A 72,089-nucleotide genomic window follows, 5' to 3' on the forward strand; every position below is an offset into this window, starting at 1 on the left:
CTTGGGTAGCTTGGTCAAAAAATCCATAGAAATCCCTTCCCATTTCCACTTAGGGATCACCGGTTGCTGTAATAACCTCGAGGGCTTCTGGCACTCCACCTTTACTTTGGCACAAGTAAGGCATTTACTGACATAGGTGGCAATTTCTGCGTTCATGTTAGGCCACCAATAATGTTGTTTAATATCCAAATACATCTTGTCCGAACCGGGATGGATGGAGTATCGCGTCTTGTGAGCTTCATTCATGACCACCTACCTAAATCCTCCGAGTTTAGGGACCCAAATACGGTTCATGAAATAGTATACTCCGTCCTCTCTTACCTCTATATTCTTCTCCATTCCGCGTAATGCTTCGCTTGTTCTGTTTTCCGTCTTCATGGTATCTGACTGGGCTACCCCGATCTGAGTGGTTAGGTGAGATTGGACGGTTATTGAGAGAGTTTTGTGCGACGATTAGAGTACTGCTTCCGGCTCAAGGCATTATCTACAACGTTGGCCTTGCCCGGGTGATACTTGATTTCACACTCGTAATCATTTAATAATTCAACCCATCTTCGTTGCCTCATATTCAGCTCTTTCTGATTCAAGATGTGCTGCAGACTCTTGTGGTCTGTGAAGATGGTGCACTTCGTACCATAAAGGTAATGCCTCCAAATCTTCAGAGCAAAGACCACGGCTCCCAATTCTAGGTCGAGGGTCGTATAATTCACTTCGTGTGTCTTTAGTTGGCGGGATGCGTAAGCTATCACTCTTCCACGTTGCATGAGAACGCAACCTAAACCCTGATTCGACGCATCACAGTAGACCACAAAATCTTCCGTTCCCTCTGGTAGAGATAGTACCGGGGCACTGCAGAGCATTTGCTTCAGGGTTCGGAATGCAACTTCTTGTTTGTCCGTCCATTTGAATGGTACGCCCTTTTGTGTAAGCGAGGTAAGTGGCTTGGCGATCTTAGAGAAGTTTTGAATGAACCTCCTATAGTAGCCTGCTAGGCCTAAGAATTGACGAATTTCTGTGGGTGTTGTCGGGACTACCCATCCTTCAACGGCTTTGACCTTAGAAGGATCCACATGAATTCCTTCTTGACTAACAACATGACCTAGGAAGTTGACGTTACGGAGCCAGAACTCACACTTGGAGAGTTTTGTGTATAGATTTTCCGTTCGCAAGGTTTCTAGGATTTGTCGGAGATGTTGGCCATGCTCTTCCTCGCTTCGGGAATAGACGAGAATGTCGTTAATGAAGATGATGACAAAGTTGTCAAGGAATGGTCGACAAATTCAGTTCATCAGGTCCATAAATGCAGCAGGGGCATTTGTAAATACGTCTGGGAATTCACGTGCTACTGGAATGTCTTGAATGTTAACCTCTTCCTTGGTTTTATCCACTATGTGAGCCAGAAACGTCAAATCGTTCTTTCGTAGATGCTTCTGTGCCTGGATGCACGAGATGAGACGAAGGTTCGTGCTAGGTTTGCCTCCGTAAATAACTAGGGTTTCGTGATTGGGAAGGTGAAGGCGAACGGCCTTCTCGTGACGCATAATTTCAGCATTGTGGGGGCTTAACCAGTCCATGCCAATAATCACATCGGAACTCCTAATGGAAACAGGCATTAAGTCTATTCGAAAGACGTGTTGATTTAAGGTTAGGGTACATCCGGTGTAGATTTCCCAAGTGGATTCGGTTTTCCCATTGACCATTTCCACCGTAAAGGTTTCATTGAGCTTCTTGGGTTGTTGTTTTAATAGATGCTTAAACTTATTGCTCACAAAACTTCGCTTTGCTCCGGTGTCAAATAGGATGCATGCATAAGTGTGGTTTAGGGGAAACGTACCGGTAACAACAGTGGGATCCTAAATCGCCTCCCTCTGACCCATGGTCAGTACCCTTCCTGTTCCTCCATTTCTGGGATTGTTGTTGTTAGGGAAATCTCGACGGAAATGCCCAGTCCTTCCACACCCATAGCAGGTGTGGCTAGGTCCTGCATTGTTGATGCCGGTGTTGATGTTGTTGTTGTTGCGGTTGTTGTTGTTGTTGCTTCCCTGTTGTTGATTTTGGGGAGGGTAAGTCCTGCAATACCTTGCCGTGTGCCCCTTCCGATTGCAACTGGTGCACTGCAGCTCCTTGTGTTCTCCATTGTGATGGAAACCACACTTGTTGCACTTGGGAAGATTACCGGAATAAGGTCTAGGAGCATTTGGAGCAGCTGAGGCTAGAGCATGTGGTGTGGTCGGAACTTGTGCGGTGGCAGCATTAACTGTCAGTGTCTGCTGCTTCTTGGAAGTCTCGGAGCCTTGACGCCCCTTTCTCTTGTTGTTCTTCCCCTTCTTGCCATCACCTTCCTTATTGGTTTCAGCCTCCGCTGGCTTCTCACCCTTCTTGTTTTTGTGGTCATACAGCTTCTTGGCCAATCTCTTGGCGCTGTCGAAAGTTTCAGGATTTGCAGCTATCACGTTTCCTTGGATCGGAGAGGTTAGTCCCCAGATGAATCGCTCGATCTTCTTTACTTCCGAGGTGATCATGCCAGGACATAAAAGAGATAGTTCGCTAAACCTTGATATGTAGGCATCTATATCAGCATTCCGGACAGTGAGGTTCCACAGCTCTTGCTCTATTTTCTGAATTTCACCACGAGGGCAATATTCGGCCATCAGCATTTCTTTCATTTCTATCCATGGCATGGAATTGGCTACAAGGAGTGTCATGGCTTCCACGTGTCCGTTCCACCAAGTGAGTGCTTGGTCAACAAAATTGCATGCAGCAAACTTCACCTTCATCTCTTCAGGGCAATCACATATCTCGAACACCGATTCCACCTTTTCGATCCATCGTTTCAGGGTGATCACTCCTCCAGTGCCGTTAAAGGTTCGTGGTTTGGCGTTTGTGAAGTCCTTGTAGGTACATGTTTTGGTGGGTCCTTGACTCATTCCATTGTTCGAACTCCCGGCCCCTTGTCCGTTGCCTCCTCCGTTGTTCCCTTGGTGAATTTGTGCCATTGCTGCGGTGACCGCAGCAGATACAGCTGTCTGGAATGCATTGGAGTCAACTTCGGGTGGGGTTGGTCCAGGGTTTCTGCGAGTAGGTCGGCGATGCATCTTTTTGTCATGAAACGGAAAGATGTTGAGTGTATGTGGTTTCTATGAGGTTGTGATCCTACCAATTAGGTGCATGGTACGAACTTAAGTACTTCTACAAATTAGCATACAATCATGGATTCGCAACACATAGCAAGTTATAATGTCATAATAAAACACATAAAAGTTCACTAATATTATCCGCATTTGATACATGAAAATTTTGCTCGAAAGAGCATACATAAGTGATATTAGTTCGACAGCATAACGGCTCTATGAGTAGTGTAGTCACTTAAACATAGAGTCGGGGTACATAGCATAGCTCCTAATGACATAGTGCTAAAGACTGATACTGCTATTCCTAGTACTCCACGGAGTATCCTAAGGGGGGGGGGGGGGGGTGAAATCATATGCCGAAGTGTTGAGCCAACAACTGAGCCATCTCCGCCATGTCTCCAATGACATCATCCCTCTCATGCTCAGCTCGCACTGCACGTGCTTCCATGGCGAACAACTGTTGCCGCAAGGCGGCAATCTCAGCTTCGGGGGAGCGATTCTCCCTTGTGGGGATCACTGGTGGGGCGGGGTGGCCCTGCTGCGCCTCGCTAACAAACGACGTGACGTGATCTTCGTCCGAGTCTTGTCCTTCCTCTATATCCTCATCAGTCTCCTCGAACTCATAGTCATTGATTCCTTTCGGGTTCATCTCCAAGCATCCCGTGAGCCACTAGGACTTGATGAAACTGGATACCTTGCTACTCTCCTTCCATGAAGACTGGGGGAAGGTATGAATTATCGTTACTCCTATGATTCTACAACTATGGTATAGACTAAACGGAGGTTCTCTTTTTGGTGATAAAGGGGTATGTTTTTAGAATCCCTAGCCATCACGATCTCCTCAGGACGTGTGATAGTGATACCTTGGAGGGAACATAGTTGATCAGGCTACATCCGCTCCTTGATACAACTAAGAACAGTCCTGGATTAACCGAGATACTAGCATTACCTTGTTTGGTTCGGTGTTAGGCTCTTGTTCCTAAAACAAGCAAGGGTGTTTTATTGTTATGTTTTACTTGTTTTGTTCAGAGTTGTGTTAGTCCCCCTTTTGGTTTATAGTTGCATATCAATGTGCCGTTAGATATGCTAGTTCACTATAAACAGAGCTCTGATACCAACCTGTCACACCCCCGAACCAGACGGCGGAAACGTCCGAGGGACGTTGTGACTTAATTGAATACCATCACAATGATTATACATGAATCATAACATCATTCATCACCATGCATTGAAATATTACAACCGATATTGTTTACATTCAGTACATTGTTTTAAAACATTACATTTCCAAAACATAAATCGTTCGATACTAATTAAACAAAACATCATGACATCACTGGACACATTTTCTTCGATTTACCTGTTACCTGAGAATATCAGTATTTTGGAAAAACGTCAACATATGAAATGTTGGTGAGTTTATAAGTAATGTTTGAAAAGAAATGATTTGTAAAATTTTGAAAACCACCAAAAAATCCGATATTTTCTGAAAAGAGTATTGTATATAAGAAAAGGTGTGAAGATCCGTAAGTATGCTTGTTGATCTCTGTAAACGTGAATAATTGTTAGACTTTGTATACATCACATAGGTGAAAGTGTTGAATTTCCTAGGAAGACCCGATGTTTTCCTAATTCATCAAATTACGTGTCTTATTTATTTTTATACCGATACGACGTTTGTTTTCGATAATTCCAGGTGACATTGGATTAATTATGGGTTGTGAGTCGTTATAATCACGCATTAATGAAAATGACTAGTTTACAACTACCAAATACGAACGATCCCTTGGGTGTCGTCCGTACTACTCACTTAATCCAACCACCCTGACTTCTCATAGCCCCACCACCGAGAAGAAAGGAGGGTACGAAGCCCCCGTTATTTCCATAAGTTGTTCAAGGCTATCGTGAATGCGAAAGGCACTTGGCCCGACTCGCATTTGACTTCTCGACTTTGCTAGCAGTACCAATGGGCCCTTGGGGCCCAACAGCACAATAAGCTATTGGAAGTCCTTTTACACAGAATTAGGTCATAGAAGACCCAATAACATATAAGCGCGTTCCCATCGGGCCTAAAGATCATGTCATTGGGCTAGCTAGGCCCAACAAGCATGATGTGAAACTTTCAAGCCCAGAGATTGAATATTGACTTCTCGTAAATTTTCGCGTGTGTATTGAAGTACTATTGTTTATTGATTTTTGATTCGTTATTGATTCGAGACCGAATCAATTCGTTTGGTAACGATATTGGTGTTGAAAGTGTATTTGCTATTACGTTTTGCCGATAGCCGTGGTACTCGTATTTTATCTTAAGGGATTTATTGTTTTAAACATTAGAGTTTTCCTTTTTATGCCCCTTCTTAGATAAAATTTTCCCTTTTAACCCTTTATATAAAAGAATTTCCATTTTAGTCCTAACCCATTTTTCTTGACACTTAAGTATCAAAACTAGTTGAAAAGACATTTTCAGCCCAGATATACTTAATAAATAGCTTAAGTCCCTCAAAAATGAAATTTTTCTAGGTTGAAACCCTTATTTTCGCATCTTTACAGTTTTGGCCCAAAATGGAAATTTTTTGCATTTTTGGTCCCTTTTGACTTTGAAAACATTTTTGACCCTTGAATTAGTTTTATTACACTAGTAATCCCCTGTTTTACAGAAATTTGCAGTTTCAGCCCCTCTATTTCAGAATTTTCGCAATTTGGGGCTTATTGGGCCGAAAAGCCCATTTTTAGCCCATTGTGTTCAAAAATTACATTTTAAGCCCCTCAAAAGTGTTGATTTTCAGGAAAATTTTATTAGAATCTGTTTGGACTCTTTCCAACCTCCAGAAATTATCATTTGTCGATTTGGGCCCTTAGCTTTTGTATTTTTAACAATTTGAGCCCAAAAATGGGTTTTATGTCCAAAAATGTTCATCCTAACCAAATAAATTATTTTTATTGACTTGATTAGTGTAAAATGGTATAAGCTATGTTTATTTCATTCCTCATGTTGTAGATCTCGGTTTCTAGGTATTTTTAGCTAACATATTCATCACATAACACATAAAATCATACATACAAGCATGAAATCACACAAGGCATACATGAAATCATAGATCTACACATTTTCTTGTATTCTCCACCACAAAAACTTATAAAAACAGAAAAATAGGGGGTATGAAGCTCACCTTGGGTGTGGTTTCGGTTTTGGAAGGAAAAATGAGAAGAAATTCGGCCTTAACAACCTTCCTTGGAAGATTTCGAACTTGGATGCTCCGTAGGTGCTAGATCATGAGTTTGAATGAGTTAAGAGGTGATTTTTGGATGAAAGGAAGTAGCTAGCTTAAGGATCTAAGAAATTTCTTACCTTAGATGATGATTTTTGTGTAAGAATCCCCTTGAACACTTCTTAGATCTCGAAAATATGGAGGAGATAGGAGAGAGTTTCTTGAGAGAATGGAGAGTGAAATGTGTGTGTGTGTGCTTGGACTCGGCCGAGAGCAAGAGAGAGAGGGAGAAGAAGAGAGGGCTGGCATGGGAGTATGTGAAATGCATGGATGTATGGGTCCTCTTGCATGGAAACCCCTTGAATAATTATGAGGTGGCACACACAAAGTCAACCCCTCATTCCTTTGGGCTTGGGCCGAGAATGGAGAGGGAAAGAGGAGATTTTTGGGATTTTTGTCCCTAAGCCCACATGAAAGTTAAGTTAGATGATTTTTGGTACTAAAAAATATAAATGTGATTTTTATGACCTATTAGGGCTAAATTAGGTTAATTATGGCCCAAAATGGTTCATATAATTAATTTATTTCATTCTAGGCCCAATATGGCCCAAAATATTGAAATAATTAGAAGTGGGTCCAATTAGAGCCCATTTAGGAGTTCTAAGCCCAAGATGGTCAATTCGGAAGCTTATTGGTCCATTGGGCCGAATAAGGAATCCTAGTCCAAAATGGACTTAAACAAGAACTCATAGAGTTTCCAATTACTTGTTGACTATTTGTAGTGATTATATGAAGTGTTTGGTTAAAATTTTGTTGTCATAGAGTATGCATCATACATGATCTTATGTCTTTGATTCATAATTTGACTTAAGTGTTGTAGTTACAAGGCACAAAAATTTCTAGTTGTGGCACATACATTAGGAATACAGTAAGAGACACAAAGAAAAACAAGCACATATCATATGATAGTGGGCTTGTGTTGGTACTTTTGACCCACCGGTACAGTGAGGAGACTCGCCTCTCAATCTGAAATATCGTTGAACAGGACACTACTCTAAATATCAGCTCTACCGGCCACCTATTCGTTGGATCATGACCAAACTTAACTTATAATCAATATACCAAAAATACACGAGGTCAAACTTGGTCAAATTCATAGTCAACCGGATCAAATCGGTGAGTAAGTTGGGTGTACTCAACAAGTATGCGGGGCGTACTACGCATTTGACCTGAGTCGAGGGGTTGACCACGTATGTGTATCGTACCCTTTGGTACGCCCAACATACGCGGCTGCCACCCTTTCTTCCCATTAGGAGCTTAATATTACCTTAAGCTCTTTTGTCCACACTTCAGAACTAGACCTCAAAAGATGTTGTTAACCATAAAGTTTCCAACTTTATGGTCTTGCATGGATAATAAGACCTTAACATCAAAATCCTAGCTTTTTGACCCATTAAGACAACATAGATCATGCATGGACGGAAATTAATGCCCAAGATTACATTTTTATAGTTCCTAATAACTCTATAATGGATAAAGTTTTCAATTTTATCCATTAGTGTAACAACCCGAAGTTGTTCATCGCCGAAAACCCATTCTACCCGTATAACTCGTCGGAGATCGAAATGTCCCGATATCGTTTTTGGGTTTAGTTAACAAAAATTATATGTTTATTATCATTCAATGAGGGTCCAAAACAATTAGGAACTCATGAATTTATCCCAAAACATTTATTTCATAAGTTTTAGAAATATCCTCGCCGGGTGACGGAAACTCAATCGGGTGCGACCTAAAGCATCGTTTAAGGTCGGTATTGGGTAGAATTCCACCGTGTCCAAGTTTTAGGAACTATATAAACATGTTTAAACTCTCATTTGAAGCTTTTTCCTTCTCTCTCTACTCTCTCTCTCTAACCTCTCTCCTAAATCCAAAGATTAAGTGTCCAAAACTCAATTTTAAGGCCTCAAATCCCTAAGGTACCTTCCTAGCCTTAATCTATAGCATATTTGGCCTCCAAATTTGAAATTTAATCATGAAATAGGACAACATATGTGAGTTTACGGCCCAGGAGGCTGCCTAGGCCGTAAACACCATTTTGAAGGGTTTTTAGCCCTTAAACTCCTTCCTAAACTCATTTGGACTTTAGATATGGCTAAGGGACTTCAAGATATGGACTTAGAACATTTAAAACTTTGTTTTTGAGTCATTTGAAGGAGTTTACGGCCAAGGCATAAGCTTGGGCCGTAAACTCATGTAAATGGGGTTTTTTATGCCCTTAAACCCTTCCAAATCACTAGTATGGCTTAGATATGAAATATAGAACACTGGTTTTAGCATTTGGACACTTGAAACATGATTTTTGGGGGATTTAGGTGAGTTTACGGCCAAGGCATGTGCTTGGGCCGTAAACTCCTCAAAACATGGCATAAGTTCAATTCTAAGGTGTTAGAAAGCCATCCAACACCACCAAAAGCCTTGGAATAAATCATAGGACCAACCAAAAATAGTTTAAGGGCCTTAAACACATCATTTGTGGGATTTCTAAGAGTTTACGGCCAAGGCTTGTTCTTGGGCCGTAAACTCCATAATTCATGGTGTTAGAATGCTAGCTAAACACCCCTAAAGCCTTTAGATGAATTTTAGAAGCCCTTCTATGCAAGTTTTAGACCTTGAAACACCTTGTAGCACCATATAGTAGAGTTTACGGTCATGATAGGGGTCTCATGGGCCGTAAACTCCATAAAACCCTCAAATGTCCCTTGCAAACTCATGTTAGGCCTTGGAATAATTCTATTAATCACATGTGATTTGTTTTGGAACCATTTAACACCATTTTCTTGGAAAAATAGGAGTTTACGGCCATGGAGCCATGCTAGGCTGTAAACTCCCATAAGTGGGTCTATTTTATGTTTTAAAACCATTCCAAGTCCCTAAACTAAGTCTAGAAATTATCCCTAAGTGTTTGAAGTCATTTAGCACCATAAACCACACCCACCATGAGTTTACGGCCGTAAACTCATGGGGAATGGGTGTTTTAGACCAAAAACTCTTATATTAGTTTACTCATGGGAGTAAACTCAAGTCCCAAGTCCCTAGTGTCATTTCACGTCCTTAAACGCCACCCGGGTCCCTCCAAACACTTGTATCGGAGTGTTTTCGCGACTTGAAGCAAGTGTCCCTAACAAATAGCTAATCTAAGTCCTAATTAGATACAAATGTGTATCTTTAAATTATACTAAGGAACCTCGCGCATTTACAAGCCCCGGACCAAAGTTTAGCATCCGAAATCGTCACGTTTCTCGTCCGGTGAGTTCATACCCCTACGCCTTTTTCGTGTTTTTCAATGTTTTCAGGGGGGGGAATACAAGCAAAACTATAACTGTTTTTGAATTATATCATTGATGTGTTTCAAATAATATCTGGCAAACTTATAAACTCTTTTACTCCTTATGTATTATGCTGAGCATAAGGAATGATTTATCAATTACAACTAAATGGATTTTAGTTAAGAAAATAATCAAACTAATCAAATTATTATGGGAATAATTTGGGGTTATTTGTTTCTCTTTATATCATGTACTGATATCTTTATTAAGTTATTAGATAAACTATGTCTGATTCAGTTTATCTCCGTATCATTTGAATGTTTTGGCAGATAGTTTCATTGTATGTATCTATTTTTCACTGTATCATGTCTTGAAATCTTTGTATGTTTGGTATCATATGAGAATCCTGTGAATAGTTTAATACTAACTTGTGAGATAGTCACTACCCTTTATGGATGATCAAGTAAATCCTCTCCGGAAGTGTAACCAGAATCTCCTGGAGGGAGAGCGAGGAATTTGTGAATAGATCTATTCGGGACTGACAATCCCACACCTTAACTGCTAGCTACAGTTAGGCGGGCACGCCTGAGGTGACAAATTCTGTATATCATTCGACGTCTGACTAACGTCAAGGAGGTCTCGTTGTCGTATCAGCATGGTTACCCGACTCACAATATGTATTAATATAAACTTATTCACAGCTAGGATTTGTTTAGAATCTAAATCTTGTTCGGGATGATAATCCCATGGTCTTGTATCTATATCTCATTCGGGATGGTAATCCCATGGTTTTATGTCTATATCTCGTTCGGGATGAAAATCCCATGATCTTGTGTCTATATCTCGTTCGGGATGGTAATCCCATGGTTTTGAAACTAAATCCTATACGGGATGATAACCCCATGATTTTATCAATCTATCATATATCTAGTTTCGGGATAGTGATCCCATGGTTTATCAAGCTATCTTATATCTATTTTTGGGATAGTAATCCCATGGTCTTGTATCTATATCTCATTCGGGATGGTAATCCCATGGTTTTATGTCTATATCTCGTTCGGGATGAAAATCCCATGATCTTGTGTCTATATCTCGTTCGGGATGGTAATCCCATGGTTTTGAAACTAAATCCTATACGGGATGATAACCCCATGATTTTATCAATCTATCATATATCTAGTTTCGGGATAGTGATCCCATGGTTTATCAAGCTATCTTATATCTATTTTCGGGATAGTAATCCCATGGTCTTTATCGAATTATCTATAAACTGGTTCGGGATGTTAGTCCCAAGGTTTTCAAAATACTTTCTATCTACAGTTCGTCTAAATTATAGTTTTGTATATTAAACTATACTATGTGTTAATCAATCAATCTTGCATTTAGGAAAATATGGGATTTTCCTGGGGTTAACTTATAACTTGTAACAGAACTGTAACGAAAGATAACTTAACTACTTTACATAAGAAAATATGGGATTTTCTTGGATATCAAACCTTTTCAGAAAACTAAAGGAAACCGATACATTTTCACAAAACAAAACCGCTTATGAACTCACCAGCTTTATGCTGATTTTCAAACTGCTTGTATTCTCAGGTCCAAGTTAGACAGGTACTCGGCGATATCTTTTGGTGAAGACGGAGTGCTCCGAAGACTTGTCTCTTTTGTTCATATGATATATGTATAACTTTTGTACAATTTACTTTTGAACCAAATGTAAACTTTCATATAAATGTAATGTAATGGTTGTTTACTGTGATTACTATGTACATTGGATTTGATACTCAACGTGGAGTCAACCCCGGGAACGTTTCCGCCTTTGGTTTTCGGGGTGTGACAATTAGTATGGTCCAAACAACCAAGATCTAGTCTTTAAGTCTCAAAGGTACCAAAAGTGCATCTCTTTCAACTTAATCCAGTAAGTCCGAGCCTCCAACCTTTAGATCTGAAGCAATATGATGTTTAGATGGATAAAGTTTCCAACTTTATTCATACCAAGGTCACAAACCTTAAATATCTAAACTTTATGCACTAAAGTGACCAAAAGCTCATAACATCCAAAACTAGCTAGATCTAATAAATGCATCATCAAGATTCAAGTATTATACCTCTAGAAGAAAGATCAAGGTGAACAAAGTTTGGATCTACAAGTTCTAATGCAATCAACATTTCTCCAAAGAGATCCTTCTTCTCCAAGATGCACCAAGAACACTCCAAAGCACTCAAGAACACCTTCTTTTGATCAAAAGGCTCAAACTATGGTTAGGAATGGGTTTAGGGACGTTAAAGAGCTTAAATAGGGCTCAAACCACGAAAATAGGGTTTGGGTTCTGATCACGTACACCCAACGTACTCCTGGTAAGTCGAGTGTATTAGGGATGCCCAATACGCCCATTGTACTAGACTAAGCCCAAAACCTTCCTAACTTCTAACGATCATAACTTCTTTGTTCTAACTCTGTTTTCGAATATATATATATATATATATATATATATATATATATATATATATATATATATATATATATATATATATATCCACGGAAAGGTATTGAGGAGCTCTACAACCCTATATAATTGATTTTGACTTAAAACACATTGAACTAAAATCCTTAATTCTTAAAAGAAGTCTGAAACACCATTTTCCCCATTTTACCCCTTGACTCCAAAGCACAAATGGAACTCTTGGATCACATAATCTACATTACCCACATCCAAATAGATCTAAACCTCTCTTCCCTAAAGCCCGAAGCATTATGATACTTGATCTTCGGTTCACGACCCCGAATTATGAAGCGACTCGAAACAGGGTGTTATAGAAACTTTCTCACCAGTAGATATGATTAAGTGTATTAGGATACTACTTAGCATAACTGCCATTCATGACTATGAAATATGGAAAATGGATGTAAAAACTTCTTTCCTTAATGTGAAACTTACTGAGGATGTTTACATGTCTCAACGAGAAGGTTTTGTACAGTCCAAGTATCCTAATATGGTATGCAAGCTTGAAAATTCAATTTATGGACTCAACCAAGCACCTCACAGGTGGAACATATGTTTCAATGAGAAGATCAAGGATTTTGGTGTCCTAAGAACTGAAGATGAACAATGTGTGTATGTTAGATCTAGTGGGAGACTAGTGGTCTTCCGTATCTTATATGTCGATGATAATCTTCTAATAGGAAACAGCATCCCAACACAGAATAGTGTAAAAGCATGGCTTGGGAAAAGTTTTGCTATGAAAGACTTGGGAGAAGCTGCCTACATACTTAGTATTAAGATCTATAAGGATAGATCTAGGCGACTAATAGGACTTTACCAAAATACATGCTTGGAAAAAATCTTAAGGAAATTCAAGATGGAAGAATCTAAGAAGGGATTCATACCTATGTAACATGGCACGGTTTTTAGTAAAACCCAATGTCCTAGTACTACTAAAGAACTGGACATAATTAGTCGAGTCTCATATGCCTCGTCTATAGGATTGATCATATATGTGTGATACGTATAAGGCCAGATGTCTCATAAGCCATTAGTATGACGAGTAGTTATCAATCCAATCCAAGAGAAAGTCATTGGACCGCAATCAAGAACATTTTGAAATATCTTAGGAGGACTAATTATATGTTCATAGTTTATGGTGGAAAAGAAGAGTTAAGCATCAAAGGATATGTGGATGTAAGTTTCCAAACCGACAGGGATAATATTATATCACAGTTTGGTTATGTATTCATGTTAAATGGAGGAGCAGTGACTTAGAGAAGCTCTAAACAGGAGACTATAGCTTACTCAACTATAGATTCAAAGTATATTGCATCCAATGAAACAGCCAAAGAAGCAGTGTGGCTCAAGAAGTTCATCAATGATTTAGGTGTTGTTCCAAGCATAGTCTAACCAGTTGATTAATTAGTAGTTTAATTAATTAATAGTAAATAAAGAAATATGGAATATTCCAGAATGATTTGAATTCCATAGATAATTACAATTAAATTTGGTAATTATCTCAAGGTTTTCAAATCACCTCCCTATAAATAGAGGGATCCAAATCCATATTTAATACATGTGAAATATACCTTTTAGTCACAAAATCTCGGAACCCTTCAAAACCATTGAATCACAGGAAACATAGTTCCCACGACATGGACATTAAATTGCCACGACATGGTGAAACACATATTCGTATTTCTTGAATTTTTTCGTGGTTGAAGTTCGAAGGTGGTTCAGATTTGCAAGTGTTTTGCTTCTTGGGTGTGATTTCAGAAGAGGGACTCTTCGTTGGGTTCTCTAGTCCATTCAACTGGCTCGTCAAAAGAAGAAACCTACAGAAAGCAAAGGTATGATTATATTGTGTTATATAAGTGCATAGATTAGTTGAGTTAGATCTTGTGTTTTAAGTCTTAGATCAGAATTGTTTGTTGTTTCCGTTGCCCAATTATTGATCTTTGAGAGGCTCGAAACCCTTCAGTAATGTCCCCTGGTGTCGATTTTAGTACGACTCTAAGATCATATCCTTTAGATTTGGAAGCCCCCATCTGTAAAGAGGGTGCATTGCTTTGGTTCTTCTGTATTTTGAAGCCATTGAACTTATTTTTCTACTTCGGGTTGAAGATCTAGACTGAAATCATCCATAAATTCAGCTAATGTTTGTGATTTTATAGCAGATCTTTGCTCATATCTTAGTTTATATGTACTCAATTATAAATACCACTTAGCCATTTTTTCTAACATCATTGGCTTTTTTATTACATTCTTAATTGGATAATTAGGTTTTACATAAATAGGATGAGTTTCAAAATAGTGACGTAACTTAGTTGAAGCACATATAAGAGGAAAGATTAGTTTTCAAGATGTGAATACCTGGTCCTGGAATTCAAGAAACGCTTACTTACATAATATACTGGATGTTAAGCACCATCTTGTTCATTTACCAAGACTACACTAGTTTCATTCTTGGATACAATCGGACATTGGAACAAGGGTTCTCCATCTTTAGGTTTGGCTAACCATAGGGCTGAAGATAAGTAATTTTTAAGCTCTTGGAATACTTATTCATGTGTTGTTATCCATTCGAACATTTTGTTATTTCTCAATATATCATATAAAGGTTTGCATCTTTCAAATGCCTTAGAGATAAACCTATTTAGGTCTGCAACTCTACCTTTCATGTGACATCCCTAAAATCACGGCCAGAAAAGACCGGTTTGTTTATGCTTTGTTTAAAAATCAGAGTGACATTTTAAATGAAAGTGTTGCGGAATTTGTCCCAAAACAAAATATGATAAAGATTTATTAAAAGCATTTCCGTAGAAATGTATTTCATTAAAAGACTTGGGATGTCATGTTCGTACAGATCAAAAGCATAAACAGTACAATATAAGCCTTACTACATTATTTCATATCTACAGGCCTATATCCGTAATCCCTCGTCCAACATCATATCTATGCTCAAGCGCCACTACCTGTAATACATAAAACTGAGTGGGTCAGGCTTGGGAGCCTGGTAAGCACATAGGGTTTTCAACCCACAATAAATAAGTTTATTAACTTCATTAAATTAAACAAACCCGATTACCCGTTCCCGTTATCCTCACATTACGTCCCTAAGCATCTATCATAAGGGACCTATCCTAAGGATTATCATCGGGACGGACACTACTGCTAAGGGGATTCCTCAACAATAAATGTCCTTAAGGCAACCATGTAGGGGATGGAGTACATCTGGTGAGCACACAGTTCAAATAAACACACAGTTCGAATAAACACCTACAGGTTGCGAGCCTGCTAGTGTTCCACTGGACTGTCTAGAATAGTCCGTGGTCCTCATCTATACTCCGCTAGATGACTAGATCATCAATAACATCTATAACGAGGCCTCTCATTATTTCATTTTATCACACAACAACTAATACATCTACCCATGTTTTACCCCAACATTTTCATAGATATAAAATAAATATACAGTTTAAATCTTTGAAAACATGTATAAAAATGTTCATCTAGCATAGATAGCAAGTATTAAGGTAATATGCACACATAGCACGTAATTTATATAAAATACTTCATATCTATGTGTAAGCTGAAAGTAACTATGCACTCACCTGGTAAGGTGGTGACTCGGCACTCGGACAGCTCTTCGTTACTTCTTAAAACAATTTTTCCTTGACCAAAACCTTGTATTAATACCACTAGAGTTTAGTTTTAACGTTAATCGCGACTAATTAATAGTCTAGCTATTATTATTATTATATAAGCGTTAAATAACACTCGATATAACTCATAATAATAGCCCAAATAATTATTTTAAGGTCCTAATAATGTTACTATAATTAAATAAAAGCTATATTAAATATAGTATAGGCGTAACTCACTTACAATGGGTTTTTATTAAAAACCGGGCTTCGTTGGAGCAGCGTTTCCGAGTCGAAAGCTTTTCTTCTCGGAGCCGTCGGGCGCTCCGGGGCTTTCTTCTCATGATAGGGAGGTTCCCTAGACTTGGGAGGGGTTTAGGGAGGCTAGAGAGAGAAAGAGAGGCTTATGGTGTGAAGAAAATATGAGGAGTTCACCCTTGTATTTATAGGAGTTTTATAGTAAAGTAGTCTCTAAGCTTCATCCGTAACTTTTGCATACGAGCTCCGTTTTTGTCTGTCTTTTTACTGTTGAGTTCCTATTAATGAGATCTTCAACTTTCATTTAGACCTCGTTAGCTAATTCTCATTCTATCTCGGATTTACAAAACTGTATCGAATTCGTCGCGCTCGAAAAGTAGAGACTAAGCTTCGTCCATAACTTTCGCATACGAGTTCCGTTTTTGTCTGTCTTTTTACCGTTGAGTTCCTATTAATGAGATCTTCAACTTTCATTTAGACCTCGTTGGCTAATTCTCATTCTATCTCGGATTTACAAAACTGTATCGAATTTGTCGCGCTCGAAAAGTAGGGACTAAGCTTCGTCCATATCTTTCACATACGAGCTCTATTATACACGTTCTTTATATCCACGCGTTGGTATTTACGAGTACTACAACTTTCATTTAGATCCCGTCGGCTAAAAATCGACCGATCTAAAATTCAGATTTCGGGCTGTGCACTGCTATGCTAAATCTTAGAAAAATCATAACTTCCTCATACGAAGTCAGATTTGGGCGTTCTTTTTATCGATGTTCTTAGTTTAACATATTCTATGACTTTCGTTTAGAGCGCTAAGGCTAAATCTCGCTCTATCGTAAATTCACTATTTACGCTTCCCGGTATCGTGTCGGTTCTGTCGCGAAACTTCGACGGGTCATAACTTCTTCGTTATAACTCGGATTTCGGCGTTCCTTATATGCACGAAAACCTTGAGACATATTCTACAACTTTATGTAGAGATATCGGGATTATCTCACACTTTAATTTTGACGTTCAGTTTTATTTTTTATTAATTATACATTTATAATTAAATAATAAACACATAAACACACATAATTCACATAATACTCAAATATTTCATCTTTATTACTTCAAAAAGAGTTACAAGAGTTGACCTAGACTATTACATTGACAAAAATGCTTAGCCCTGAAACCCGGGTGTTACATTTCAACCTTTGAATATCTTTGGTTGAAGTTAGGGATTGAAGGCTCAAGATAGCCTTGATTTTCTTTGGACTAGCTTCAATTCCTCTTTTTGTCACCATGTAGCCCAAGAATTTTCAGGCCAAAATGGCATTTGGAATGGTTGAGCTTCATGTTGAACTTGTCCAAGATATGGAATGCTTCTTCAAGATCTTGAAGGTGGTTCTCAGATTTCTTGGATTGCACTACCATGTTGTCTATATAGACTTTCATGGTCCTTCCAAGTTGTTCTTTGAACATTTTGTTGACAAGTATTTGATATGTTGCAAATGCATTCTTTAGTCTAAATGGCATTACTATATAACAATAGATACATGTTGGGGTGATAAAAGTCGTATCTTCTTGGTCTGAAGATCCCATCTGGATTTGTTGAATCCTGATGAAGCATCCATGAAGGTAAGGAATTCATGACTTACAATGACATCAACCAATGAATCTACATGCAAATGAATTGATTTGAGTGTATTTAGTTTAGATTGTTTTGATTTGGAAACCTATACAGTGTAAATCTTTAAATGATTTGACAATTATTATGTGAATATCTTAATATATGCTAGAGAGTAGTCAATTTCATTAGTTTATTAATGTTTTCTATTTACATGTTTACTTGAATGCCTTAATATTAATTTATTCAAATCTTCCACATTCAGTTATACTTCTAGAAGTAAGTAGTAACCCACACTCAGATATTCAGCAGTCAGTGGTGCTTTATTGTTCTCTTATGTTGTCCGTAACTGGAAGCAATAAAGGAAATGTCCAGGTATGACATGATGAGTAGGTGGTGTATATGTAGTCAAAGTTTATTTGTTCCTTCTTCCCTAATAAGAGAAGTGATATCCTTGGGGCCCTTGATAATTTGGTGCTAACATCAAATGCATGGTTGTGCTCAGACCGAAATGACAATAGCAGGGTCCTTTAGGTTAGACACAAAATATGACTTAAGCATAATATGAAAAAAAAAAAAAAAATAAAAAAAAAAAATAAAAAAAAGGAATTAAAGGTTTTAAGTGTAATTAACTTTAATTCAAATTCGTAAGTATTTGCCCCTTAATTCAAGGATTGATATACTAATTTAAGTCGATAATGTGTACCAAAAAAAAAAAAAAAAAAAAAAAACTAGTTGATACCCACAAGTGAGGATCGGCCTCTCCCCCCTTTTCCCCCCGCTCTTTCTCACTCTAAGGTTTTCTTTTCAATTCCCGATTTTGGAGACCTAGTTGCATTGTTTGATCATTTCCGGAAGATCCAACGGTCTAAATGTCTTGATTTTTCGATAGATGCTTCCTAACATCCACAATAACATTATGTATGGTTGGATTGTCGAGATAAGCTATGTAGGCTCCAAAAACTCTAGTTAGGTTTGTTGGACAACAACATTTTTCTGGGTTCAATTTTGGTCACAACAAAGAGAAGGACTTGTCGTTTTGCTTGGTCATCCAAGTAAAAAATCGACCACAAACAAAGAGGTATACAGTTCAACCCTCTCTCTCTTTCTCTAGGGTCTTTAATTTTGTTGCATCTAGTCATGAACTTGTGTTTGTAAAAATTATCATGTTCCAAAAAAAAGGTCCTTCTATTTGTAAAAATATCACTTTGTTGTGATCAAGGGCATACTTCCAACAATTTTCCCATTTCAGATTGCAATTTGAGGCTTAAGAAAAAATACATTTTAAGAATTAACAAGAATCATTTAGAACAATAGTGTTAGATATTTGCTTACTTCCTCCATGATCAATTCGTCAAAATCTTCTATTTATCAAAGATTGTGATGCCTTTTATAAATTTAAACAAAATAATCTTCTAATAAACATTTCGAAAATCAAAAAGGTAATACTATTGGTCAACGGCATTGGAGATTTTAGTTGATAAAATACGGAAAATCATGATCATATTTGAGTTTTAGCGTGTATTTTATCTTCTATAATCAATGTATTAATCAACTTGAGACATTATGTTTAGTTTTTTATTTTAAATATAGAGAGGGACCACTCCAACATATATATTTTTGGTAATAGAAGCTTTGACGGATGGAACTCAAGATCTACCCTGTGAACTTCGACCTCTTAAATGTTAGAATTTACCATCACATTAATGTATTATGTTAGTTACTTGGGTTTCTTGAAATATGTTGCTATGTGTATATAAAAGATGATGCATAATTATCGTTTCAGATGTAGACTATTATTTGCAATGTCATTTTACAACATGATTTTAAGTTAGACCTATTGTCATTTCAATTTGTTTGCAAACAGTGTACATTGAGAAAGCAACCGTATGCCTTTTTTTTTCTGAAATCATTTATGCACAATGATATTTTCTGAAATAGAAAGAAAAATAAAAGATGCTATAATAAAAAATAGATCAAATGTTAACATACAAAGTATGCTATAATAAAAATTAGTATAACGTTTATATTAAAATTTGAAAGTACAATGGCTTTTTTCGAAATAGAATAAAAAGTATAATGCTATTTATTAAAAAGTAGGTGAATTTTTATTTTAGGCCATGTGAAAATACAATGCTATTTGCCAAAATGAAGCTGATATTCCAGATTTTTATTAGTACAATGTTTATTTTCTGAAATAGAACAAAATTAGCTATGATAAAAAAAAAATAGAAGGAAAAAAAACGGCTATTTGAAAGTACAATGCTATTCTTTTTCGAAAAAAGAAAAGGAAGTAGAAAACTATTTGGTTAAGTAGAATAAAAAGTAGTAATAGTGTATGTGATAACAAAAAGGTGAAATGTTTTTAGGCTATAAGAAAAATCCCTATGCACTACCAACCTACTACACAGGAACAAGAGTAATATCAAAATATTCACCAATCTTATGTTGTGAAATCCAAAGTAGACATATTCTCACATAAAACCCCAAGCTTGTAACAAGGGTGGGTAATTTAGTCTAGCCTATGTACATTACAAGGTAAAAATTTCTATATTGCATGAGGAAGATTTACAAATTTGTCATTGCCAGGAAATTCTTCAGGTCCATGGCTGAAAAATGTTCCAAGTTAGTAAAATATAGATAAAAAAAATAGTTATATATTTGTTTATTACCTGAGGTTGCTTAGAGCAGACATCCTGTAGAGACAGCTAAACACTAGAACATGCAACCCGATCGTATAGAAAAATGCAAACGTTCGTGCGTATCTGCAAAATAATTATATATAAGGGTCAGAGAAATATATTTAAATTTTAAACTTGCATATTTCATTATGGAATCGAGAATGCAAAAACAGGGTTTATCACATGTGAATGACAGGGTTTAGTCGCATGTGAATTGCTTAATCACGTGTGATTAATACATATAAAAAAAATACTATCTCGATTTTAACGTTAGTTTATGATAATTAAAAAATTTAAAATATTAGAAATTTTTTGTTGATAAAAATAGCATTCCAAAATGGATGGTGAAACAAGAGTAATAAATAGGGAAGGGAAGGGAAGGGAGGGGGATACTTGTTGCCAAGAAGAAAACGACCACTGGTGAGTGTAATTTTGTCACGTAAACCAAGCTCCTTGTAGCGTTGATCCTTTTCCTGAAAGAAAGAAAGAAAGAAATAAGATGGATAAAATAATAGGAATAGGAATAGGATAGGTAATGAAATGAAAGGAAAATATATACCTTTTTGGAGAATGCTGCAAAAGGGTTTATATCATCTTCGTATATTTTCTTATACTTGGATTCGACATCCGAGCTAAAACCACTTTCAAGATCTTCAGCCGACTGCAGCCAAATGCAAATCACACAATAAATAATCTGGCAGGCTGTGTTTGTTTGTTAGGACTTAGGACTATCTATATGTCGTTTTTTTAGGAGGGACTAGGACTATTTTATATACTGAAACCTTTATTTTAGAATTTAGATGGATGTACCTTCCTTGATGCTCTAGAGACTACTTTCTCTAGATTATAATCCTGTACATATCGCATCTTTCCATACAGTTTCACATTATCTGCTTTCGTCTTCTCCAGTTCACTTGTCACCATCCCTATCCTCTCCTTCAATTGCCTTATTTCCTAGCACAAATAATACTTACACTCAACTAAAGATTTGTTTGCTGAAAGCTGATTGATTTTTATTATAATAAATTAACATATTGAGCTAATCTAACTGGGTAAAAGTATTGTATTCAGTATAAATGAATTTAAGTGTGTATGGACTCATACCTCTTCAGTTTCACGCAAGCGTGCCCGGAAACGATCTCTTTGGTTACATATCACCTTAAGCATTGAATTTTGATCTTGGTCCGAGGAAACATGTTTTTTTTTATCTGCTGCTGCTGCTGCATTCTATCAAAATCAAATAAAATCGTTATCAACTGTTGTGTCAAAATTAACGTTCATATACTTTTATTACTATTAATTAATTAATAACTGCTGCATGCCATTGCCAGCCAAAAAACATGGAAGGAAGAATCAAGACAAGACCGCACTTATTTGCCAAACAAAAACTTTCAACTTATTGGGCTGGCTGGGTCAAATGCTCTTCATTGTTTTTTGAAATTTCAGCATTCTACTTTTTCTTATCCTATTCCTAGCACTTAATTTTGTATTTGGTTGTATGTAATGAGAAGAAATCAAAGTATTTAAATAGTCTTTAACCCTATCCTAAACTTGCAAAAATATACCAGATTACTTTGAATTCTTTTCTTATTAGGACTGATGGACCAAATCAAAGCAGTGGAAATTGGTTTTGCATTTTGATGACATTGCTATAAATAAATAAAATATACTCTGTAAGTTAACAACACTAAAAGCTATTGTAATACGATACGAGTAGACTAGATATGACATGACATACCTCCCCAGACTCTGAAAGATCCCAATCCTCAAAAATATTTCCTTTACGATCTTTGGAACTGTAGCCCTGCAAGTGAAGTGAAGAAGATATTTCCTTTAAGTCTTTTCCTTTTTGTTTCGTCTTCTCCTATTTACATACATAGTAATCCAATCCAACCAAAAAAGCAGTGTCTAGTTCTGGGTTTAGAGTTTATGTTTCATTCATTCACGTCTTTTGAACACACCAAACCAAATCCAAATGAAGTGAATACTACTAAGGATAACAATTTCTAACCTTCAATATATCATCTTCTAACTTTTGGATAAGCTTTTGTTGCTCATTAATCTTTGAAGTAAGTTCTGAAATTTCCCTTTCACATGTTTCCACCATTGAAGTCTTTTCAGAGAGTTGGACCTAAACAAAAATTAATAAATATCATCTCATACATTTGCTTCTTTCTCACAAGAATGAATGTTGGGAATGGTCTGGAATTCTTTTTTTTCACCTTTAACTGTGTCAGTTGATGTTCCATGTTGCGGTTCTTATCAAGAAGCAGAGACTCAAGTTTGCTCATCTCCTCCCCACTGGTAGCAACCTCCCAATCTTCAGCCTCAATTGAGTTATAACCCACTGCCTACACATCCATCAAATATATTTATTATTATTATTATTATATTATTTATATTGTTGACAGGAACAGGATGCATTAAACCAAACCAAACCAGGGAAGATAAAAGTGAACTCCATCACTTGTGATATATATATATATATATATATATATATATATATATATATATATATATATATATATGTAATTTCATACTTATAAATATAGGCCATGTTTGGAAATTTGGCATGCAATAGTCATGGTGGGTGGCAAAGGGTGTGTGCAAAAGATGCGAATGCCAGTTGTATGTTTGTTGTATTTTTGGATGAGTAGGGCATGGCATTTGCGTCTTTTCCACACACAATAAAAAACAAACAGGGAGAGGGGATCTGAAAGATATATATATCTGTCTGACCTGCAGAATTTTAACTTTCTTGCGCAGATCGTCAACTAATTTTTCAGTTGGCCTTTCCTGGAGCTGTTTCTTGATTTCCTGAAGAGCCACTTCCTGTTGATTAGAAAAAAGAAGACAATCATTCCCATTGAGATAAACAATTAAACATAAACCCATGCCATTGGTAATTACTAAATACCAAACTTGCTACTTTTACTATCACATATTACATTAGAATGTAGAGTAGTCAAGCCTTAATAAAAGATTGAAATAAAAATTTGCAACTTTACTTTACAAAATGGATGGTAATGGTAATGGTACCTTACCTTTTCATTGAGCATTGCATTGAGCTTCTTGATTTCGTTGATATGTTGTTGTCGCTCACTAGATAAGCTGCTTTCGATGTTGTGAAGTTCCGTATTTAGTTCAGAAATCATCTTTTCTTTCGCACTTAACGATTTCTCCAGGATGCTATTTGAATCACCATCATCACTACAATCACATACAACACAAACACAACTCATTCCTTCTTCATCAACAAAATATAATTCAAGATGGATGGAAGAGATTACATATTTATTTTAGGCCTTAAATGCAAGAAATAACAATCTGCTTTCATTCATTTCTGTATTACTTACATTTCTTTCTAGTTCCAACTTCTTTTTTCTTACTAAGGCCAATAATATATTCTACTTTGAAAAAAAATCTACCTAATTTTTCATTTTTTTTTCTTTAGCCCTAATATTATACTTTGAAAAATCTATCCTAGGATGCTATCAATGAGAGTAGGTTCATATTTCATGTCATGCATTCATTAGATCACCAAAGATCTTTAAATTAATAACACAAGTGAAATAAACTTCAAGAAACAAACAAAGGACAATAACTAAATGTTCTATACCTTCTCTTAGTATCATTGTCTTCATTTGCTGATTGCAGTTGCGAGCGTAGAACTCCCTGCACGATGTACAAATATCATTCAGATTTGAACAAAATTAACTACTCCCAAGACAATCCATGAAAGTACGTTGATATTTCTTGCATTTGCTTGCTGACTGTAGTTCCCACACCAAAGTTAGTTCCAAGGGTTAATGTTAAACGCAACAAACTTCCATTGATTTGTTTATTCTACTTTCATTTAATCCTATTACAACTTTTTAAAAAATCTACAAAGTAGAACAATATCGTTCAAATACAAACCAATTCTCAATCCTATCTATGATTGGGTTGATTTTTCAAAATAGAATGTCCAAACACATGAACACAACACTATCTATAGCTAATACGAAACAGTTTACAAATAAAATGTTGCATTTAATTTAGCTCATGTGGAGAAAGAAATAGTATATGTATGAGCATGACTCACCTTCTCTCTCTCTAGACTGAGCAGGCGAGTCTGAGCCCTTTCAACTTCATCCATCAATAGATTTACCTCTGTCTGCTTAGCTGCTGTATCTTCCTCTGTAATGCATAAGTATTAAGCACAAGTAATGTTATAGGACAGACAGAAAATATGCTTGTAATTTTTATTCAGGGTTGTTCTAGTGAATCTAAATAATCTGTCATGTCTCTGGTTGACAGGAATGGAATGGAATGGAATGGAATGAATTCAATAGCTAATTTTGTTTATTTCAATATATAACGATGGTATTTTAGTCATTTAATAAAAAAGAAACAACAGAATTGAATTGAATAGAATTTGAAGAATGGTTCATCCCGTTCCATCAGGCAAAACAAAACTTTATTTTTCATTCCATTACTTCCTTGATTTTATCAAGCCAAAGACTACCTATATAAAAATGAAAATGTGACCTGATTGGGCACGGTACTCGAACAATTTGCTTTGTGCAATTTCATGCAACTTTTGCATATTAGAAACACTATCCTGAGCATGTCGAAGCTGATCCTGCAAAAGTTGCTCCCTGCATCACAACAGAATTTGGATTTTTAATTACAAAAAAATGTTGCCATACTTAATATGTTACTATAATAACATACCAAAGACCACTTCATCGTGATTAAATTAGCAGATTCTGACGGAACCTGATGGAACTGAAATTCCAGATTACATTCCATCACCGGATGGATGGATTGGAATTCAATTCTTCAGATTCCATCATTCATCAAATTCACCATTCCTTCCAGTTTTAAAAGGAATACAATTCCATTCATTCCCTTACTTTCAAACACCAAACTACCCCCCACATTATCATTATGTACACACACACAAAACAAAAACAGATTTAATTATAAAGTAAAAAATTTAACTATCCAATTTATATATAATAAAATTAAAATATAAAAACATATTATGAACAAAATTAATGTCCTTCCATTTTGTGCCAACCAAACACATGACATATTACAGTTTCTTCATAGCCCAACTCTTACCAAAGACATTACAAAAACCAAACGCCCCCTTAAAGATAAAAAAAAAAAATACCTTTCTTTTAGAACCTCCAGCGTTTTCTGATTTTCTTCTGCTAAACTGCGTTGCTTCATCTCCACAATCTCTTTTACTTTTTCCTCCATCTAAGGACATATAAAAGTTAGGAAGCAAATTCAGCCTAACAACATTTTCAACTTCCTTAAATCTTGTAAAATTCTTGCAACTATTTGGATGAAACAACTGGAATGGAGTTACATTCATGATGGTTCCCTTTCTTTATTTGTTCATCTATCTATTAAATAGATAGAATCTGTATACAATTTTTTTTATTTTTTATTTTTTTTTGAAAGAGTAGAAAGAATCAGTATAGGATTAGTTTGTGTAAAAGACAAGGTAGTAGTTAAAATTTGATTACACCGTTTTTGTATCGAAATTGCAGATAGTGGATTTGAATAGAAAATATGAGATATCAAAATCTAGTATTTGAAACGTAAAATGCAATGCAGTAGAAAAGCATAGATAGTCGGTAACCTGTTGCTCTAACTGGCGGGTCCGCTCCTCTAGTCGTCTTATTGTTGCTTGTTGGTTTTTGAGGTGAGTAGCTTCCGTTCTGAATTCCTCAAGTTCAACCTTCATCTTCCTGTTCTCTGACTCAACCTCCAATATTTTTAAATCTTTTTCCTGCATAAAAACTTACAATTAACCAGGAAACACCAACAATATTGCTCCATTTTATTTAACTCCAACACTGAATCCTTGTTCTCTCTTCTTTCATAAGACTAGCTTCTTACCCCTAGTTCTATTTATAACATAGTAATATCAACATTGATAATACCACGGTTCAAGTTCCACAAAAACGCAACCTAATTTCTCTAAAAAGTTCACACTTAAGGTTAATAATGATGTTTGAGGAATTTATCCATACAATCATTCTTCTATTCACTTCTTTTCATTTATCCAACCATCACTTAATGGAAACATGGCCTAAAACAAAGCCTTGATTCATATTTACCTACTAAAAGCTCCCTTCCTTTCCTGTATCACTAATCAATGCCGCATACAACAGACTAGTCACCCTTTAACACTTCTTCCTAAGTATATCCCGTCACATAAACATTATCCTCCCTACAGTCTGATGCAAACTTCAGTTATCCTGCTTTTCTATCTTTTTCTCTACATTTCTAAAGGACCAACTATTGTAGGTGTCTAGATATCTGCCTTTTCCCATTAGAGCTATGACAAATTTAATGTGAACATGCAGTTTAAAGGATGAAAGCACTAAAATCTCCCAAGTGCTTATTGTCTACGCACACCCATATATATATATATATATATAAAAGTGACTCTTAAGAAAGAAAAGAGTATTCAGAAGACCAGACGAGGTTTTTTTATTATTCATAACTATCGCATGTTTTAACAATTCTAAAAAGCTATTTGTTATAAAAGGTGATTGTACTTACAGCAACTGAAGCAACAACAGGATAAGGATCTGGAGCCTCATAAAGTTTCTGGTATATATTAAGGAAAGCATTTTCTCCAAATTTCGCCCTCTTAGTAAGATTGTCAACCTCCTCTTGGTATCCCCTGAGTAAAGAAGTGAACAAGTTGGACTTTTCTTCAGCTGGCGCTTTCTTGAAATCTATCACCAAGTAACACATACATGAACATGCAGCCTTGCTACTGTACTAACAGAGTCAGATAGATTCTATACTTGTTTACAATCCAAATAGATGCATTCACAAAGCTGTTATTAGAATTATGCAATAATGGGTAACTGATTCTGCACCATTCTTGTTATAGGCATGTTAAGTACCTCGGGTGCTCTCTGCGAGCTTCCTGCGGTTCTTCTGGCTGTTTTCCTGATTTTCAGCAATTCTAAGTCCTTGTTCATCTAATGTACTCCTTTCCTTCTCCAAATCAAATTCTGTATATATATATTAGAATTTGAAACAATTAGAATTAGTTCCTAAATATAAGTAAATTTCCTCCAACTGAACAAGAAAAATTTCATCATTGCCGCAATGATTTTCCACTAGAAAATAATAATTACAAGATACCAAGCTCATCATATTTGAAGCTATTTATAGTAAATCAAAACTCAAAGTAACTAACAACAACAGAAAAGACTGAAAGACATCAGTACTATAAACAGATGAGAGTGAGATCAATGTAGCAAGGGCCTCCCCTTTCGGTTCAAGTCTCACTCATTTGCCTCAAAAATTATAATAAAGAAAATATAACAGAACAAACAAGGACGAAAGAGGCACCAATCACATCATTTCATGCAACAATGTGTGGGGAATTACTAGCAGTGTCTTATTGCCTTTGCAATGCTTATGCTCTGAACACCGGAGACTCCAACAAAACCCAGATCCATAATCAAGAAAATTATCAATGGAGAAAAAAATCTAACTTTTTTTGTAGAGCTCTTACTTAATGCTATACAATAAAATTATCCAATAAGATAACGTTGAATAGCTTTTCAGAACTTCATCCTGTTCAGAAGAACTATTCTCGAGAAGGGAGAAGAGGATCATAAGAGTCGTTGCCAGTAACCCAAATGCACCTTAGCAAGCATAAATTCTATTCATTGAAGGGTAAATACTAATATTAGCTACTTGTTTTTTAATGATCAAGCCATTCATCCAGTGCTTGTAAGAAAGTACATCTAGTAATCAACATTTACGTACCAAGAACTTCATTGAAACGTAAAGGATTAAAAATCACGATCTGTAAATTTTACAGAAGAAAAAATAAATGAAACTCAATTGAGAGAAATGGAACATAGTAAACCTCTCCAGAAATTAGCAACAGACGGAATCGGTGCGGAAGTTGACGAAGGCTTTGATTTATCTCTTTCTAATCCGCTTTGAGATGCCTCCATTGATTAGTAGTATTGCTCGATCTAGAAAACAATGATAATAGGGTTTATCCTATACCCAATCTCCTTATGCAAATCTCAAAATCTCTAACCCACTTCAATCAATTTTATTTCAGACGAGAAGCATCCTCGCAGTCTGCAATTGATCTCCAGAGCGTAAAACTATTTAGATCAAGTCCGGTTTTTGGTAGATCTCGATAGTGTGTGTTTGCTTCAAAACTGGATGCGTATGGTTAGCATCTTTGACGTTGTGAACACATTTTATGCCCTTTCTCTTAAAACTCCTCTAACCTTTTCCATTTATTAAAGGGAAATCTTCTTTAAATTTTTACTTGTAAAGTCTCAAAAAAAATTATTTATGAAAAAATAATTAAATATTTTTTTATATTTTTTTTTCTTCTATCATCTTTCTATATATTTAAGATTATGACATTTGTTATATTTAATATTTAATAAAAATAATAATTATGCTTCTCATGTCATCTAAAAATGATAGAAGAATGGGTAAGAAGAATAAGTATGTTACTATTTAATGTTTCTTAGAAAAAAATATGAATTATTGGTAAAAATAACGAGTTGACCTTTTTTTCTTGGTTATCGGTTTCATTCTTGACTTGGATGCATTTAAGTCTCATTAGTTACCTTAAATTCCGAATAAGTCTCAAAATAAAATTTGCTTACAAAAAAGCATGAATTATCGGTAAAAGTGATGATTTGACAATTTCTCCCTAAACACATTTTATCGGTTTTATTGTTGACCTGGATATCTAATCATTAAATGAACTGGTGAGATGGATATGACATGTTATATAATTCTACATTTACCATAAAACTTAATATTCATCTCATCAACTCATTTAATGAATAGGCGTCCAGGTTAGCAATGAAACCAATAAAAAGGGCGGGAATGAGCTAAAGAGATGGATATGGTAGGTTACATAAAATATAGTGAGACAATTTGAAATTTATTATAAACTTCAAGAATAATGAAGTTGTTGCTAGTTTATGTAATTATTATAGTCTTCGTTGGATGCATTTCATATTCAAAAAAATATACAATGTGACACAATATCAGATTTTACGGTACACGTAGCATTATATAATCTAATGTAACGTCCCAAAATTATAAAGATGTTTTCATTTTTAAAATAGATTAACCAAGTAAAACATTTTACATAAATTCGATAAGTGTCATTCATTCATTTGAATCATAAAGAGTGTAGAGTTGGATTGCAAAACAACAAAAACAATTATCTTTGATGCGTGTGTAGAGTCTCGCCGATTTCTTCTTATGAACGACCTGCAAAACATTTTATCTACAACTATAAGCATAAAGCATAATGAGTTCCCCAGTATGCTACATATTTCACCATACATATAATGCATCCACATAAGCAAAGTCCTCAGTCCTAGCATCGAACAATCAAACCTCATATCCATATACATATATCATACATAATGGGCCCAGCCTAACCATACATAACGGGCCATCTCGACCATAAATAACAACCTAGCCCAACCATACATAGCGTCCCAGCCTAACCATAAATAATAGGCCCAGCCCAACCATACATAACGGGCCCAGCCCACACTCCATTTTCAGGGGCTACATCTTGGTCTTCCGTATAATTGTTAAGGGTCAAATCGTGGTCTTTCACGCATTACATAAAGTCATATGAAGTGAGAGATCAGATAGACAGTCGAACAGATGATCCACCCAAAAGCGAACAATCAGACAAAAACATTGCAATAAGGTATTAGACCAAGAGTTCTCAGGCTATCCAACTTAAACTACATAGAACCAATTCTATCATTACCATATAATCATGTAACATAAACACACAACATATACTAGATCCTTTGTTAGTCAACCATACATAATTCCGATAACTTGCATTCCTCAGTTACTCTACTAAACATAAATCCTAACAGTATTATACAATCACCAAGCAAGACCCTACCAGTCTAGCATACTGTAACGACCGAAAAATACAACCAATTTTAAATTTTTCAAAAACATCTCGATTCCATTAATTCTTTACAAAAAGGGTTTTCAATACAAAACATTTAACGTGTTCCCAGAATCACAACACTACAAAATCATGAGGAGCGGTACGATCACGCCTTCGCCTTGCCACGATCTCCTGAAGAACCTGAAAAACATGAAACCACAACTATAAGCCCGAAAGCTTAGTGAGATATCCCCAAAATACCAACCACAAATACCATACACGCATAACATGCCATAACATATCCGATCACAGAACAGCCATGCACTTCGGGTCTAATGTGTGACTGGTCCGCCGCACCGGCCTACAGTCCACCTGGTCCACCCTCTAAGTCTATCCACATACATCGAGTCTGCAGTGTGATTGGTCCGCCCGCTCCCGGGCCTTCAATCCACCTGTTCCACTCTCTGAGTCTACAGTATGACTGGTCTGCCCGCATCGGGCCTTCAGTCTATCTGGTCCACTCTCCGAGCCTTCGACACGTCTTGTCCGCCCTTTCGGGGCCTACAGCCTATCCGGACCGCTCGCTGGGCCTTCGGGACAACCGGTCCGCCCTGGGTGTCTTGGCCTACAGCACGCAGCAGGACCCGCCTCAACCCAACCCCAGTCCAAACAACCATGTGCACATATACATACAATCATATAGCAATTCACAGTCAACAAGCATATCAAACAGATCACATAGCATATCATCATCCTAATCAGGTTTACCGACCTAACAGGTCACTAGCATAGCATCTCCCTATCTCTCAGGGTACCGATCTCAAACATGTCTCTAACATATACCATCCTAGCTCTCAGGATGCAACATATCATAGCAACAACATAACAATAACTACCTGGATCTCACTCCGGTAAGGGCCGGCCTTGGTGCCTTAGACCCTGTTGATATAGTGAGGATAACTCACCTCGAAACTGCCGACTGAACAAATAACCAGAACTGCTCCGATCACTGATACGATCTCTACCACTGGACAACCGCCAATGCACTGAACTCAAAACAACAATCAACAATTACCAAAATGCCCCTGGAAACCACTGGTCAACCCTTGGTCAAAGACAAGGTCAAAGTCAACCCCTGACTGACCCTACTCGCCGAGTTCCCATAATCAGAACTTCACTCAATCCGCGTCCTAACTCGCCGAGTCACCCCGAGACTCGTCGAGTTCAACAACTCTGAGTCCACTCGCATACAACTCACCGAGTCATCCCTTGACTCGCCGATTCACGACTCGACCAGAAAATATTGGGACTCTTCGACAAGACTCGCCGAGCCCAAGAACAGACTCGCCGAGTCTAAGGCTATCTTCAACCTACTCGCCGAGTTGTTCATACAACTCGCCGAGTTCCAGGCCATCTTCATCCAACTCGCCGAGTTGTTCTTCCAACTCGTCGAGTTCCAGCTCATATTCAAGCAACTCGTCGAGTACACCCATGTGACTCGCCGAGTACCACCGGTCTGAATCCAATCAGAAGCATTCCAGGCCATGCAATTGCTCCAAAACATAGATCTAGCCTCCTACAACTCATCCATCACGTAAAGTGGCAGACTTTACGTGAATCTAAAGAGATCTATGCATTTTGCACATTAGGGCTAAGGTTTGGGACAAGATAGCTTCATCCAACACTCAACACAGGGACTTTCATGCATCCTAACTCTTCTCCATACCAGATCTGAGGTAGCAACCTCAGATCTAGCCTCTAAACTCCAATACATCCAAAGGATATGATCTCAACACCCCCAAAATGAAGAATCTAGACAATAGCAGCTCAAACAATGGAAAGATACCTCAAAAGGAAGCTCCAGGAGAAGATTATCCCGAATCCTTGCAAAGCCCTTTGATACAATCCTCTTCTTCTTTGGAATCTCTTCAACAACCACCTCTTCAAGCTCCAATTTGCTCAACAATGGTGCTTCTCCATGATTTTAGGGTTTCTGGAACTTAAGGGGGAACAAAGAGGCTAGGAGGAAAACATAATGATCTTTATATAGGGCTCAACCCCGAGAAGTAGGGTTTTCTCCACTCAGCGCCTACTCGCCGAGTCCATCATGCTGACTCGCCGAGTCGGCTACTTAACACGCGACCCAGTCGCGACTCTACTCGCCGAGTCCACCAATGGACTCGCCGAGTCACTCATTCCCAAATACTCTTTTAGCCCTTCCACTCTACTATTGATATTTTGGGATGTTACAATTCTCCCCCACTTAAATTAGGCTTCGCCCTCGAAGCCTACAGCAATTCAAACCCAATGATACTCCCCCAACGTGCCGCCTGGCCTTAACCGCGCCAAGTCCCTCAAGGCATACCCATCGAAACTCAGACACACTTTCCCTTTCCTTACGGTGTCCTAACCACCGTCTCGAGCCGAGTACCGGCTGTACCCTCTGATAATCACCCTCAACAACCGAGAATTACCCAAGACGCATCACTGACCCAAATCTCCACATTCACTCGACCCATAAGGGCTTAGAAGCCATAAACCATCGGATTCCCGATCCGAATCCCACTCTATCCATTCGGCGACGACGGAAAGACCCATTTTCAATCTCAGAGCAACTCCCATGAGTTCTCCTCTTGCATTCACATACACATGCTGAACTTCTCCAGCACCCTCAGGTTGGGAAAAACCTGATACACTGATGATATCCTCCAACATCCCCCAGGATGAACCGCTAATACATATCCAATACCCTGATCAGAATCACACTGAGATCCCAAGGCTCTCTCCCTGCATCCCTTCCGAGCCTCTTGGCTCTACATCTGCGGAATTCCTCCGCAACCTCAGCAGACATCCCAAACCGGACGAGCTTCTATCCCACTGCCGCAAACACGCTGCTCAAAACCATACTCGAATTACTCAAATCATAACCCTGCTCTGCCGCTCTCACTTCCGTGAACTTGCACTCCCTCCCGGAGTTACACACCTCTCTCTCTTCCTTTTCCAAGGAATCCACTTGGCCATATAGCCATTCCAACAAGTGCTACGGTGCTTGCTCAACGCCATACCACCCTTTTTAGCGTATCCGCTAACCATCCAACACACATACTCTGACTCTCGTCGCAGGGACTCTCAAGCCCCTGCACTATCTCCATTAGTCAAGATCACTTCCCGGGGCCAGACCTTCTAATGCAATCATGTCGCAATATTGAAACATCCCAAATTTAAAACCAAAAATTTCTTTTTAATAAAACATTACTTTAACCAAAGACATCATTCCAAAACATAATCTGAGTATAGGTTTTCAAAACATATGTTTATTATCAGAGTAAACATTCCCAGGTTGACTAATCTATGGTGTGTGCCATGCGATCACCCCGAGCTCCTCCCTCCGCTACCGGAAGTACCTGAAAACAAAACTGGAAACCGTAAGCACGAAGCTTAGTGAGTTCCCCACCTTACCACATACCATGCAAAACCACATACTGCACATACCGGGCCACGCCCGCTATCCTGGGCCTCGCCCTCTACTTCGGGCCTCGCCCGATACAACGGCCTCGCCGCTCCAGGCCCCGCCTGGCTTCGAGCCTCGCTCGGATACAGATCTGTTTCACTTAGGCCTCGCCTGTCACAGGGCCTCGCCCTCTAACATATAATAGCACATAAACACATCACATAACATTACATAAACTAAACATATACTAACAACTCTTGCTCTAAGGCCTCGCCTATCTCAGGGCCCCGCCCGAGTTCTGCTACTGTTGAGTCATGGAACCTCGTCCATACTCCTGCTGATAGTGAGGTTCGGGCCCAGCCCATCCTCACTCCTTTCCTAACTTGGGCCTCGCCCCTGCTCTGCTGCTACTGAGATGTGGAACACCATCCACACTCCGCTATTGGTGAGACACGGGACCTCGCCCTCTCTCACCTCCCTACTAGGCACATACAAGTATCACACAGACAACAAGTATAGACTATCACATAAACCGCTCCTTGGGCAACCGCCCTCTGTCATTGGACCTCGTCCAAAAATCATACTAGCATACTGTGCCTAGGGCTAACCCCCGGGTCTTCTACTCACAACTACATGGGCCGGCATTGTGGCCGTAGACCCATTCATACAAAGGGAAACTCACCTGATATTGCTGAACTGCTGCTGCTAACCCCTTTGACCGCTGCCTGACCGCTAACTCTGAACTGCTGCTCTGCTAGCTCCCCGAGCTACCAATATCAACATAACACTTAGTCTAACTGACCTCCAAAAGTCAACCAAGTCAACTCTGGTCAAAGTCAACGTCCTGGTCAAAGTCAACCTTCCAGGTCAACCCTACTCGTCGAGTCACCCTACTGACTCGCCGAGTTCATAATTCCAGAGTCCTTCCACTCGCGACTCTACTCGCCGAGTCAGCCCCTGACTCGCCGAGTCTACTGATTCCCGATTCCTGTCCTGACCAACTCACTGAGTCCTGGCTCGACTCGCTGACTCGAGTCTTAACTCGAAGGGTTTGGGACCACTCGACCTGACTCGCCGAGTCTAAGAACAGACTCGCCGAGCACACGACAAACTTCATCCAACTCGACGAGTTGTTCATCCAACTCGCCGAGTTCATGCCCATCTTCATCCGACTCGACGAGCTGTTCATCCCACTCGTCGAGTTCCTCCTCATCTTCAAGCTACTCGCCGAGTCCACTCGAAGGACTCGTCGAGTCCACTAAGATCCACTTACATGCAGAGGACTTCCGAGTCATGCATGAGCTCCAAACTATAGATCTACCCTCCCCAAGCCTATTTCCCACGTAAAGTTGCAAACTTTACGTGTAGAGGGTGAGATCTAGGCAAAATACACCCATAGCTAGGGTTTAGGACCAAGAGACTCCAATTTCCACCCAATGGCTGATACTTTATGGGATTACATACCAAAATAAACATGGATCTGAGGTAGCAACCTCAGATCTGGACCTCAAGCTCAAGATTGGTCTTTAACATGGCTTAAAAGCCCCAAAACTCATAACCAAGGGAAAATCTGGAGGAGAGAAACGAATTGATACCTTCTAATGCCCTGAAATGCTTCCCAAACTTCAGATCCCAAGCCACTCCCTGATGCTTCAAGGATTCCCACTCCTTCTTCTTCCTCAAACCCACTCAAAAATGGCTAAAAGCTTGAATGGACACAATGGGGGCTTAAGGTGCGGCGTTCTGGGTGCAAGAGGCTGTAAAGGAGCCCTAGGAAGAAGATTAAGATGCTTAAATAGGCTCCAAGCCCCGGATTTAGGGTTTTCCTCGCACAGACCAGACTCGCCGAGTCCACTTAGCCGACTCGTCGAGTTGGTCACTTTCTTATCGACCCGGATCCCGCTCCGACTCGCCGAGTCCTTCCTTCGACTCGTCGAGTCCCTCTTAAATTTAGGGTGTTACAACTCTCCCCCACTTAAACTGAACTTCGTCCTCGAAGTTTACCATGGCCCACCGCCTGCGATCTGCCTCCTATACCCAACACCAGCCGCCTACCTGCGCTGGCCTTCCACCGAATACTGCACTGAACCCACAGGGGTTCTCCACTTCTTTCCTTGTGCAAATCCCTTGCCTTCCCAAGGCAAAGTCTCATTTCCGACTTTTCCTTTGACACTGTGAAGGTCCTAACCTTCACTAACTCCCTCATCTCCCTGCTATTTCCAAGACGGGTCATCACCGTCAGCACTCACTGACACTCCTTCCTGCCAACACTTGGTGTCGAGCACCCCTCGACTCAACTAACTGAAGTCCACCATACGCTGCATACTCACACTGCCACCGACTGGCAATTCAATTATTCCCCGACTGACTTCCTGATAAACCGGGACCGCCCTGGTCCCTACCAACCTATCAATGACTGGATTACCGGTTCCCACCGGTAGCTAGTCCCACACCATCACTGGTCGCTCTCAGCGACTTCCAAGGATACCTCGACCATCTATAACTGCTCAATCAGTCCTGCCATCCAGGCACTACAAACTCGGGATCCCCCGATCCCCTAACTTGACACTAAGGTCCCGACCAGGTCCCACCTGCGCTGCTAAACTCACGGGCCTCGCCCTCGGGTCTCACCCAACCATACTACTGAGCAACCCTGCTCCCAGGTCTCACCTGCACCGCTAATCTCATACGGGCCTCGCCCACGGGTCTCACCCAACTATATCCTGGAGCGGCCTCTCCCAAGGTCTCACCTCTCTAGAGCTATACAGGCAACTCCCTACTACTCTCGTCCACTACCCATTCCTGATCCCTACCTGATCACTAGGAGATAAGGGCCTCGCCCCGACTCCTGCTAACGAAACTACTAAGGAATGCTACGGCTTACCCGTAGTCTTACATCCCTACCACTGACTGCTAATACGAAGGCACCCACGTGCCATCGACTTCTCAAGATCCTTATTCCGACTCCCGCGAGTCCTTCAGGCGATCCACAATCTGAATTCTCAATCATAACCAACCATACCATCCCACGCGCTAGCTGATATGGAGTTTCTCAAACTCCCAACCCTGGAATCCTCAATCCATCAAACGTTGAACTACTTCTCTTCCCTCTCGGAGGTCACGTACTCATTCTGGGTCTGCGTGCTCTTCACCGGGCACACCCGGAGGATTCTCCCCCACTTCAATCCTGCTTATCCCTTGCTGCTCATCACTCAAAGAAATCCCGATCCTTGCTACCATTCCATAACCCATCCACTGAGGAACCCAAGCCCGCCATAGCTAGGGCTTTAGCCAATCCATCACAATCACTGCACCACTCCGAACTAACGAAACGAACCAAATCCCTCCCAAGCATGCTACAGATACTGCATCCTTCGAAACCTTCTTCAATAGAGTACATCCCCCTAACTACCATACAAATATCCAAGGTATGCAGATGGCATACAACTCGACCACAATCAACCAATCAAAATAAAATACTCATACCGAGAATGATGCAGAACCATAACAATGAAATCATGCACAAAATAAAAGAACTGAGAATGGAAATTGCATACCTGCAACATCCGGCGATGCTCGCGTCTCCAAAGTCGTCATCTGGAAAGCCCTGCTCCCTGCTGCAGGTGCCTCTACCCGGCCCTGGCGGCCATCCGTGATCCTCAAGGTCGCAGGGGCGGGCGCCATCACCCGTCCTGCTGAAGACAAACTGGGGCACTGGGCCTTCTTGTGGCCCCGCTGGTTGCAATGAAAACATATCATGTCTGATCCCTGCGCGGCGGTAACAGTACAATCCCTGCTAAAATGACCAGTCCGACCGCACCTGAAGCAGCCAGACTCACCACCGCTACCACTCCTGCACGCACCCCCGTGCGCCCTGCCACACTTTCCGCACCGACTGCGGTCCTGATGATCCCTCGATCTCGAATCCGATCCCTTGGGCCTTTTGCCCGAACCTGCTGATACCTGAACCTCATCCGGCTTCCTCTTCCGGATCTGCTCCAAATCAATTTCCCTTTCCCTAGCCCGAGAAATCATATCTTCCAGCGTCTTACAGCTGGACCTGCTTACGAACTCCCTGATGTCGTCCCTCAACATCTCATGGTACCGAGCCTTCTTCATCTCCTCATCCGCTACATACTGCGGTACAAGAAGAGCCCTCTCCCTGAACTTGGCGGTGATCTCCGCCACAGTCTCAGTAGTCTGCATCAAATCCTGAAACTCTCGTGCCAGCTGCTGCACCTCAATAATCGGCGAAAACTCCGCCCTGAACCTGGCCGAGAAATCACTCCAAGTCATCGCGTCCAACGCGGCATCATCCCCCAAAGCATGACCAATCTCCTCCCACCAATCCCTCGCTCTGTCCTTCAGAAGACAGGAGGCGAGTCTAACCTTGTCCCCCTCGGGACACTTGCTCGTACGAAAAGCGTTGGCAACATCAGCCAACCATCTGCTGCTAGCAATGGGGTCCCTAGCCCCATGATAGTCTGGTGCCCCGCAGGCTCTGAACTCTCGAAATGTCAAGGTACGCGCTCCCATCAATGCCATCATCTCAGTACGGAAGGCTCCCAGCCTCTCCTCCAAGATCTCCAGTATGCCCTCCTTGATCGTGCCAAAGATCACAGGAGTCTGAGCTAGAATATTGTGCGTAACCTCAGCTGATATCAACTCTCTCATCCGCTCCTCGAGCTGCTCGGTCCCTGAACCCGAGGCTGATCCCTCTCCGGCGCCTGATCCGCCCGCTGGTCTCTCTCGCAATGTCACCATGCTGAAAAATATACCACAACCACAATCAGAATACTCATCACTGATGCGAGACCAAACACACCCCTTACTAGGTTCCCGATCTTGTCTTAGCCCTTCCTGAATCAAGTACGGATCCTCTGCTTTCAGTAGTACGGGCCCATACTACCTTCCACATCTATCCGTACTTTTCTCAGGAATTGCTTTGACTCCACCAGGTCCCTTATCCACTAATATTGCTCCCAACTCTATCTCATCCTAGGCTTACCCTAGGGAAACCTCTAACTCAACTCAAACCAGTCCTCAGCTGCTGAAGGTCTCCTTGTGATGCCAATTAGCCATCACTTAGATACCACCACATGTGACGAGGCTCAGATAATCCTTCAAGTAAAAGACTCGTCCCTACAACGGTTGGACTCAAACAAGAGCTGCGCAATAGGGCCAAATCCAGCACTCTGAGATTATTCAACCCTGATCACATGTGACGTAACGTATCTATCTAATGGCTAACTCCCATCACTCAAATTCCCACAATGCACAAAGCAAGCAGCATTCGAACAAGGGGAAAATCTAACCACAACATACTCAACAATCATATCCACATAGCAAGAATCTGAACTAGCATGCCACGCAAACTCATAAACTCAGGCATAACCTAAACAGGCTATCCTACTACTGTCTAATCAGCACTATCATGCAACTCAAAAGCACAAATAACAGGCACATAAGGCATCATTCCTAGATCCTTAGTCCTATTCTAGCATGCTGTTCTATCAACTGATAATCATAACATAAACTTGTATGGGTATTTTGGGGTACTTACTTGAGCTCGGTTGATTGCATGCACCACACCTCTTTTCTCTTTTCAAAGTTCTTTTCTTTCTGGATTCTTTTTGCTTTTCTAAAACTGTTTTTCATTCTCAAAATTCTTTTTACAAAACTGTCTTTTCACATTTTGAAAACTTTTCATCCGACCCCTCAGTTTGAGTTCAGGCACACCCGAGAGTATGCCCGAATCCCTCAAACCAAGGCTCTGATACCAACTTGAAACATCCCAAATTTAAAACCAAAAATTTCTTTTTAATAAAACATTACTTTAACCAAAGACATCATTCCAAAACATAATCTGAGTATAGGTTTTCAAAACATATGTTTATTATCAGAGTAAACATTCCCAGGTTGACTAATCTATGGTGTGTGCCATGCGATCACCCCGAGCTCCTCCCTCCGCTACCGGAAGTACCTGAAAACAAAACTGGAAACCGTAAGCACGAAGCTTAGTGAGTTCCCCACCTTACCACATACCATGCAAAACCACATACTGCACATACCGGGCCACGCCCGCTATCCTGGGCCTCGCCCTCTACTTCGGGCCTCGCCCGATACAACGGCCTCGCCGCTCCAGGCCCCGCCTGGCTTCGAGCCTCGCTCGGATACAGATCTGTTTCACTTAGGCCTCGCCTGTCACAGGGCCTCGCCCTCTAACATATAATAGCACATAAACACATCACATAACATTACATAAACTAAACATATACTAACAACTCTTGCTCTAAGGCCTCGCCTATCTCAGGGCCCCGCCCGAGTTCTGCTACTGTTGAGTCATGGAACCTCGTCCATACTCCTGCTGATAGTGAGGTTCGGGCCCAGCCCATCCTCACTCCTTTCCTAACTTGGGCCTCGCCCCTGCTCTGCTGCTACTGAGATGTGGAACACCATCCACACTCCGCTATTGGTGAGACACGGGACCTCGCCCTCTCTCACCTCCCTACTAGGCACATACAAGTATCACACAGACAACAAGTATAGACTATCACATAAACCGCTCCTTGGGCAACCGCCCTCTGTCATTGGACCTCGTCCAAAAATCATACTAGCATACTGTGCCTAGGGCTAACCCCCGGGTCTTCTACTCACAACTACATGGGCCGGCATTGTGGCCGTAGACCCATTCATACAAAGGGAAACTCACCTGATATTGCTGAACTGCTGCTGCTAACCCCTTTGACCGCTGCCTGACCGCTAACTCTGAACTGCTGCTCTGCTAGCTCCCCGAGCTACCAATATCAACATAACACTTAGTCTAACTGACCTCCAAAAGTCAACCAAGTCAACTCTGGTCAAAGTCAACGTCCTGGTCAAAGTCAACCTTCCAGGTCAACCCTACTCGTCGAGTCACCCTACTGACTCGCCGAGTTCATAATTCCAGAGTCCTTCCACTCGCGACTCTACTCGCCGAGTCAGCCCCTGACTCGCCGAGTCTACTGATTCCCGATTCCTGTCCTGACCAACTCACTGAGTCCTGGCTCGACTCGCTGACTCGAGTCTTAACTCGAAGGGTTTGGGACCACTCGACCTGACTCGCCGAGTCTAAGAACAGACTCGCCGAGCACACGACAAACTTCATCCAACTCGACGAGTTGTTCATCCAACTCGCCGAGTTCATGCCCATCTTCATCCGACTCGACGAGCTGTTCATCCCACTCGTCGAGTTCCTCCTCATCTTCAAGCTACTCGCCGAGTCCACTCGAAGGACTCGTCGAGTCCACTAAGATCCACTTACATGCAGAGGACTTCCGAGTCATGCATGAGCTCCAAACTATAGATCTACCCTCCCCAAGCCTATTTCCCACGTAAAGTTGCAAACTTTACGTGTAGAGGGTGAGATCTAGGCAAAATACACCCATAGCTAGGGTTTAGGACCAAGAGACTCCAATTTCCACCCAATGGCTGATACTTTATGGGATTACATACCAAAATAAACATGGATCTGAGGTAGCAACCTCAGATCTGGACCTCAAGCTCAAGATTGGTCTTTAACATGGCTTAAAAGCCCCAAAACTCATAACCAAGGGAAAATCTGGAGGAGAGAAACGAATTGATACCTTCTAATGCCCTGAAATGCTTCCCAAACTTCAGATCCCAAGCCACTCCCTGATGCTTCAAGGATTCCCACTCCTTCTTCTTCCTCAAACCCACTCAAAAATGGCTAAAAGCTTGAATGGACACAATGGGGGCTTAAGGTGCGGCGTTCTGGGTGCAAGAGGCTGTAAAGGAGCCCTAGGAAGAAGATTAAGATGCTTAAATAGGCTCCAAGCCCCGGATTTAGGGTTTTCCTCGCACATACCAGACTCGCCGAGTCCACTTAGCCGACTCGTCGAGTTGGTCACTTTCTTATCGACCCGGATCCCGCTCCGACTCGCCGAGTCCTTCCTTCGACTCGTCGAGTCCCTCTTAAATTTAGGGTGTTACAAATATACACAATCCATATCCTCAAACTAATCCCACGATACCTGCAGAGTCTTCAGCATGACTGGACCGCCTCACCAGGCCTTCAGCCCATCTGGACCACTCTCTCAGAACCTTCAGCCAATCTGGACCGCTCTCAGTGCCTTCAGTTCGGCTGGACCGTTCTCCGAGCCTTCGGTCTGACTGGTACGCCTTCCGGCCTTCAGTCTATCCAGACCGCTCAACTAACATTCCACATTCCGAGCTATCCCCCTCGGAAGTCCTCCCCTGCATACCGTTCTAGCTCTCAAGGGGTTCCAAACTCTAACTCCATCATACATACTCGATCCCGGCCTGCTCCCAGGCCCTCATAATCAAATGCCCTAGGTCTGTATCCCGCCCCGCATGTCCCACACTCGCTCCTATCAGCCTATACTCTGGCTGACAGAACACTTGCTGAATCCCAACCGCTAAGCACTCTCGAATGCTCGACAATCTTCCGGAGAATTCTCCAATTCTCCCCCACTTGGGCACTAACTATCAACCACCGGTCGCCATCACCGACCTCCTAGAACAACTCTTACGCAAAGAAAACACTTACACGCGGACTGCTTCCCACAAGCATAAACAACCTCAACGAGATCTCACATCAACCCTGATCAACCTGCTTGAAAGAAACTTAATCTACATCTAACCACTCCTCAGAAAGCAGATGCTACCCGGCCTGCAACCCAATGTCGGGTTTCCACTAATAACCACCATGGATGATAACCAACGGAATTCCCAAAACAAAGACCCATAACCAAAACCACAACCCGCAAAATGACGCATACCACAACGAAAACCAAACAAAATACCAGCTCATAAACATTACACCACAATATTAACAAGATAACAAGATATCAAGAAAGAAACATACCCGCAGCTGCATCCGACACTGCTCTGACCTCCTCTACCGTAAGCTGGTAAGCACGACCCTGAGCCCTCGGGGGCTCTACTCCACCCTGACCTCCACCTGTGATCCTCAAAGTGGCCGGTGTTGGAGCCTGCACCGATCCTGCAGCAAACTGTGGACAGTTGGCCCTCAAATGCCCAACCTGATGACAATGATAGCAGATCCTCAAATCCCGAACTGGCGCTGACTGCCGACAATCCCTCGCATAGTGCCCATCCCTTCCGCACTTGCGGCATGCACCACCGGTCCTACAAACCCCGGTGTGGCCCTTCCCACACTTCCCATAAGTGTGGCTGCTCAAATCCCCCACTCTAACATCAACGGTCTTGGACCGTTTTGACGCCGGCTGCGACTGCACCGGAGCCTGCCTCAACTCACGCACCTACAACTCAATCTCTAACTCACGCCGCCTAGCGGCCTCCTGCAACTCCAACAAGGTCTCGCACCTCTGTGCAGACACAAACTATCTGATGTCCCTCTTGAGCATGCTCAGATATCGGGACATCTGGGCCTGCTCCGAAGCGAACTCTGGGCAAAACATCGCCCTCTCAGTGAACATCCTGGTGATCCTAGTCACTGACTCCGAATCCTGCTTCAGCTCAAGGAACTCCTGAGCCAATCTTTCCCTCTCAACTTGCGGAACATAACGAGTACTGAACATTTCTCTGAACTGATCCCACGAAACCGCAGCCCTCTGTGCATCCGATTATGACCCCGTGGTCAATCTCCACCAATCCTTCGCCCCGAGCCTCAACAGGTTTAGAGCACACCTCACCCTATGATCAACAGGGCATGAACACGTGAAGAAACACCCCTCCACGTCTGACAACCACCTCATAGCAACAATCGGGTCCTGAACTCCGTCGAATGTGGGAGGCTTCGTCTTATCGAAGTCCCGATACTGAAAACCCCGACTAGCTCCTCCCCCTGCCGCTGCTACAGCTGCTGTAGCCGCCGCGGCAGCCGTCTCTGTGAGAGCCGCATAGCGCTCATCAAAATACTCAACCATGGCGGTCTTAATCGACCCGAACAACTCTGGCAACTCCGCCCGGAACAACTCAGCAATCTCATCACGCAGGATCTCACGAATCCTTGCATCCAACTCGCTCGTGCTCATCTGACCGATAACCTCGGGCGGCGCCGATCCGCCCAGAACTCTCTCTCTAGCTCCTGATCCTGACCCGGATCCACTCTCATCATGCCTCAGAATCTCCATACTGAAAAGAAACACCACACAAAATCTTAGACTCTTCCCACACCCTGGGATCCAACTCTCTCTCAACCCACCCTAGAGATCATGATTTCCCTGATACGCGTATGGGTCCTGTGCTTTCAGTAGTACGGGCCCATACTACCTTCCACACCTACCCATATTTGTATGAAGTACTCCCACAACGCCCTAGAGAAACATGCATAACAACGCCCAACCCTCAGCACTAGAGGAACACTGGAAATATCCCACAAGGAAACCCTAGGCTACAGGCATCACAAATCAGGCATCATTATCATGAAATCCTGAAGATCCCTAGCCTAACACTAGCATGCTGTTCTACCAAAGCTCAAAAACAAATAACATGCATGGTATTTTGGGGTTACTGGCTCCGGCTGATCGTACCTCCGCATCCTCCCTTACTCATTTTGAAAACCATTTTTTTAAATACTCTTTTGAAAACTCTCCTCGATTTGAGACTGGAGTCACACGAGTGTTTCTCCAATTCACTCAAACCAAGGCTCTGATACCAACTTGTAACGACCGAAAAATACAACCAATTTTAAATTTTTCAAAAACATCTCGATTCCATTAATTCTTTACAAACAGGGTTTTCAATACAAAACATTTAACGTGTTCCCAGAATCACAACACTACAAAATCATGAGGAGCGGTACGATCACGCCTTCGCCTTGCTACAATCTCCTGAAGAACCTGAAAAACATGAAACCACAACTGTAAGCCCGAAAGCTTAGTGAGATATCCCCAAAATACCAACCACAAATACCATACACGCATAACATGCCATAACATATCCGATCACAGAACAGTCATGCACTTCGGGTCTAATGTGTGACTGGTCCGCCGCACCGGCCTACAGTCCACCTGGTCCACCCTCTAAGTCTATCCACATACATCGAGTCTGCAGTGTGATTGGTCCGCCCGCTCCCGGGCCTTCAATCCACCTGGTCCACTCTCTGAGTCTACAGTATGACTGGTCCGCCCGCATCGGGCCTTCAGTCTATCTGGTCCACTCTCCGAGCCTTCGACACGTCTGGTCCGCCCTTTCGGGGCCTACAGCCTATCCGGACCGCTCGCTGGGCCTTCGGGACAACCGGTCCACCCTGGGTGTCTTGGCCTACAGCACGCAGCAGGACCCGCCTCAACCCAACCCCAGTCCAAACAACCATGTGCACATATACATACAATCATATAACAATTCACAGTCAACAAGCAGATCAAACAGATCACATAGCATATCATCATCCTAATCAGGTTTACCGACCTAACAGGTCACTAGCATAGCATCTCCCTATCTCTCAGGGTACCGATCTCAAACAGGTCTCTAACATATACCATCCTAGCTCTCAGGATGCAACATATCATAGCAACAACATAACAACAACTACCTGGATCTCAATCCGGTAAAGGCCGGCCTTGGTGCCTTAGACCCTATTGATATAGTGAGGATAACTCACCTCGAAACTGCCGACTGAACAAATAACCCGAACTGCTCCGATCACTGATACGATCTCTACCACTGGACAACCGCCAATGCACTGAACTCAAAACAACAATTAACAATTACCAAAATGCCCCTGAAAACCACTGGTCAACCCTTGGTCAAAGACAAGGTCAAAGTCAACCCCTGACTGACCCTACTCGCCGAGTCAACCCTATGACTCACCGAGTTCCCATAATCAAAACTTCACTCAATCCGCGTCCTAACTCGCCGAGTCACCCCGAGACTCGTCGAGTTCAACAACTCTGAGTCCACTCGCATACAACTCACCGAGTCATCCCTTGACTCACCGATTCACGACTCAACCAGAAAATATTGGGACTCTTCGACAAGACTCGCCGAGCCCAAGAACAGACTCGCCGAGTCTAAGGCTATCTTCAACCTACTCGCCGAGTTGTTCATACAACTCGTCGAGTTCCAGGCCATCTTCATCCAACTCGCCGAGTTGTTCTTCCAACTCGTCGAGTTCCAGCTCATATTCAAGCAACTCGTCGAGTACACCCATGTGACTCGCCGAGTACCACCGGTCTGAATCCAATCAGAAGCATTCCAGGCCATGCAATTGCTCCAAAACATAGATCTAGCCTCCTACAACTCATCCATCACGTAAAGTGGCAGACTTTACGTGAATCCAAAGAGATCTATGCATTTTGCACATTAGGGCTAAGGTTTGGGACAAGATAGCTTCATCCAACACTCAACACAGGGACTTTCATGCATTCTAACTCTTCTCCATCCCAGATCTGAGGTAGCAACCTTAGATCTAGCCTCTAAACTCCAATACATCCAAAGGATATGATCTCAACACCCCCAAAATGAAGAATCTAGACAATAGCAGCTCAAACAATGGAAAGATACCTCAAAAGGAAGCTCCAGGAGAAGATTATCCTGAATCCTTGCAAAGCCCTTTGATCCAAGCCTCTTCTTCTTTGGAATCTCTTCAACAACCACCTCTTCAAGCTCCAATTTGCTCAACAATGGTGCTTCTCCACGATTTTAGGGTTTCTGGAACTTAAGGGGGAACAAAGAGGCTAGGAGGAAAACATAATGATCTTTATATAGGGCTCAACCCCGAGAATTAGAGTTTTCTCCACTCAGCGCCTACTCGCCGAGTCCATCATGCTGACTCGCCGAGTCGGCTACTTAACACGCGACCCAGTCGCGACTCTACTCGCCGAGTCCACCAATGGACTCGCCGAGTCACTCATTCCCAAATACTCTTTTAGCCCTTCCACTCTACTCTTGATATTTCGGGATGTTACACATACCAAGACACCAAGTGTTCTAAACTACACATGCATAGCAAGGAGTTATCCTGTAACACTGTAATTTTCAAACAAAATTTTCATTTTAAAACCTCATAATTCTCATTAACACATTTCACAAAAACCCCCAAAGTGTCAAATTATCGAAAAACACATATCCATAAATTATTGAATGAAAATCCAGGATCCTCAAAACATAAATCCATCTCGTGTGTACAATCAAGTCGATGCCTTCCCGCGATCCTGAGAAGTACCTGAAACACATATCGCATAACACGGTAAGCACAAAGCTTAGTGAGTTCCTCAAAATACCACACATATCTCATTAGCCGCTCATAGCTATATATCGAATAAGACCCTCCGGCCAATGTGTCTCAGTGGAACCCTCTGGTCCCACAACTTGGGTGGACCCTCTGGTCCTAACTCAGTAAAGTTCAGCATAATACACAACATATATCACAAAGACATAATGCAGGATATCACAATACTCAATATAATCACACAAGACCCTTCGGTCACACAATATTCCCACTCAAGGTAAGTATAGTGAGAAAACTCACCTCGGATGCTGAACAGCTCCTATAGATGTTGCTGCTGCTGCACACCGGCCTCTAACACTGATCTAAAACCCACAATTAACCCAATTAAGATCTAAGACCAAACCTCACTCGTTAGGTATAAAGATAGTCTACTACCCAGCCCACAATTAACTCAAGCTCATTTGGCCCACCAAGGCCCAATACTAAATGGGCTCTCCCAAGGCCCAACTCTTAAACTAATGGCAAGTCCAACACAAAGGCCCAAGACATATACAATATTTCTCTGATCAAAATCTCTAGTACAACAAGCCTAAAATCCAGACCCAACACTTAAGGCCCAATATGAGATTTAGCCCAAAAGCCCATAGTAAGATTACACGATGCGTACCTCCCTTGGTACGCTCAGTGTACACACAAACCCTGATCGGGGACACTTGACCAGTACGTGGGGCATACTAGATTTACGCTTGGCGTATGTCCAGACTTGCTTTTTCCCACTCTCTTGGTCTTAACCCGTTAAGACCATAACTATACTCTCAGATCTAGACTCCCTAAAGGCTCATACTCCATAAAGTTCATGACTTTAAGCCTTTGCATGGCTGATAAAGTCCTAAACCCAAATACACTCCCTCTTTACTCCCAAAAATGCTCATATCTCATGAATGGGGTGGCTTTAACGTCCAAGACCTCATTTTTATGAATCCTCTCCACAAGAAACACTTAAAAGGAAAAATATTATGCTCTAGAGTTCAACAACTCATAAAGCTTCAAGCTTTAGGACCAAAAACCCTAAAATGGACCATAATATGCTTAAATCAAAAAGGATGAGAAAGCTTTGAGCTTTATACCTTCAAATGATGCTCCAACCACAGAAAAGCTTAGATCCAAAGCTTGGACTCCAACTCCATTCTCTTCAATGCTCCTTCTTCACTCAAAGAATCCCACAAGAACACATAGAAGCTCACAAATGGCCACTCAAGCTCAAGGGATGGAAATTAGGGTTTTGATAGAGTTGAGGGTTGGAAATGGTGGCAAAAAATGAGGCCATCATGTTCTTTAAATAGCGACATACCCCTCATTTAGGGTTTTCATCCTGTGCCTAGTACGCCCAGCGTACCCTCTGGTATGCCCAACGTACTAGGTAGCTCCGCTCCAAATCACACACATGAGTACGCTAAGTGTACACACATGTACGCCCCACGTACTCAGCTGCCACCTTTTCTCAAATAAGGGACTAAACTTGCCAAAACTTCAAACTATCATAGCGTCTTCGTTATAAGTTCGTTTCCAATGAACCTCAAATCCACGGAAAGGTGGAGAGAAGCCCTACGCTTCTAGTAACTCGTCGCAGCCTCAAGGCTTCCTCATGCCCGGGTTGCAGCCCACAAACCCTAAATCACAGACGACCCAAAACAGGATGTTACATATCATAGTCAACTAGCATACTTGTACTCAAACAGTACCTCTATCCTACCATGCAAAGGATATAAAAATGGGATATGCGGCATAGTGATAAACTCACCTAAACCGAAGAATCGGAGAAGCACAACAACACTCTCACTCCTTGTACTGATCAGCATCGGGAACCAACTAGCACCAACACATGACAAATCCTTAGTTAGCAACCTAAATCCTCCAAGTTTGACCTAAAGTCAAACCGATCAAAAGTCAATGGTCAACACAGTCAACCATTACCATGACATTGTGAGCTCTTGGCCAAATCGTGGGCATGTTCACACAAAACAATTGACATGCAGGACATCACCATGTCATGGGCCCTCCTTAGCCACATCATGGGCATGTCAGAAACAAAACAATCGCACATCTGGACTCCACCACATGGTGGCCCCCCCTTGGTCATGTCGTGGTTACCGGCATATCACTTATTCCCTCATTAAGATCTTAATCCTTATAGATCTAGGCTCCCTACTTCAAATCTAGTCATTCTCACTTACTTAAAGGATAAAGTTGGAAACTTTATCCATTAGGACCTCACCCAAAGCAAGATCTACAACTCTAAGTCCATTAAGTCCTTAATATGACCAAAACTTATGCATGGGATCAAGAACACTCAAACTAAGACCTTTTTCTCACTTAATCATAAGTCTATGACCACTAGAGTGTCACAATGAGCTCCAAACTTCCCCAAACTCCAAGAGCATCCAAGAAGGGACCAAAATTAACCAATAAAGACCATAAACATTAATCTCAAAAGAACAAGGTCAAGGTGCAAGCTTTATACCTCCAAAGGTCCAGAAACTTGAAGAAGATGATGGATCTAGACTTGTTCTTTACTTCCTTGCACCAAGAAGAGGTTCCTTTTTTCAAAAGCTTCACTAAATTGAGAAAAACCACTTCAAGATCAAGCCACCAAGATCATAATCATGGAAGGGAGGTTGAGGTTTCGAAATGAAGAGATGGAGACTGATGGAGATGAACTAATCCAAGAATTAAGGTGCTTAAATATAGGAGAAACCCTTAAATTTATGGGTTTGGGCTGCAACAGCCACCACGTCGTGGCATCCTTCTTTCCACGTCCCGATGTCCATCAAGACACGCGCCCCAAACATATCATGGTCATCCGTTTACCACATCGTGGCATATGGTTTTCCTTAAAAACCATATATTTAACCCCATTAAGTCTTCAGCTGATCCATTTTGGAAAGGGGGTGTTACAACTCTCATACATTTAAATTATATTTTGTCCTCAAAATATATCCCTAGAAATTATTCTTAAAATACTCTCCAAACCCCTTGTGGGTTTTTTCAAGCCCACTTTCATCAACACGAGTCGACATCACTCGGAATACTAGAATCTACAACTACTAACACAAGGATTTCCAAAACCAGATGCATAAGCCAAACTCAAGTATGTAACATCCTAAAATTTCAAATAAAATTTTCATTTTTAAATTCATTCCAATCGTACGATAATCACATCGAACAGTCAAAAGTATATCATAGTAAAATGTTATCAGAGTACAAAATCCCAAATCACGTGATGCGGGAAAACATAGGTGGATGCAATGAAATCAGGTCGGACCCTTCCCTTTTGAGCTAGAAGTACCTAAAACATAAACTGAAAATTGTAATCACAAAGCTTAGTGAGTTCCCCCAAAATACCCCATACCATACATACATAACAGTAAAAAACATAATGTAACATTCCATTTTAAATTAAATAAAACAAGTAAATAAATAATAATCCCTAAACTCCGAGATGCAAATTATATTATTTTTGATGTTATTGTTGCCCTAATTTCAGAATAGTTTAGCAAGGCGTTGGTTTTGGGGGTTAAATGTCATAACTTTTGAATACTGGGGGTTAAGTGTAATTTCCAGATTAGTGTGTGTGTGTGTGTGATTGTTCTTTGGATTGCTTGGACATGATTTGGACTAGAATCATAACCACTACAACAAGGTGGTGGCTGCCGCCGTGAGCCGTTGTCAACCACCACCGCCCGAGGTGGCAATGGGTGGTGCCCGACCTAATGAAACCCTAATTGACGTAATGAAGCCCTAATTGACCTAAAAAGCTAACCATTTGACTAATTGGCACGCGACTGGGTTGGAAACCCTAATTAGGGTTTAGAAAACCCTAATTTTGGATATGTTAGTTTGGAATTAGCGGGACCCACGTCTTGGGCCATTGGGAGTGAATTATGAATTACGCCTGACCACACCGTATGATTTACCTAGTAGAGTGATGGACTTAATGGGTTAAGTGTTTTTAATTAACCCTAATCATCATTTTATGTGAAAACCCTACTTGTGTTGATTTACCTAGGAAAACTGTATGGGCTTTAGGGTAAGGCCCATGTGAGGGGTTTGGGCCCAATTTAGAAAATTGGGCCATCTGTTGGGCCTTGGACCATTGTTTGGCTTTTGGGCCTTATGAGTGTGTGTTTGTGCTGTGGGCTTGGATCAAGCTAGGTTGGGAGTAAAGTAGTCTTTTTATCGCAATCATGGACTTATGGTTATGTATTGGAACACAATTATTAATTGGGTGTTGTTTTGATGTTGACAGTTCGGGAATCTGTCATCCAGCAGCTAGAGTTTTATCTGTGGGACTTCAACAATATGGTGAGTTACCTTCCGGTAGAAGTGGGTCTAAGGCACCAATGTCGACCCGCAAGTACTTGTTTATAGGTAGATGATTATCTTTGTGATAATTGTTTGGTTTGCCACTATCTGTTATGATTTATGTGCTAGTATGCTATAATATTATGTGATAGTGGTAGGAGGGGTGGATTAGACCCCATAACCGGTTGAGATAAACCAGAGGGTAGGTCGGGCATACAGATATGCCAGACAGTATGGTTATGATATGTTATTATGTGGTAGTGGTAGGGTCTGAAATAGACCTTGTAACCGGTTGAGATAAACCGGAGGGTAGCTCGGGCACCCAGATATGCCTAGCAGGGTAGGTCGGGCACCCAGATATTCCTAACAAGGGTAGGTTGGGCACCCCGGTATGCCTGACATGGGTAGGTTGAGCACCTAGGTATGATCAGCAGGGTAGGTCGGGCACCCAGATATGCCTAACAATATGTTTATTGTATGGCATGTGTTATGATGGGGGAACTCGCTAAGCTTTGTGCTTACGGTTTTCAGTTTTCGTTTTAGGTACTTTTTCTTCAAAAGGAAAGGAATCGACATGATTGCAACGCATCACACCATGATTTCCGCACATGAGATCTTTGGGAGTTATACTTAGATGATGTTTGATTATGACATGTTTAGATTATTGACATTTTGGTTTTGATATGGGATGACACAATGGATGTTTTTATACTAATAATTTTATAATTACTTAATTAAAAATGAAATTTTTGGTCTTAAATTTTGGGATGTTACAAGTTGGTATCTGAGCCCTAGTTTGAGGGATTCGTACACGCTCTCGGGTGTGTCTGGACTCAAATCTAGGGTTTGAAGGATTTTTACAAGAAAAATCATTTTTCACCACACTTAGAACATCTTCCTAAACACCCATATCACCCCAACCCTTCATTTTGTCGAAACCCATTCGAAACAGGAGAAGAAAATTGAAAACAACAAGTCTATTTCGGATTTTTTGCCATTTCGGACGTGCTGGCTTCAGATCTACCCATTTCAGACTCAGCAACTTTGGAATTCTCTTCCATTTTGGAAGTCTATCACCTTCGGAAGTGTGCTGAATTCGGACACAACCCACTTCGGATCCCCTTCTGACTTCGGACCACCTTCCAATTTCGGAGTTCAACTTTGGATTTTTGCTAGTCTCATATTTTTTCTCAATTTCGGAGCTTTGACTTCGGAATTTCCATCAGGTTCGGATTTTTCTCATCTCGGACCTTCTAATCTCGGATTTTACACCCATCTCAGAACTTTTATGATTTCAGATTTTTCTAGTCTCGGAGTTTTAACAAGTCACACAACTTTTTCACCTTCGAACATCTGCATCTCGAAATTTTTACCACTTTGGGTGTCTTCCATCATCCCTAAAGGCTTCTATAGCCTCTTCAATCATCAAGACTAAGTTGATCTTGGAATATCAAATTCACAACCATACCTCTTAGTTCTAACATCTAACACTCAAAAACAACTTGTTAAACGCATATCGAGGTGAGAGTTACGACCCTTCTTTTATATTTATTCATTTTTGGGGGAGAATACAATTGCTAAATAGTATTTATGATACAAATACATAAGTCTTATATGATATGCATGCTACAGGTTTAAAGTATTTCATAGTTTCAAAGACTACTACCCATGAATACTTTTATGCATAAGGCTTTACACACATATACAAGTTTAAAGTATTTCATAGTTTCAAAGACTACCCATGAATACTTTTTTGCAAAAGGATTTACACTCATATACAAGTTTATAGTATTTCATAGTTCAAAGACTACTACCCGTGAATACTTTTATGAAAAAGGCTTTGCACACTTATACAAGATCGTTATGTTGAACTACATTTCTCTATTAAAGCAAGTAATTTATACTCTCATAAATATGTCAACCATACTCGACTTTTACGAATGTTATACTACGAAATTCATTATGCCCGGTACTTAACTATAATTAAGTTAGGGCTGAGAGATTTTTCACAAAATTTATGTTAATGACTTTGAGTGAGACGATACTTTATTCACTAGCTGAGTCTCCCCATATTGCTATAATCGTTAATCTTCGAAGCAAGGTACATACGTATAGATCTATATGGGGTCGACAACCCCACCTGCGGTTGCTAGCTACAACCTACGACCGATCAATCGTAGCAGGTGATATGTGTCTAAGATCGTTACTATAACGTCCAATGAAGCGTTGTAGGGAGGGGTACTTTTCGTCAATAGCTCGATTATAGAACTCACTAAATACATTAACACGAATTATCTCTCTCATTTTCACTAAAACCATAGGTTTGGTTGCTTTCAAAACTATTTTAAGTATAGAAGTTACTTATACGATGAGTACATTTTGACTTATAAGGAATTATTACAAGTACATTTTAAAGCACATTTTAAAAGCATTACAAATATGGTTTAAAGTATGGATTTACTTATGAAATGGGTACATTTTTACTTTCAAGGAATTATTACAAGCACATTTTAAAAGCATGGATTTACTTATACAAAGATACATTTTGGCTTTTAAAAGCTCGTGGCAAACATTATTTCAACTATTGTGATCCATACAACGAAAATACTTTTGGACTTTATAAAAGTATTATTACTGTGGCTAGCAAAAAACCTATGACTCTCACCAACCTCGTGTCGACTTTCAAAATACATGTATTCTCAAGGAGTCAGAAATCAAGCAAATTCGGACGTTGGATACTCAGGAATCTCAGGCAATTTAGTTTACTACTTTATTATGTCCGCTTACCTGTTAAGGCAGCTACTATATTATCTAGTAAGAACCATGTATTCAAATTTTATGATGGAATATAAATGTTGTTTTGTTTATCGTTGTACTTGTGCTCTATATTCAGTTTATCTGTGATCCATGTACTTAGTCGCACAGCCCGACATGTTCCGCCTCGGCCAGGGGTGTGACAGATTGGTATCAGAGCTAAATTGGCTATAGAGAACTCGTATCCTCGAAAGAGGAATACAACTATAGAAAACTAGCTTCTAATAAAAGTATTATTAATAATAACACTACCTCTCAACTACTTATGGTACTTCATGTCTGGACCACGTTAGTGCTCGGTAGTCGGGAAGTACAAAACACAAATTAATAATACTACAAACCCCACCAACCATATATAAGAGTCATATATATACTCTGACCCGCGATGAGAACACTTAATAAAAATTTTAAACATCCCTTCAACTAGAACTACCAACTCAACCCTTTAGGTCAAACGCCTCAATTAAAGGTTAGTATCGTACATAAGCCATAACATAAATAATTCTGGAATGCGCACCTATGTTATTAATGGTTGGGCTAGTGCACAACCAACCTTGAGCAAGGAATTTGACAGACTATAATGGTTGAAAGTTTTAGAGATTGAAGAATGTTCTCAAGATCTGTTGCAGATGCCTAGTACCTTAGAAACCTTATTTCAACCCCGAAACAACGTATAGATTTTTAATCACAAAATACTTAAACTATGGGATAACGTTCATATTTTCTCAGTTCTCCTAAATCCGAAGAACCGACAACCCTACTACCTTCGTAGCAGGGAGTTCCATAAGTTTTCAAACATTCATTCGATAGTTTCCAAACTTCTCTCTTCCAAATATTTCAACCATAATGATTCCAATTCCCTTTCTCTCCTTTGGAAATCTAGAGGATTTCCAAATCAATCACTTTTTCCTCATCATTCGTAACTTGGAAGAGTTTAAAGAATCAATCTCACTCTATAATTTGGGAATCTATGAGATTATAGGAACAAATTATATCAATGTCCTATTATGTAATACAATTCCAACATGCTTACTAAGATTAAGTAGTATAAACAACCTAAGTGTGTCTTTACTAAATGCTTAGGACAAAGGCCTACAAAGGAATCTGCAATGGACCCAACACAAATGCAAACCATGATTCTGCAAGGGATTTCCATAACTTTAGCTACGTATGAAGCTTCCCAGAACAAATTGTCCCTTAAAAGTGGGAATAATGATGACTTTCCCGTTTCTAGCAGAAGCAACCCCGTATCCTGCTTATATAAGGATTTCTTAGCCTACCAACCCCCATCTTTCTTCGGTACGGAAGGAGTCATTGGTCTATCCCATTGGATAGAGTTGATGGAGGCAGTATTTTGTATCAGCTCTTGTGATAATAATTGTCACGTTAATTATGCCACTTGTACGCTAATGGATTCCGCCCTAGCTTAGTGGAATAACCATACCAAGTCTATAGGGGTTGATGCAGCTTATGCCATTTCTTGGGGAGCCCTAAAACAAATGTTGATCGAGGAGTATTGTCCACAACAAGAAATTCAGGCCCTAGAACAAGAACTATTAAACTTTTCCATGAAAAGAGTCAGAGGTGGCTGCTTACACCTCTCGATACAACTACCTTGCCAACCTTTGCCCAAGTATCATAGAACCCAAATACAAGAAGATGGAGAGGTACATTTGGGGACTAACCCCTCCAATACGAGGTCTGGTTGTGACATTCGAAACTACTACCTTTGATAGTGCTAAGTAACTGGCCTATCATTTGACTAAACAATATCTCCATCCGAATACCATAACCCAACAGCCAAAGCAAAAGTGAGCGAAGGGAAGTGTCAAAAGGAATCCAAAGGGAACTTCAAACTCCTCAAACCCAAGTCAAAACCTGTGACTACCTATGACTCAAATACTCCTACTTGGTCCAAGTCCTACTTTGGAACCTTACCCGATTATACCAAATGCAATTACCATCATGTCGGAGATTGTGAGGAGATAATCTGCAGTAAATGTAAACTTAGAGGTCATATCTCAAGGTACTGCAGAAAGATCCAAGGAAGTCGTGACTGATACGAATGCAATCAATCAGGGCATTGTAGGAAGGACTTCCCGAAACTGAAGAAACTAGGGCGAAAAAGGAACAACATAGTAATCGATGCAGGAGATGTTCACCAGGACCCAGTAATGGTCACTGGTACGTTTCTCCTAAACAATAATTATGTTTCCGTATGATTTAAAAATGATGATGATATATGATTAATTGGCCATACTATTAGAAACACGATAAAACCTAAATCTAGCAAAAATTAATAAGACTTATAGAATGGGAATCAGAATCAATCCGATTAGAAAACACTTTAGAAATACTCACTAATCGCCGATTCACCTTGAAAAACCACATCTTCACTCCGATCTAATTCCTATGACCATTGAAAGTACAATGTGATCATCAAAATGAATTGGTCATCACCACATCGAACGAAGGTTTAATAATATGAAAAAGTCGTTCTACTACCCGTACCAAACAATGAAGCCCTTGTGATTTACGGAGACAATGCAAGGAGGAACCTAAGAGTCATTACTTGCATGAAGGCAAGGAAGTATTTACAGAAGAGATGATACGCTTTATTGGCCCACCTTGTGGATATGCAAGACAAGGGTAAGGAAATCAAAGACATACCGCAAGTATGCGACTACCTAGATGTATTTTCCAGAAGATATACCTGGAGTACCTCCCATTAGATAGGTTGAGTTTTGAATCGACCTTATCCCAGGTGCAACACCAGTGGTACGATCTTCTTATCATCTAGCTCTATCGGAAATGCAAGAACTATCCCGTCAACTTCAAGAACTTCTTGACAAAGACTTTATCCGGCCAAGCTTCTCTCCCTGGGGAGCCCTGATATTGTTTGTCAAAAAGAAGGATGGATCGTTCAAGATGTGCATTGGATATCAAGAATTGAATAAGCTCACTATCAAGAACCGATATCCACTCTCGAGGATCGATGACCTATTCAACCAACTGCAAGGATCCTGCTACTACTCGAAGATCAACCTACGATCCGGCTATCATCAACTGAGAGTTCAAGAAACAAATATTCCAAAGACAGCATTCCGAACTAGATATGGTCACTATGAGCGTCTAGTTATGCCATTTGGACTGACCAACGCACCAACCGTATTCATGGACCTTATGAATCGGGTGTGTAAACCTTACTTGGACAAATTCGTGATTGTCTTCATCGACGACATATTGATATATTGATGAATAAAGGAAGAACATGGCCAACACTTGCGTTTAATTTTGGAACTGCTAAGAAAAGAGAAAATTTATGTAAGGTGTTCTAAATGTGAGTTTTGGATTAACGAAGTTCATTTCCTCGGTCATGTGGTCAGCAGTAAAGGGATTCATGTCGATTCTGCGAAGATTGAAGAGGTCAAGAATTGGAAAGCACCAACAACACCAACTAAAGTACGTCAATTCTTAGGGCTTGTAGGATATTATCGTAGATTCATCGAGAACTTTTCCAAGATAGCCAAGCCTCTCACCGTACTAACCCAGAAGGACAAAAAGTTTGATTGGGGAGACAGTAAAGAGTCCGCCTTCCAGAAATTGAAGCAATTGTTGTGCAGTGCACCAATTTTGTCTCTTCCTGAGGGAACAGAAGACTTTGTGGTATATTGTGATGCCTCACATCAAGGTTTAGGATGCGTACTGATGCAAAGGAACAATATTATTGCATATGCATCCTGAAAACCAACTAGAACTTGCAAGTAAGATGGTATAACTTGCAAGTTGCAAGGTAAAAATCATATCAAATTTTATCTAATCCAATCTAGTAGGAATCAAGCAACATTTTCACCCTCTCTTCTTCCCCTATAAATGTCAACCCTCCCCCCTCATTTCTCCCTTACAAGTGCAGCCAAATGCTCTCTAGAATTCACACAAACCCCACTTAAAATTCAGCCCATTTTTCTGCTCTCTTTCATTATCCACTGAATCCAAAGGCCAAAAAGAAGGTTGTTGTCTTCGAGTTTTTTGCCCCGATTTCAACCCTTTACACCTTCCATTTTCTTGATATTTTCACCCCAAACACATTTGAAAGTTAGTTGTTTTGCTACACTAAAATATATATCCAAAACAATAGCTAAACTACTCTTTTTCTTGTGTTATTACTGGAAATTTCAAGCCACAAAACACCTAAAACAGTGTAGTTTTTTCAAGTGCCAAAACAACCCACAAACACCCTCATTTTTCTGTTATTTTCAAAGATCACAACAGTCCCGATAGTTGCTATTTTCGAGTACCTTAAAACCTAAAGAAAACTACATTTTGTTCCAAACCTTTTTGGTAACACACTTTAAGTGATACGAACGCAAAGGTCAACCTTTTAGTTCCAATATGGGTGGTAGTTGCAACTGGATGCGTACGGTTGCATTGAGTCACAATATATTGTTATCAGATGCAAAAAGAGTATTGAGTGCAAACAGACTGATGGATGTGATCCGATGTGAGTGACTTCGAATGATCGCAAGACATCGTAGTCACTAGTGGATCCGATGCAAATGAGAGCCATTTTGGTATGAATGGATGCGAACCTCGGAACAAGTCTATTTTCAAATCTCGAAAGTTGTTTAGTTGCGAATGAGGCTATTGGATGCGAACGACCACTGGGTGTGAGTGGTGGATGCAAAAGTTGGTTGGGAGTTGTTCCGAAACAAGATGGGTTTGAATGGTTAATCGCGTGGATGATCTAGAAGATTCTACTTTTGTAACAACCCAAAATTTCATGTAAAAATTTTCATTTAAACATTAACAACGCAAGTTTAATAATTAGAAATTCCCATCACAAACTGTTTCTAAAATCCAATATATCAACATATTTTTCAGAAAGATCAGTGTGTCCATAATAACAAGTGGGAAAAATACTGGAGAGTGCACGCAGCGCCATCAAGCCAAGCCCTTGCCCTTAGAGCTAGAAGTACCTGAAACAACCAACAAAACTGTAAGCATACACTTAGTAAGTTTCCCAAAACACCAAAATATAAAATCACACAATGTCATGCACACATACATACAAGATTGCCATGGACTCCCTCCATGGTCTTCATTTGGAATGCCTTGGGCTACCCCTATGGTCTTACATCCCCGAGCCATAGGATCCTCCCATGGTCTTACCAAGTGCCATGGGTAACTCCCATGGTCTTTACATAATTCCGCATATAGGTCAAGTAGAAACCATTACATACTCTACGACTAAACATAACATTATAGTTAATGTTCTGACATTGGTGCCTTCGACCCATGAGTGCAGTGAAAAGAATCACCTCGAATACTAAACGATAGGTGAATAGGTCTCACCTCCGAGTATTATCTCTACTCAACCCCTAAACAATAACCGTTTCGTAGATTCAACTTAAAATGCCCCCAAACCCCTTATGGGTCAAACTTGGTCAAAGACTAAAGTCAAAGGTCAAAGTTGACGGTTAGAGTTGACTCAACTCGCCGAGTGTTACTTGAACTCGTCGAGTTCCTCCCTTAACTACATAAATCGGGAAAACTTCCATCAACACACCGAGTTCACTAATGAACTCGCCGAGTTGGCCAAAAATCCAACAACTTAATGCATTAAGTTGTTTCCATCGAATCTAGGAACTCCAAATCTCATATTTCCTTCAAAATGATTTCTAGAAGGGAAAAATTTCCAACTTTACCCTTAAGAACCCCCACAAAGATCCCAAACCCAAACCCTAGACTCAAAGGGGTGAGGCTTTACCCATTAAGCCCTTAAACTCCAAAAGCATAGACCCAAAATGCAGATCTGACATCCAAAGGCTAGGAAATCACGTAAATTTTGCAACTTTACGTCCATGCATGCTAGAAGGAAGCTCAATGGCTCAACATGTTAGATTAGGTGTCTAAACCTATAAGTATTTGGTATGTACTTGACCCGATTTTGAGAATGGTTCTTTTGGGTTGCCTTCACTATATCAACTGATAGGATGAATTAATGTAACAACCCGTTATTTCAGGTCAATGTAATGTCTAAAAGTCGAGTCTTGTAATCTTTTTGTGAAGTAATAAGAATATCATCGAAAATGAAATGTTCAAAAAGCTCCGTTTGAGTACATTATGTGGTAGATATCGTGATAAGGTTTCCAAAAATATAAAGAACACTAAAATTCGAGTTATAACGAAGGAGTTATGACCAATCAAAGATTCGTAACACTATCAGTAAAGCGTTGTTAAACATAAAACGAGAAATTTCAATAAAATATTTTTTAGCCTTAGGTATCTAAATGAAAGTCGTAGATATCATTAAACCGCGAACATACATAAAAAGAATGCCCAAATCTGACTTAGTATGAGGAAGTTATGATTTTTCGAAGTTTCTAATGTAGCAGTAGACATCTAAAAACTCGAATTAGAGATCGAGCGATCTTTAGCTAACATAACCTAAAAAAAAGTTGAAGACCATGACCATATGAATACAACGGTAAAAGATAGATAAAATCAGACGCCGGATGAAGAAGTTACGGATTTTTAATGGACTTTTCTAGTCCCGGCCTGCTAAAAAGGTATTATTAAATATAAAGTCAAAACTAGTCGACGGAGTCTAAATGAGAGTTGTAGAGTACTGTCTCACCTACGCTTGGATATAAAGAATGCCAGAAACGATGCTCGTACGTAAGAGTTACGAAATTTAGAAGTTCTGTAAATCGAGTTACGCCCTGCGTAAAGGGGCACGCCCAACGTACCAGGCGATAAGGGCGTAGTCCCATCGGCCACAGGCTCTCCCATCGGATAGAAGCCCTCCCATCCGAAGTGCGTAAGCAATGACGTCCCATTACGCCCCACGTAACCCCGTACGCCCAACGTACCGAGGCGGTTCAGCCTCCCTATAAAAAGGATGCGAGGGTTCCAGGCAAAATTGCTCATTTCCTCTCTTTCTCCTGCATTTTTACTTCGTTTTGCATGCAAGCAATATCCTGAAGCCCCGGTTTTCATACCCAAGTCCCGAAGGGAGTTTTACGCTCCCGAGATTCCCGAGAATCCTGAGAAACCCATTTTCTCCTGTCGAAGTTCTGCTCGGTTTTCATCTCACCATCTTCACTATATCAGGTGAATTCATACCCCTTTTATACACCTTCAAATACTTTATAATGTACTTTTAATACATTTCGGGGGAGAATACAAGTAAACACACGGTTGATCTCGAGTGAAAATGTGAAAATTCTTGTTATACTTTGCATGCATTAGATTTATACAAAATGCATAGTATCCAGGTAGCCATCCTTGATAAACCATTTTATGCATTCAAAGAACTTATGATTTAGGCTTTGTCAAACATTGTGAAAGAGGATAAACATTGCATACAAAACTATTATTTTAATACAGACTTAGTTGAGAATTCGTGAGACGATTACATCTTCAATGCTACCTTTTTGTTAAAAGGTACTACCTAAAGTCCTGCCTATTATAACCAGAGTCTCACGTTTGGAGAGCATGTCAAATGTGTATAGATCTATACGGGAAGTCATGATTCCGCGCCCTGACTGTTAGCTACAGTCCTTTGGGTGACAGTTTGTCATAACGTTTCGACGCCTGAAGACCGTCGCCACAGGCATATTATGTTAGTATGGTTATAAAAATCACCGAATAGACAATTATTATGGTGTTTTGATTTTATGAATGAGTAGTTATTAAAACTATTCTTCATCTAACAAGTGCGATCTTCTTATAGCTTTACTATATAAAACTATGCCTCAACCTTTTAAACATTTCAGTTGCTTGCGATTTTCGGTCTTGGAAATTAGAGACTGCCTGTTACTTTAGGAAAATAAGGGATTTTCCTGTATCCAAAACAATCAACTAATAGGAAAATAAGGGATTTTCCTGGTACAACTATTTACAATTCACAACACGTACGTTCATATGCATTTCATACTTTTATAAGAAAATAAGAGATTTTCTTGGAAAACGCACGAACTTTGGAATGGTATACATTTTCTCAAAACCGTTTATGAACTCACCAACTTAATTGTTGACACTTTTTCTTTGAAATAACTTGTATTCTCAGGGAATCGCTAAGCCGGTTTGGAAACCAACTTTTGGGGATTAACGCTCTGACGTTAATCAATTCTTTTGAAAGATGTTTATGTATTTATCTTTTGAACATGTAACAAATACAATTATGTAAATATTTTGAAACCTTTATATGTATGGTGGTGTGTACTTTCCTTACTATGAACTGTTATGATACTGAATATGACGTCCTCCGCCCCCGAACGTTTCCGCCGTTCTGGTTTGGGGGTGTGATAGATTGGTTTCAGAGCATTGTTTATAGTGAATTAAGTATATCAAAACCATTTTTTGTATACAACTATAAACACAACTGGGCAAAAACACTCTGAGTAAGAGTCATACTTTAAAAAAAAATTAAATTTATTTAATTTTTGTAAAGTAGGCATGCATTCATTTCATATTAATAACAATGTCATAAATAGATCAATATAGAAGTATTATAAATAAACTGTGCAGTGCAGGTATGCCTTGGGACATGTAATCAGAACTGGGATGAACATAGCCTGATCAACTATATTTGTCCAAGAGTCGACTAACGTATGCCAAGGAGTGTCTGCAGTGGACAACAAATTTAAAACTTACCAAGAGCATATCATTAAGAATACTATAGGAGTATTTGGGTATCTTCAACTGTCAAACTTAAGGGTAAATTTTACATGCTTTAGCTTATAGTCAATTCTTAACCCTATTCTCATATAGACTAAATGGCTGGATTCCCTCACCCCGACGACTCCTACTACCCCAACCAAGGTAATGGGGGATGGATTGAAGACGACCCCGAGGAGGAACCCATGGAAGACGAGGAAGATGAAGATTCAGATAGCTCATCCTCAGAGCTTGAGGTAATCAATCTGCCAGCCGTCCGACCTCCGTCCGTTCGACCTCCTTTCAGGATGGGATTTCAAGGACCAACTCCCGTCTGGGGAAGCCACATCCACCATTAGATCCAGCAGCAAGGACTGCGTCCTTGTAACAGCCCGGATTTCTAGGTATCTTTTATGTTTATGATTTTGATGATTTGTGAGGGGACTCGGCGAGTTGGAGCTCAGACTCGCCGAGTAGGATCGCGGTTCTGGACGCGGGTTCGCGCCTGGACTCGGCGAGTCCGCGCTGTTTAATGAAACCCTAATTTCTCGGGTTTGGGACCTATTTAAAGGGCCTTTAGGCCGTCATTTGTGCTCACCAGCCCCTTGAGTGAAACCCTAGCAAGTGTGAGCGTTTGGAGCAAAGTAGGAAGCCATTATTGACCTTGGAGGTATCATTTTGCAAGGGAAAGGAAGGATCAGCTAAGGGAAAACAAGAGGAGCCACTCCCTGAAGGTTTGAGGTCCAGAACATCATATTTGAGGTATTATCTTCGAGCTATTTCTGTTATGTTGAGGTTTATATTGATTTAGGGCTTATTGAGCCCTTTTGTGGCTAGATTTAGTGCTTCCTTGGTCCCTTAAGCAATTTAGATTATAGATCTGGACCCTTGGAGGTCCAGAGTGTCCCTTTGCCCAAGCTTTTTATGAATCCATGGGGGTTTTGGATTGAGATCCTTATGCCTAAGGTAAAAACACCATTTATGAGTCATGGGGTGCGTTATGAACACCAAGATAAGGACTTTACGTGATGAATAAGCTTAGGAAGGCCAGATCTACAAATTGTTGGAGCGGATCTGACCTCAGAAACAAGTTTGAGTTGATGCATGGCATGGACTCGCCGAGTCCGACGAACAGACTCGGCGAGTAGCATGAAGATTGCCCTAAACCACTTAGTGAGTGGTCCTGCCGAGTTATAGGTCGACTCAGTGAGTCAGGGCGAGTTAGAAGTTGACAGGTGGACTGAGTCGAGTTGGAACTCGCCGAGTTGTTCTTGAGACTCGGCGAGTTGAGTCGGGGTGGCCCCGCGATTCTTACCAGGTGGAACTCGTCGAGTCAGGGGAATACTCGACGTGTCAAAAAGGGAATTCTAGAGAGTTGGTGAAAACGTCTAGACTCGCCGAGTCGCCCTAGTGCACTCGCCAAGTCCGGTCAAAGTTGACCGTTGACCATTGACCAGAGCTGACTAGTGTTGACCTGATAGAGGTAGTCAACCTTAGTGGTGAAAGTATTAATTATAGACTTATGATTGTTATAGGGGTTTGTAGCTCGGAGGATCGAGCGAGTGATTCCAGGATTTGCGAGCTATCGAGATTCACGAGGTGAGTCTTCTCACTACACTATACCCGGAAGGGTTTTGACTGTGTGACCGGAAGGTCGGATATGATATGAGACATATGTGCTATGTGTGATAAGTTAATTGTTAAATATGCTACGTATGATATGTTTGATATGGGCCGGAAGGCATTATGTTATGGGCTGGAAGGTGAATATGTTATGGGCCGGAAGGCGTTGTATTATGGACCGTAAGGTTGGCGTGGGTAGGACCGGAAGGTTTACCCAGTTGGGACGGAAGTCCCCTGAGACACATGGACCGGAAGGTCAGGGCCTGGAAAGGCGTATGTGTATAGGTTGTATTTTGGCTAAACTCACTAAGCATTTATGCTTACAGTTGTTGTGTATGTGTTTCAGGTACTAGCGAGGACCATGGGAAGGCACCGACGTGATCTGTACACACTGATGGAGGATTTATGATCTTGGGATTTATATGATTTGTATTATTGCATGATACATTGGGTCTTTTATGCCTATTTTTGGATGGAAATACCTTTTTATGAAATGAAAATTTTGTTTTAAAATTTCCGTTGTTACAAGTTGGTATCAGAGCCTTGGTTTGAGGGATTCGGGTACACCTTCGGGCATAACTGAACTCAAACCAAGGATTTGAGGATTTTTTTCAAAAACAAGGGCATAAAAATTTTATCAAGGGTTTTTGTGGTAAACAAGGATGAAGCAGTGTGTACGATCAGCCAGCGCTCGAACGGTAAAAATCCCCAAAATACCCTTACAATATGTATTATGAAATATGATATGATGTAATATGATATGCATGCTAGAAGACTAGGTATTCATATTAGGACTAGAGTGGCCTGATTTGTGATGCCTTAGTCTAGGGAAGTCTGTTGCTTTGAGATGCTTCGAGAGCGAGAGGGTAGCTAGTGCATGGCGAGAATAGAATACTCAGGATCCGGGATTTGGGAAGGAGGACTTGGGGTGAATGCTGATGCGGTGAAGTCGGTAGTATTGGGCCCGTACTACCGAGGGCACCGGGTCAGTGGGCGACCCAAGTAAGAATCCCTGGGTATCGGAGACTGAGTAGGGTTGCGTTATCGAGTGCGAATATGCTCGATAGAGTCTCTGATATTTTTATGTTGTATTTCAGAGGCATCATGGTTGGATCACGCCACAGACCTAGTACAAGCAGTGTGAGTGACGAGGAGATTCGTCAGATGATTCATGAGGAGGTGGCTGCAGCGATCTGGGCTGAGATTCCGGAGATGTTTGGGTCTATTAAGACCACTCTGATGGAGACCTTTGATGAGCGTTACGCCGCATTGACTGAGGCTGCAGCCGCTGCAGCTACCGCAGCTGTGGCCGCTGCCAGACCATAGGGAGGTGACTCGTTGCTATTTCGAGAGTTCAGCAACACGAAGCCACCTGAGTTTGACGGGACGCAGGATCTGATCACTGCGATGAGATGGATTGTTGATATCGAGGGATGCTTCTACACTTGTTCATGTCCGGAGCATCTGAGGGTACGATTCGCCTTGAACCAGCTCCGCCTGGGAGAAAAGGATTGGTGGAAGTTCGTGACGGCGAACTTCACTCTGGCAGAGGTTTCAGCTGTGACATGGGAGAGGTTTACCACCATGTTAAGAGACGAGTACGTTCCCCCGGTGGAGAGGGAACGGTTGGTTCAGGAGTTCTTGACCCTCAACCAGGGTAATGATTCTGTCACGGTGATCACGCAGAAGTTTCATGAGAGGGCGATGTTCTGCCCCGAGCAGGTGTCCACGGAGCAGGCTCGGATGAGCCGGTATTTGGGTGTGTTGAGGAGGGATATCCGGGAGTTCGTATCGAACTCGACATATCATACTTTTTCTGAGCTTCAGGCGAATGCCAGGAAGCGCGAGATTGAGTTGGAGACCCAGGCCAGGGAGGAGGCCGAGTCTCAACGGGTGGATCGGCGGTCGGCTCAGTCTCAGCCGGCAGCCAAGCGGACTAAGTCCGCCGATTCGAGGACGGGAGGTCAGAAGGGCCGCACTTGCGGAAAGTGCGGCAAGGGTCACGAGGGGACATGTCGATCAGGTGCTTGCTACAAGTGTGGCAAGGAGGGGCACATTGCTAGGGATTGCCCCAAGGGGTTTATGGTCTGCTTTCATTGCAACCAGACCGGCCATCGGAAGGCCGAGTGCCCTCAGCTTCTCCAGGGATCTACACCTGCTGCTAGGGCTACTGAGACTCGACCAGTGAAGGTCGAGGCCCCGAGAGCTCGTGGGAGAGCTTTCCAGTTGACCGCGGAGGAGGTCCGCGTGGCGCCTGACGTTGTGGCTGGTATGTTTTCTTTCCTGTTATTATTATTCGTTATGGGATGTTATGCTTATTTCATGTTTATGCGTAGGTACTTTTCTTGTGAATTCTGTACCTGCTTTAGTATTATTTGACTCGGGTGCGAGTCGGTCTTTCGTATCTCTGGCCTTTAGTCAGCATATCAGTGTTAGTCGTGAGGCGTTGAGTCGGCCTCTGAGGGTTTCCATAGCTGACGAGAGAGTGATTTGTGCCACGGAGATACTCCGGGGATGTGTGTTAGAGATTTTCGGGGTTGAATTTCCGATAGATCTGGTTCCTATTGTGATGGGTGATGTCTGTGTCATTATGGGCATGGACTGGTTGAGTAGATTCGGCGCAGTTATCGACTGCGAGCGTCAGCTGGTGACCATACGAGACCCTAGTGGGGGAGTTCTTTCGGTGTACGGTGAGGGTACATGTTCGGGATCAGCTTTTTGTTCGGCCGCTAGGGCGAGGCAGTGTCTACAGCAGGGCTGTAAGGGTTTTGTGGCGTATGTGATGGATACGCGGGTGGCTTCCGAGAGGCCGAGTTCCGTTGAGGAGGTTCCGGTGGTGCGTGAGTTTCCAGATGTTTTTCCCGAGGAGTTGCCGGGTGTGCCTCCTGTGAGGCAAGTGGAGTTCATTATTGACTTGGTTCCTGGGGCCGCGCCTATTGCTAAGGTGCCTTATCGTCTTGCACCTCCAGAGATGCAAGAGTTATCCTCGCAGCTTCAGGAGCTGCTGGGGAAGGGGTTTATTCGGCCGAGCAGCTCGCCGTGGGGAGCGCCTATCCTGTTCGTCGAGAAGAAGGATAGTTCACACCAGATGTGCATTGATTACCGGGAGTTGAACAAGCTGACGGTCAAGAACCGTTACCCATTACCGAGGATCGACGATTTGTTCGATCAGTTGCAGGGAGCATCTTGGTTCTCCAAGATCGATTTGAGGTCTGGATATCATCAGGTGAGAGTGCGGGATGAGGACGTCCAGAAGACAGCATTTAGGACGCGTTATGGGCATTACGAGTTTGTGGTGATGCCTTTTGGGCTCACCAATGCCCCGGCTATGTTCATGGACCTCATGAACCGAGTATGTAAGCCGATGTTGGATCGGTTGGTGATTGTATTTATCGATGATATTTTGGTATTTTCGAGGTCTAGGGAGCAGCACGAAGAGCATTTGAGAAAGGTTCTCGGGGTTCTGAGATCGGAGAGGCTTTATGCCAAATTCTCCAAGTGTGATTTCTGGTTGCGGGAGGTCCAGTTCTTAGGACATCTCGTTAATCAGAAAGGGATATTGGTCGATCCGGCCAAGGTTGAGGCGGTGATGAGTTGGGAGGTGCCGAAGTCACCCTCCGAAATCAGGAGTTTCCTAGGGCTGGCAGGGTATTATCGGAGGTTTATTAAGGATTTCTCCAAGATTGCAGTGCCACTCACCAGATTGACCCGGAAGGGTGTTGCTTTTTCATGGGGCCCCAAGTAGCAGGCCTCCTTTGAGACACTTCGCCAGAGGTTGTGCGAAGCCCCGGTGTTAGCTCTCCCGGAAGGGATGGAGGACTTTGTGGTATTCTGTGATGCATCGATTTTGGGATTGGGAGCGGTGCTGATGCAGAGGGGGCATGTAATAGCGTATGCATCGAGGCAGCTGAAGCCTCATGAGACGAGATATCCCACCCATGATCTAGAGTTGGGGGCAATAGTGTTCGCCCTCAAGATTTGGCGTCACTACTTGTATGGGGTTCGGTGTATGATATACACGGACCATAAGAGTTTGAAGTATTTGATGGATCAGCCCAACCTAAATATGCGTCAGAGAAGGTGGTTGGATGTGGTCAAGGATTATGATTGTGAGATCCTGTACCACCCAGGCAAGGCTAATGTGGTAGCCGATGCATTGAGCCGCAGGGCGGAGAGCACCCCGCTGCGGGAGGTATGTTTGAGATTGACCCATATAGCCCCGGTATTAGACGCTATTCGTGGGGCACAGGTCGAGGCTGTGCAACCTGAGATGCAGAAGAGGGAACGGGTTGTTGGTTTGGTTTCAGAGTTTGTTACCGATGGTCGGGGGCTTATGACATTTCAAGGGCGTATCTGGGTACCGTTTGTGGGAGGAACGCATACTATTTTGATGGAGGAGGCGCATCGATCGAAATTCTCGATTCATCACGGGGCTACGAAGATGTATTTGGATTTGAGAAAGGAGTATTGGTGGCCCTGTATGAAGAGGGACGTCGCGTGGTTTGTTGAGAGGTGCTTAACCTGCCGTAGGGTTAAGGCTGAGCATCAGAGGCCGCATGGCAAGTTGCAGCCACTGGAGTTTCCCGAGTGGAAGTGGGAACAGATCACTATGGATTTCATCACCAAATTGCCGAGGACTGCCAGAGGAGTTGATGCAATTTGGGTGATTGTAGACAGGCTGACGAAGAGCGCTCACTTCCTTGCCATCAGTGAGAGTTCTTCGGCAGAGAAATTGGCGGAGGTGTATGTGAGGGAAGTAGTATCTCGGCACGGGGTGCCGATCTCGATTGTTTCAGACCGTGACATGCGTTTCACTTCCAGATTCTGGAAAAAATTTCATGAGGAATTGGGTACTAAACTGCATTTTAGTACCGCATATCATCCCCAGACAGACGGTCAGAGTGAGCGGACGATTCAGACGCTTGAAGACATGCTCCGAGCATGTGTATTGGATTTCGGGGGTAGTTGGGATGCGTATTTACCCTTGGCAGAGTTTTCCTACAACAACAGCCATCATTCGAGCATTGGTATGCCACCCTTTGAGCTGTTGTATGGGAGGAGGTGTCGGACCCCCATTTGTTGGGGAGAGGTTGGGCAGAGAGTGATGGGCAATACAAAGATCGTGCTTCAGACGTCAGAGCAGATTCAGCAGGTCAGACAGAGGTTGTTGACCGCTCAGAGCTGACATAAGAGTTATGCAGACAGACGCTGGTCCGAGCTTGAGTTCCAGGTCCGCGACCTTGTTCTCCTGAAGGTCTCTCCTTGGAAGGGAGTGATTCGATTCAGGAAGAGGGGCAAGTTGGGGCCCTGATATATTGGTCCATTCCGTGTGATCGCGAGGGTAGGTCGGGTAGCCTATCGTTTGGATTTGCCAGCAGAGTTGGGGCAGATTCATGACACTTTTCATATGTCGCAGCTGAGGAAGTGTATAGCCGATGAATCGGCAGTGGTTCCATTAGAGGATATTCAGGTGGATGCGAGCCTGAATTATGCCGAGAGACAAGTGGCCATCAGAGATCGGAAGATCAAGGTTCTGAGGAGCAAGGAGGTACCCCTGGTGTTGGTTCAGTGGCAACATCGGAAAGGATCAGAGATGACCTGGGAGCCGGAGCGTGAGATGCGTGAGCAGCATCCAGAGCTAATTTTTGAGCGAGACTTCGAGGGCAAAGTCTAGTTCTAGTGGGGGAGAGTTGTAACAGCCCGGATTTCCAGGTATCTTTTATGTTTATGATTTTGATGATTTGTGAGGGGACTCGGTGATTTGGAGCTCAGATTCGTCGAGTAGGATCGCGGTTCTGGACGCGGGTTCGCGCTGTTTAATGAAACCCTAATTTATCGGGTTTGGGACCTATTTAAAGGGCCTTTAGGCCGTCATTTGTGCTCACCAGCCCCTTGAGTGAAACCCTAGCGAGTGTGAGCGTTTGGAGCAAAGTAGGTAGCCATTATTGACCTTGGAGGTATCATTTTGCAAGGGAAAGGAAGGATCAGCTAAGGGAAAACAAGAGGAGCCACTCCCTGAAGGTTTGAGGTCCAGAACATCATATTTGAGGTATTATCTTCGAGCTATTTCTGTTATGTTGAGGTTTATATTGATTTAGGGCTTATTGAGCCCTTTTGTGGCTAGATCTAGTGCTTCCTTGGTCCCTTAAGCAATTTAGATTATAGATCTGGACCCTTGGAGGTCCAGAGTGTCCCTTTGCCCAAGCTTTTTATGAATCCATGGGGGTTTTGGATTGAGATCCTTATGCCTAAGGTCAAAACACCATTTATGAGTCATGGGGTGCGTTATGAACACCAAGATAAGGACTTTACGTGATGAATAAGCTTAGGAAGGCCAGATCTACAAATTGTTGGAGCGGATCTGACCTCAGAAACAAGTTTGAGTTGATGCATGGCATGGACTCGCCGAGTCCGACGAACAGACTCGGCGAGTAGCATGAAGATTGCCCTAAACCACTTAGTGAGTGGTCCTGCCGAGTTATAGGTCGACTCAGTGAGTCAGGGCGAGTTAGAAGTTGATAGGTGGACTGAGTCGAGTTGGAACTCGCCGAGTTGTTCTTGAGACTCGGCGAGTTGAGTCGGGGTGGCCCCGCGATTCTTACCAGGTGGAACTCGTCGAGTCAGGGGAATACTCGACGTGTCAAAAAGGGAATTCTAGAGAGTTGGTGAAAACGTCTAGACTCGCCGAGTCGCCCTAGTGCACTCGCCGAGTCCGGTCAAAGTTGACCGTTGACCATTGACCAGAGCTGACTAGTGTTGACCTGATAGAGGTAGTCAACCTTAGTGTTGAAAGTATTAATTATAGACATATGATTGTTATAGGGGTTTGTAGCTCGGAGGATCGAGCGAGTGATTCCAGGATTTGCGAGCTATCGAGATTCACGAGGTGAGTCTTCTCACTACACTATACCCGGAAGGGTTTTGACTGTGTGACCGGAAGATCGGATATGATATGAGACATATGTGCTATGTGTGATAAGTTAATTGTTAAATATGCTACGTATGATATGTTTGATATGGGCCGGAAGGCGAATATGTTATGGGCCGGAAGGCGTTGTATTGTGGACCGTAAGGTTGGCGTGGGTAGGACCGGAAGGTTTACCCAGTCGGGACGGAAGTCCCCTGAGACACATGGACCGGAAGGTCAGGGCCTGGAAAGGCGTATGTGTGTAGGTTGTATTTTGGGGAAACTCACTAAGCATTTATGCTTACAGTTGTTGTGTATGTGTTTCAGGTACTAGCGAGGACCGTGGGAAGGCGCCGGCGTGATCTGTACACACTGATGGATGATTTATGATCTTGGGATTTATATGATTTGTATTATTGCATGATACATTGGATCTTTTATGCCTATTTTTGGATGGAAATACCTTTTTACGAAATGAAAAATTTGTTTTAAAATTTCCGTTGTTACATTCCTCCTTACGGTATGTGTCAGGACTTCTACGATGTCAGCGGAGGAAGTTCAGCTGATTGAGCACTCCCAGTTATGGTAGGCAAACTTGCCAATCAGGCTTATCAATCCGAAGTCCAAGCAAACCGAATTCACGAGGTTGACATAAGGGTGGAGGATAACGCAGCTGATATCTGTTGTCTAGACATGCTGCAAGGGAATGCTCAACTCCACACCAACTCCCTCCAGGAGCAAATGACTGCAACACTCTCCAAAATGAGGGATTTGAGGGAGCAACAAGTTGCCTTTGACAGGCGTCTC

At 41.5% G+C, this 72,089-nt stretch overlaps 1 protein-coding gene and 2 long non-coding RNA genes across 4 annotated transcripts; 1 reads left to right on the top strand and 2 right to left on the bottom strand.

The window, feature by feature from the left end:
- Window positions 1-14,966: 14,966 nt before the first annotated feature.
- LOC128127539 (uncharacterized) lies at window positions 14,967-16,187 on the bottom strand. Its single transcript, XR_008225409.1, has 3 exons — window positions 16,041-16,187; window positions 15,767-15,838; window positions 14,967-15,127 (listed from the first exon to the last, which is right to left on the bottom strand). It is a non-coding gene; the product is annotated as an uncharacterized LOC128127539 (long non-coding RNA).
- Window positions 16,188-17,625: 1,438 nt separating this feature from the next.
- Window positions 17,626-19,462, top strand: LOC122195289 (uncharacterized). 2 transcript variants are annotated; one of them, XR_006185446.2, is made up of 2 exons: window positions 17,626-18,744; window positions 19,257-19,462. It is a non-coding gene; the product is annotated as an uncharacterized LOC122195289 (long non-coding RNA). The 2 variants fall into 2 exon arrangements; XR_008225350.1 differs by having other exon boundaries at window positions 19,294-19,462.
- Window positions 19,463-19,957: 495 nt separating this feature from the next.
- Window positions 19,958-28,608, bottom strand: LOC111881361 (protein CASP). The gene is made up of 19 exons (XM_023877755.3): window positions 28,245-28,608; window positions 27,265-27,375; window positions 26,912-27,090; window positions 25,983-26,132; window positions 25,506-25,594; window positions 24,875-24,984; window positions 24,429-24,523; window positions 23,964-24,019; window positions 23,389-23,554; window positions 23,084-23,176; window positions 22,567-22,695; window positions 22,356-22,475; window positions 22,083-22,148; window positions 21,449-21,571; window positions 21,155-21,298; window positions 20,904-21,005; window positions 20,738-20,817; window positions 20,336-20,428; window positions 19,958-20,272 (listed from the first exon to the last, which is right to left on the bottom strand). The coding sequence occupies exons 1-19, from the start codon at window positions 28,333-28,335 to the stop codon at window positions 20,212-20,214; spliced, it is 2,058 nt and encodes a 685-aa protein (XP_023733523.1). The 5' UTR covers window positions 28,336-28,608; the 3' UTR covers window positions 19,958-20,211.
- Between the last annotated feature and the right edge of the window lie 43,481 nt (window positions 28,609-72,089).

The sequence above is a fragment of the Lactuca sativa genome, chromosome 8 (genome assembly GCF_002870075.4).
Source record: "Lactuca sativa cultivar Salinas chromosome 8, Lsat_Salinas_v11, whole genome shotgun sequence".
Classification (NCBI taxonomy): Eukaryota; Viridiplantae; Streptophyta; class Magnoliopsida; order Asterales; family Asteraceae; genus Lactuca; species Lactuca sativa.

Bases quoted from the DNA above. Each gene is read 5' to 3' on its own strand.
- LOC111881361 (XM_023877755.3), bottom strand. From the start codon at position 28,335: ATGGAGGCATCTCAAAGCGGATTAGAAAGAGATAAATCAAAGCCTTCG. The intron at 27,376-28,244 runs GTTTACTATGTT...ATATATATACAG, and splicing joins TGTTGCTAATTTCTGGAGAG to AATTTGATTTGGAGAAGGAA. The intron at 22,149-22,355 runs GTTAGAAATTGT...CTTCACTTGCAG, and splicing joins TAGAAGATGATATATTGAAG to GGCTACAGTTCCAAAGATCG.